The sequence below is a fragment of the Protobothrops mucrosquamatus genome, unplaced genomic scaffold (genome assembly GCF_001527695.2).
Source record: "Protobothrops mucrosquamatus isolate PMUCROS unplaced genomic scaffold, P.Mucros_1.0 scaffold624, whole genome shotgun sequence".
In the NCBI taxonomy this organism is placed as follows: Eukaryota; Metazoa; Chordata; class Lepidosauria; order Squamata; family Viperidae; genus Protobothrops; species Protobothrops mucrosquamatus.
In genome coordinates this window covers 364,926-426,019 of record NW_015386920.1, presented here as the reverse complement: position 1 = coordinate 426,019, position 61,094 = coordinate 364,926, and the positions used below count along the sequence as shown (strand labels likewise).

Genomic DNA, 61,094 nt, shown 5'->3' with positions numbered 1-61,094 from the left:
CCAAAATGTAGTTCGGTATTTCAAATGATCAGATAGTTTGATATTTTTCACTCCAAGCCGTAAAATTAATCAAATATAATAAAATACCAAGTATTACATGGTGGGGGAGAGAGAATGATATTGATATAAGATGCATGGAGGGGATTTCAAATAAATATTCTGTCTTCAGACTTTTAATGGCTCTTCAGATCCTTTAAAGGCTCTATCAACATCACTTCAAAGAAAGGTTAGAAGTAGACAACCAGAAGCAAAGAGAATGGAATGTTGCAGTGGTGCTGAATGTATCATTAGAAGATCAGAAAAAGCCTGCAAGAGACAGATCCCCATAGAAAAAAACCTATGTGGTTGCTAGGAGTTGAAAATGACTTGATACAAGGTTTCCTCTATATACTGAATTTGAAAGTTATTGGCCACCAGAAGTTTGAACAGAGTGTTCTCTTTCATACTCACTCAATCTCCATTAGCTACTAATCATCATTATTTTCCCAGGATCCTCATTTCCGTTGATTTACAAAACAAAATACTGAAACATAACAAAGTCCCAGTAACTAAAAATTTGGGTATACTGGCTTATCAGTTATGTCTGCTTCTTCTTTGATCCAAATTTTATGCAATTTATGTATTAAAATTCATACATGTATGTGCCACTTTTTCCTGCAAGCACAAATGGCAAATATCAGGATTTCCTCAAAATTTATTTCAGCACATTCGGCATGAAAGACTGAATTAAAAGAGAATGGCTCAATACTATCTCACAAGTTCAATGGCTGAACAAAGATTTAAACTTGGATTTCTCCATCCAAGTGCAATTCCTTAGCTGCTAAAAAGCAGGACCAACTAGCTCTTAATAAATGCTTATAAACGGAGATTCAAGATTAACACGTTAATTCTGTCATAGGTGTTGTGGCTTGAAGACCAAGCAAGATTTGTGGAACACAGTCATAAATATTAATGGGTATGTCAATTTCAAAGATACCACAAAACTTTTTGTTGTTTTTCTGGCAGCAGAATTATTATAACAAAGATCATTAGGTCTCTAGAAATTGTATATAGAACTGCAAAATCTCTGCAATTTATCTCTCTCTATCATCAGTTCTTGGAAGTGATCAGCTGAAACCTAGTAATCTTGTCGGGGAGCACAATTAACAATATTATTTGAGACAGAAATGGCCCATGAGGACCACAATCTGCTGTGGAGAGGGAAGGTAGGGGACGAAAGATACCTCGGTGTTTGTCAGCCTTGGCAACTTTAAGAGATGTGGACTTTGAGTGCCAGAATTGTCAGTGACTCACAACTCCCAGAAGTCCACATCTCTTAAAAGTTGCCAAGGTTAATAAACACTGCCCCAACTGATATCACTCTTTTTACTTTTGAGGTATTCTCTCATAACTTCTGAAAAATCTCTCCTCAAAGTGCCAAACTGGTAATAACCCATTGTTGGGAAAGCAATAAAAAAAATAAGATACCAAGTAGCTGTGAAGTATAGATACAGATATTTACAATGCTATGTGACGTACACCTGGCAGAAGAAACTTCCTAAAATTCAATGGAATTTACTCCCAAGGCAAATAACCCTCTCTATAGTCCTTTTAAAAATGGTACCTTGAAAAGCCTTGCTAATAAAATTTCCTCTCATTCATCCAAAGTTCTATCTTTATCTAATGGGTGCTAAACTTCAGCTGACATCATCTCTCCCAGTGTTCCTTAATTTGGGACTCCTGAAAGTTTTTTTTAACCTCACCCAATTTATTGACACAATTCCATCCCTAACACTCCCCCCCCCCCCAGGATTAGTATGTTTCTGAAAATAACATGCATGGAACAGCTGGGCAGACCAAGAATGTCTTGAATGCATGTAGCATGATTTCCAAGATCAGGCTAAACCTGCTCGCTCATCCCCACCACCCTTTTCTCTCCTGGATTCTCTTGCCATATCAGGCAGCTGTTTGGAAAAGAAATTAAAATATAAATCAATTAGAGTGGGAAAATCATAAAAAGGCAGGAGATTTTAAATAATAATTTCATATAAAATCAGTTTTAAAATAATACACCTGCTTAAGATTTGTCCTGAAGATAACTGAATGTTTTCAGGTCAGCAGCTTATTAAATAAGATTTGGGGATGTGATACAAATGTTGAAAATGCTTAGTACAACCATAATAAATTATTAGCTTGGCTTCTCAAAAATGCTAGCCATTAATCATGGTTTATTAAATTGAACTATGGTTTACTAAACTAATACCATTGGTTTATAAAACATATTCAATTGCATAAAATGTTTTTTTCCAAAAGTTTTGCTTCCTGCTGTTTTGGTGAGTAGGATAGACCTAACTAAACACAAACATGGTTTCAGAATGACTATACCACATAGAAATCTTAAGAAAGATGAAATTAGCTTTTAATGACTATAATGTATTTAATTGCATAATGTTTCCTGCATCCTGTACGAGTTCAAAAGGGCCAAAGTGTTTTGCGCGCTGATTTTCATTTACACTCGGTATTCAATGCTTCTTGCTGCAGTGTCCAACAATAATCAACCAGCATTGATAGATCCCAGTTGCTCTGAGACCGTTTTTCCGTTATAGCAATGTCCTGGAGAAACCTTTTACTATGTTCATCACTGACTGCACCTAGATTTTTTTGGGGGGGGGAGTCTAAGTGTGAATGCAGAAAATGAATCTTCAGTGAAATGTTGCACTTCATGGTCTTGTATGTTGAAAGAAGTTTGTCAATCAGCTGAATATAGTTTTGTCCTCTATAGCAGGGCTTTTCAACCAGTGGTACAGGTACCACCTGTGGTACATTGGCACCTGGCAGGTGGTACGTGACCATCCTAGAAAAGTGGTAGTGGAAGAGGGGAATGAGCTGAACCGGTGGCAGCACCACACAAATCTGAGCAAGAGATGGCTGGAGCTGCAGGGCTGTCAGGGCTCAGCGGAAGCGCCAGGATCAGTGCCGCTTTCCAGCTGATTGGTGCTTCTTCGGGACTGTCAGGGCTCAGTGGAAGCACCAGGATCAGCGCCAGGCTCCAGCTGGAGCTCGGCACTGATCCTGGCGCTTCTGCTGAGCCAGAAGAAGCGCCAATCAGCTGGAATGTTGCAGCATCTCCAGGGTCTTGTGATTTACATTCAGATGCTTGGCAATTGATTTATATTTATGACGGTCACAGTGTCCCAGGGTCATGTGAAGTGACCAAAACCTGCTGCAACTACCCAGCAGATGGGGGGGAATAAAAACCAAACACCCCCACCCCACCCCCACTGCCAATCCTCAACAGAAATGCTCACAACAATGGAAACCTTGGACAGGAGGAAGAGTGCTGCCAGGTGGGCAGGCAGGTGTCTTGCTTCGGCTGTGTCTTGGGGGGGGCACTTTTTTCAGTGCCATTGTAACTTCGGACAGTCACTAAGCAAACTGTTGTAAGTCAAGGACTACCTGTATTTTATCACTTTTTTCCTTTTGGGGGGGGTCATCAAGTTTTTGACCCCTTGCTAGGTGACTGATGGTACTCGGATGCTGCCATATCCTAAAAGTGGTACAATGGGTGAAAAGGTTGAAAAGCCCTGCTCTATAGTTGCTAAGAAAATTCTCAACAACATACTTGAATATGTTCCAGGAAATTTTCTCTGGACCTCTGGATCTCTAACAGATCTTCAAACTGCTTGTCATCGATTATATATCTGATCTATGGGACAATAAAAACATCATCCTTAATCTTGGCATTAGTTATTCTTGGAAACATCTGTCTCAAATACAGGTAGTCCTCAACTTATAACCTTTCAATTTAGTAACCCTTCAAAGTTACAACCACACTGAAAAAGTGACTTATGAGCATTTTTCACACTTATGATCTTATAGTCATGTGATCAAAATTTTGACACTTGGCAATTGGCTCATATTTTATGATTGTTGCAGTGTCCCAGGATTATGTGATCACCTTTTACAGCCTTCTGATAAGCAAAGTCAATGGGAAAGCCAGATTCACTTTACAATCATGTTATTAATTTAACAACTGCAGTGATTCACTTAACAACGGTGGCAAGAAAGGCTGTGAAATGGGGCAAACCTCACTTAACAACTGTCTCGCTTAGCAATGGAAATTTTGGACTCAATTGTTGTCTTAAGTTTGCCTTCCTTGATCATTGCTTTCACAAAATTTTTCATCAGTCTTGAGTTTTATGTGAAGTGGAGGCAAAAATATCTTTGCTAAGTGAACAGGTATTCATGTACTACCTGTGTCTGTCCTGGAAACAAATTCTTTCTGAGTGGCCATTTCTTTTTAATATAATGTGACTTTCTTGCACAGCTGTCCCATTTACATATGTAACAATACCTGGTATATCCGAGCTGCATTTCAAGCAGCAGAAACATTACATTTTGATCTCCACAGATATTCCAGCTATACTTGGTGTACTGGGTGTGCTTTAATAACAGTTCTATATTTCTGTATGCTTTTATGTGTGCAATGTGTGCAATGTAGCCGCCCTGAGTCCGCAAGGAGAAGGGCGGGATATAAATTTAATAAAATAAATAAATAATAAAATAAATGGTACTGAAGGATATATATTGCAAAAACAAATGATTTCAATAAAATGGTACATGATAGATTAAATTACAGACTATTTTTGTGTTTAGCAGCCAAAAAATTATAAGACACACCCCAAAATGTTCAAAATAAATTAATCATAATAGCTGGGTTCACACAACATTCTGAGACCTAAATAAGCCAAACAAATTTTACCCTAATGTGATGAGAAACCAGCCCTTGTTTTTATAGTAGTACAAGACTGTAAAATATTTTTGCTTCCATCTTAATTTCTTAAACGTTATAAAATTAAATATCCCTTCTAAAATGATAGAGTGCTCTCTCTCTCTCTCTCTCTCTCGCTCTCTCTCTTACACACACACATACACACACACACAGGCTTTTTTCATCTCATATGTACCTTTGACAGCTTAGCAATGAACAATTCTACATAAAATCTGTGACTTCCTGGACTCACAGATCCTGCTTGAAGAGCAAATAGAGATTGTGATAAATAAACCCTTAGTACAGTTTCATCTTGTATTTATCCAATCAAGGATGAAAACGATGAAGTCTTTTCTGCTCATTTTTTTCTCTCAGTTTGGTGACTGATAGTAAATGAAAGGGGGAAGGGTTGTTTTGTTTTGTTTTCCATTATTGCAACAGAGATTAGTGAAGAGGAATGCTTATGTGATTTTTGGATATCCATGAGGAAAAATTATCTTATTTCTAAAATTTTGAAAAGAACTTAGAAATACTGTAATTCTGTTTTGTATTACAAAAAGATAAATCTGTTTCTTGTTTGTTGACAGGGAGAAAAACTATATTCTGTAAGCAATTCTCCATCTTTACCTTATCCCTGGTTTTAGGGTGCTCAATGTAACCTTATGAGTTTCTTAAACTCATGGATATTGTTCATGAATATCTTAGCTTAGACATATACGAGATAGTACACTATATACTAGGGCCCTTTTTTCTTTTTTCAGCTGAAGGGAATTTTATCTGACTTTGTCAATCCTTCTATTGCCCTCTAGTGGTGTATGAAATTTAATGCAAACTTTTCATCAAAACTTACAATTTGAAATCATGTTAAATGTTAATGGTCAATCATAATCTGATAAATGGAATAAAACACAAAAGGGATCTCTCATCAATGTCCATGCCACTAATTTCTCTTAATTTTTGCTTAAGAAAAAGGAGACAACAGATACAGAAGTAGCATGTGTCCCTGGGTGATCTTTTCTACCAGGATGCAACTGTCTTATAAACATGACAGAAACATCCAGCTTGATAGGAGCTTCGTTCTTCAAAAAAAAATTCAGGACAGGATTTCCCCTTTTCACATTACTGCATAGTCCTTTTGGGAATGCTGTACCTAAAAAACCTCCAATAGCTTAACAATTTATTTCCCACAACACTACATCAGTAGTTGTATGAAACCTCTGTGTCCAATATATTAACTGACCCTCTCCTTCCCCAAGATGTATGGAAAAGCTTGGGTAGAGAATTAGGAAACGTGAGCCATAGCTAAATCCTCAGACCCTAATTTTACCTTCCAGATTATGTTTGCCCAACCATATCCACTGAAGCACTGTTACACATATAATTAATCCCATAGGCTAATTATCTGTATAAGAAATCCCATGCGAGAAGGCCATTTCTGTCATTTAGGACTTTTAAAAGGTTATCATTTACAAAATGAAAAGAATTAGTGATGGAGCATATTCCCATTATAGTACGCATTAATTTTCTCATTTCAGTACACTGTGCAGTAGGAGCCCTTTGCAGTTTATACATTGTTAAACTATATTTCTGGTCTGTATACTCATTTGCCTGCTGACTAGCAAAGTATAAGGGGGGGAGCAGTAGTCAACATATCTGGAAAGTGCTGAGAAAAGCTACAACATAGAATTAAAGGCTTGCTTCATCTTATTTGCCACATTTTCAACAGATGTAAATCATGGCTTCTTTTAACTTTAATTTAAAGCAGGGGTAGTCAACCTTGGCTCTTTTATGACTCGTGGACTTAGCTGGCTCAGGAATTCTGGGAGTTGAAGTCCACGAGTCATAAAAGAGCCAAGGTTGACTACCCCTGATTTAAAGGAATAGTGTTGACATCTTAAGATAAGGCAAGAGCAAACAAACTTTCATATACGCGTGATTTTTCCATATTACTCAGCAGAACCTCACAGGTTTATCAGTATTTACAGACTCTAAAAATGTTCTGGGATGCTCTCCCTCAGCTTGCCACCTTTCAGACAGGTTGGGATGCAAATCCCTGAATTCCTAGTGGCAGGTTCTATCCATGTCATCTTCTAGAAGACTCCTCTGGGTATTCCTGCCTGGAGAAAATAATATTTTAACAAAGCATCACCACTGCACCATTAGCCAAAAAGACTCTGAATTTTGATAGCTGAAACTAGATAGTTGGATAGTTTTTGTTGGAATTTTTTTTAAAAAAATTTAAAGTCTTTCAAGTCCACCTTAACTGTTATTGATGACATAAATATGTGGGGGGGGTTGCAACAAAATGCCACAAATATTACCTTTTTCTGGAATTTTGTGGTTACTTCCTAGTGTAGCCTACAGCCCCAATTTTTCCAAACGGTCTTCCATCCAAATATTAACCAAATTCAACCCTGTCTGGCTTTTTCAAAATCAGCCATGATCAGCTAGCAGCTGTTAACTATGGGGACAATTCACATGTATAAATTAATTGCTTGATATTTTCCTGTCTTAATTAGTGTGTGACTTAGCTGAATTGTGAACTAGGGCCTATTTAAAAATCCAAGGCTTCATGCCTATCTGAGCATCACTCCCTGCCGCCCCATTCTTTCATTGCAGTACCTCACATTAATGGACTTTTTGATAATTGATTTTTCTCCATTGGAAAGTCAGTAGTCTACTAACTGAAAGCATGAGGGAAATCTGAAAGGCTCATTAAGTTCCAGTATTATTTTTAACTGATTCAGTGACATGAAATAAGAATTACTTAGAAAATACTGATAACTAATAATATTTAGGCGATACCCACTCCAAGTGCTGAAGCAATTACCTAACTGCCATCATTTAATAAGTCCAGGTGTGAACAGATTCCATGGGGAATCATTGATTTTCTCACTGTTGGAGAATTATCGCAAGAGCATTAAGTTTGTGATTATCTTTCAGAAAGAAAGTAATTCCTGTGGACATGTTCTTGCACTCTATGCAGCAAGTATAAAGTAAGAATATTTTATTTTTGTATTCATTAAATAAAAATATGAAAATGAGAATACTGTACTAATCACAAATCACTTCCAGAATTTTAGCTTATTAGAATATTTTAAATTGGCACTTTTTGCATTATCACTGATTAATACCATTAAATTAATACACAACCGACTTGTGGTTTTTTTTTTACTATCCTGCAACATGCCATGCTATAACTAAGTTAAAATCAAAGTCAAACTCTTCCAGATCCCACCTCCACTCCCTTTCTCGACCCCGCACCAGCCACCATCGCCAAATAAAAAGGACCCGCAGCTCCCGCCCTGAGATTCAAGTGTCCTGATGTCCTCTGGGAGTCGTAGTTTTTTAGCCGCTGTTTGCAGAGGGAGGAAGGAATAGAAAGGAAAACCTCATTTCTTATGATCCGCCTCCATCTTTAATGAGTTGGGAATTTGTTTCAGGAAGTCCTAGCAGTTGCGTTATTTGTAAATCAGAGGAGAAAAGGGGGGGGGGGGCAAGTGTTTCTATTCGATGATTCGCGGTGCGTTCCCAGGCAAAGGCAGGGAAAGCCGCAGGCGGTTTCTCTTCAGTTGAGCTTCTACTTCCTCTGGATTTTTTAGACTTTATATTAGCATGGATCTGTGGGCTCGGGCAGGCATGGTTGGCGCTCTGTCTTGTTACGTGCACCGCAAGAAGAGCGTCCTGGCCGAGGCTGGAAAGAGCAACGGAGAGAACGGCAGCAACCGCGGCCGGCCAGAGCTGAAATTGGTGCAAGTTCTCTTTCGGCACGGGGCTCGTACGCCCCTCCGGCCAATCCCGGGCGTCGAGCAGGTGAGCAGGAGAGCGCCGCAGTCGGCGAAGTAAGCGCCGCCTTTCTTTCTCCCGCACCCAACTGGAATATCAGCGGCTGATACGGTCGGTAGAGAAAGCGCTGGTGGTATCGAAGGTGGGAGCGATTTAAAAAAAACAACAAACCTCCAGTACTTCCATGTATGCACCACATATCTAGCTAAACCGTGATTGACACCCAAACTTCTAAATTTATCTAAATTTAGTAACCATCCTGTAAAGGAGACTGGTAATTGTGTTTCCTAATGCACTTCTTCAGAACTTTGGGTGTCAATCGCGGTTTAGCTAGATATGTGGTGCACACGTAGCCTGGGTGTTGGTTAGAGATCAGTGTGTAGTTGTTGTTCAGTCACTAAGTCGTGTCTGACTCGTCATGATTCCATGGACCATAGCAGGCCAGGTCCCCCTGTCCTCCATTGTCCCCCTGACTTTGCCCAAATTCATGTTCATTGTGTTGATGACACTAGCCATTGGTTGTGAAAGAGGATTCCTGGCTTGGGTGATTTCCTCTTAGAAACAGTTGCCTTTTTTTCAGTTGAGCCACAGTAGAACTTGCCTTTTCTGGAAGCGGCCCAGCCATAATCTTGATTGCAGCACAATTAAGACAGAGGGCTGTTGTATTCAAGTGGCAACGTGCATTTTACATGTTTGCACAGCTCAAGTTATGATTAAGCATGCAGAATTTTTTACTGTACAAGATCAAATTTACAGTGTATTTCTGTTTCACAGATCAAGTTAGGAAAAGTAACACATCTTCCAAAGGAAGTCTAATAAAATATAAAGAGAATTCTATTTCCTATAGAATTGGAAACAATTTTTTTTCAAACTTCCTGATGTAATGATTTTTGCTCCTGAATCTGATAGAAAGAAAAAAAAATGGCATCCTAAGACCTGACTCACAATGACAGTTAAACATGTTACAGTATTCATAGGTTCAAAGACGAGCATTGTACAGTGCATCTGTTTCATGGGACATGAACCACTGATGGTGTGTGAGCAGAGGAAATTTCTTGGAAAAGCACCTGCTTACATTGAATGCTAATGACTGGTACATCTGTATTCTTAATTTTGGGTACAACATAACGGTCTGAAGGAACCCTTCCCACCAGCAACTTTTAATATGTTGAGGACAGCCAAGATTGGAAGTATCTGAAGGGTAATAGATAGACCTGATATTTAACATTCTTTACTGTATTATATATTCAGTGTTAAGGTCCATAAATACATTGTTTCCATTGATTGTTAAATTTTGCTTAGATGTAGAAATTTTTCCAATCTAGTTAGTTCTAATTCCTATTATCCCATCATTGATGATTGAGTTGAAGTATTATGTAAGTGGTTTAGAACTCATGATTTTTTAAATCAAACCTTTGTCATGTTTTTGAAACAGGTAGAGTGGAATCCTACTCTTCTGGAGATCCCTGCTCAAACAAAGTTTCCCTACATAGTAACTAATCTCACTGGTGGACCAAGACCATTTTCTCCTTATGAAGAAAATTACAAAAAAACAGTGCTGAAGGTATTTTGCTTCCAAAGCATTGTATTTTCCTGTCTGCTGGTGAGCAGCTTTAAATGTTTTTTTTCTTTCTTTCTAGGGAGGTGTAATTGTGGGACAGTTGACAAAAGTTGGCATGCAGCAAATGTTTGCCCTGGGGGAACGGCTAAGGAAATGTTACATTGAGGAGACTAATTTCCTGTCATCATCCTACAAACCTTCTGAGGTCTTGTAAGTTAGTATTCAGTGATATATTTTATGTAGTATGTACTAATATTGAAGAAAAATGCAAAACTTATTTTCCCCAAAAATATATCTGTGAGGTGGGCTAGTCTAAAGACAAATTGACTAGTTCAGCCACCCAATGAGTTTCTATGGTTGAGGATAGAATATAACTTGTATCTCTCTCCCTCACAATTCAGCATCTTAACCTTTATACCACATTTAATTTCACAAGTCTTGTAATACTCATCTACAATGTTTGTAGGAGTGTGTTGGAAGCAGTGGCCACCTTTGCTTAATTTCATTGGTTACTTTTTTTCAGAGTCCGCTCCACTAATATTGATCGGAATCTGGAGTCCGCACGATGTTTGTTAGCTGGGCTGTTCCAACAACAGAAAGGTTAGCAGTGAAAGCTTTTCACTACTATCGGGTTTCCCTGAAAATAAGACCGGGTCTTAATTTTTTTGCCTCCAAACGAGGCACCAGGTCTTATTTTCTGGGGGTGTTTTTTATATTCACCTCGGCACCGACAGCCGGCCTAGCCAGCCCACTTCTTCTGCAGCCGAAGGAGCAGCTTCATTCTGCAGCTGCATTCCGGCGTGCATTTCACAGTCAGGCCTTTTCAGAAGGCCACTGTAGCGGAGTACCTATGGATTGAATCCGTAGCTCAGTTCTTAGCTGCAGTGGCCTTCCGGAAAGGCCCGTGACTGAGAAATGCAGGCCTGGCTGCAGAAGATGCCGCAGAAGAAGTGGGCTGGCGAGGAGAGGCCAAGCTGCACAATAAGTGGGTGTGGGGCGCATGGGGCATCTCCATCCCCACCCCCACCCTAGCTTGATTTTTAAGTGTGTGCCTCGCCCCAAAACTAGGGCTTATTTTTGGGGCAGGGCTTATATTAGACCCAACGCCAAAAAACAAGCTAGGGCTTATTTTCAGGGTAGGCCTTACTTTCAGGGAAACATGGGAAGTTTTCTATCCTGCTTCATATCATGTCTGCCATCATGGATTCCCACCCATTTTGTCACTTCGTCTAGGTGGATAACCCCATCAATAGTTAAAATTCTGCCATAAAATGAGGTATAAAAATGCCAAAATCCATTATCCAAAACTTCACTAAAAAAAGGCAGCCCAATAAATTCCAGATTCTGGGTGGAATAGATGAAAGTTCTGGGATCCAAGATTTAGAGGAGTTATAGGTTACCCAGAATGATGTTATTTTGGCTTAAAGCTTGAAAGATGTTAGTCATGAAATTATAGGGAGAGATAGTATCCTCTGAGCTTAGATTTGATTTGGTATCCCCAGCATTTATAATTATTAAAGGTTTTGATTTAAGACATCAAAGCATATGTGATGTAAATTAATTTACAAAAATCTTACAGTATGAGCTGTTAAATGCAAGAGTTGAATATACTTCTGGCAAATATCTGATGACATATGTCAACAAGTACTGCATTTTACTTGTTTACTTTATCTTTTAGTCTGCAGCCATGATATATCATTAACTTGCAAAGTAATGTATTTAGGAATAGAGGCTTGTAGACTTTCAACAGTAGAAAAAGTTCTTTACTGATCAAATAGTAATAAAATGGAAAGGATACCACAAATACTTAAAATCCAAAATGTAGTTCAGATGGTTTTATATTATTTCAGAATGCAAGAAATCTTAGTATGAATCCTTTATATCTTTGATATTACAATTTGTGTAAGTGCAATTTTTCTTAATTACCCAGGAGCTGTTACCATTGTCACAGATGATGCAGAATCTGAAATCCTTTATCCCAATCCAGGGAATTGCCAACAACTTAAACGTATGTATAGGTGAGTTGCCAGTATATTTTTGATTGATGTTATTGAATATTTAATATGTACAGAATACCCTGTGATGGCCCAAAAAGCAGCTTAGCCTTGTCTAAAGCAGCCATGGGTGCTAGTTTGGATTTCTGAACAGAATAATTTTAATGTATGTAGAGGGCTCTAGGTTGATGACAACTGATGTAAGACAGCTTCATTATCAAAAGCAACATGCATTATCCTAAATTCATTGGTTATGCTTTTAGGAATGGGTAATTAAATTTGGCTTGTTGTGCACAGTTGATCTTCAAAGAGTGTGGCCATGTTCCAGGTTTATGCATGGAGCAAGTTCTACCTTGCCTCTTTCACTATCATTATAGGTAAGAGTAGATAACTACAAAAGCCTTCAGCAAATGGTTGTAATCATTATTGCCAGAGTCTCAGACTAATGTAGTAAGAACAACTGCAAAATACTAATGCAAAATAGAAAAAGGCTCATTAGCTGTTTAGATCGCAGCTGTATTACATGAATTACTAACTAGACCTCCCAGGAAACTCTTATAAATAACCTAACACACATTCCATTTGCAGTTTAGAAAATGAATAAAATTCTTTCAGAAGGTTTCCTGAAGTTGAAATGGAAAAAAAGTAACAATATGGTATCTAACAATGCCTACTCAATCATATGCTATCCTGATGTTCAAAGAAAGCCAATGGTATTTAGTTCCTAGGTCCTTCAATGGTAGCTACTAGGTTCCATGTGTCACGAGATCTATTTTTTCCATGTACATAGAATTCAAAACAAATGGGAACTAGCATACAACCCTAATTTCAGGAATGTCTCTGGCCTCTGTACTTACCCCAGGGAATTTCTTGGAAAGAAAAAAAATACAGAAGGCTGCTGCCCAGTGATAAATTTTAAAGTGTCCCTATATAAAAGCAAAAATGAAATAGGGTGGTGATGAGCATCTTGCATAGCTGTAAAAAGTCTCACCCATATATCTTCTAATAAAACAGTTGTATTCTTATCCCATGGCCATTTTCTTACGAGTGCCATAATCTACATTCAAAATCTATGCTTAAGAAAACTGATAATTACTGATCTGGTTGCACTAAAAAGGAAAGGAGTATAATGTAGGCTTCAGTTCTGCCATTCTTGATGAAGCCCATATAGTGATTGTAGCCGATATACAGGTAGCAGCTAATCTCAAGTCTCACTGACCACCTGCACACACACACACATTTCAACTGACAGCAGTCACCTGGGACTTGCCACTTCCCTATTGACTTTGGTTGTTGGAAACCAACATGAAATTGCAAAGAGGTGCTCAACAATCCTCAACTTAACAGTGGCAATGAAGACTGTAGGAATTGCCATCACTGATTGATGCTGTCATGTGGTATCACACTTTAGAATTACATCACTTTGCAACTGAAATTCCAGTCCCAATTGCCTTTGTAATTCAAGGGCTACCTGTAGTGGTATGGATAGATCTTGAAGATTCTGGTATTTTCTTAAAATATTGCAAGCATTTTTTTAAACTTTTTTTACTTCAATCTTCTAAATGAATGTAGGTAGAACTTTGAACATCTGCTTAAATGAGCCCTTGCTATTTGAAATTGATTTTGAATTTAGTATCTTCTATAACTGTATGTTTTGAAAATGATGCAGAAAGAGTGGTTCAGAACTTGTCTGATAAGCCTTAAAGCAGTTGCATCTTTTAAGGGCCACTGTAGAAAGCAAAACAAAAATAAAAAAAAAACCCCTCATTGAAGTATAAGCCTAAATACGTTTATACTTACACAGATTCTGAAACATGCAGAACTATACCTTCAGCCTGTGAATTTCACATTGCTATACCCTTCATTTTTGAGAGGGACAAGCCTAAAAACCCACTACATTACTATTGATTTTTCTGGCCTAAAAAGCAACATTTAAGAAGCAACTGAAGCACTTTGTTTTCCTTGACAGAGATGGATGGGCTAGTGTGAATTTGCACCAAGGCATCTTAGAAGATCTGGAAAACATTAAAGACAAGTTGGGCATTAGTAATGAGCAAAAAGTAGACTTCCTTCTCTTCCTTGACAACATTTTTGCAGAACAGGTAAACTTCCTGTTTTCTTCAACTGTTAAAGTGATGTATGCAATTCTGTGGGAAAAGCCACGCTCAAGAAATCGTAATCAGGCATGCAAGATTCCTCAATGCTGAAGTAGGAAGACGGGTAAGTATAGTGAGGCAATCGCACATCTTCCTTTAAACAACACAAAATGCATTCTTTTTCAAGTCTGAACCTTAATCTCCTTCTCTAAATAGCTGTACCTTGCCTAAATGGTTGCCAGTGGCCTTCCGGGTGCGCTTTAAGGTGTTAGTTACCACCTTTAAAGCGCTCCATGGCATAGGACCTGGCTACCTCCGAGACCGCCTTCTGCCACAGATTCCCTCCCATAGACCGGTACGCTCCCACAGAGTGGGTCTCCTCAGGGTGCTGTCGGCCAAGCAATGTCGGCTGGCGACCCCCAGGGGGAGGGCCTTCTCTGTGGGTGCCCCTGCCCTCTGGAATGATCTACCCCCCGAGATCCGGATCATTCCGGATCTCCTTACTTTCCGCCGCGCCCTCAAGACATGGCTTTTCCAACAAGCGGGCCTGGCCTAGGGAGGATTTTTAAATTGGGTTTTTTAGAAATTTNAATAATAATAATAATAATAATAATAATAATAATAATAATAATAATAATAATAATAATAATAATAAATGCTTGATCACATTTATTGCTCTTTATTCTCTCCCCACCTAATGTATTTCCATTATTCTTCATCAAACTTTATTATTATTAAATGTACCTGTTTGTAAATGCTGAATTTCTCCAGCTGATGTCATTCCTCTGCTTCAGTTCCCGTAATTCCTGGTCTGAATATTTATAGGAATTAAGCATAGAAGGCAAGACAGCAGCAAAGGGAACATTTGGACCAGCTTTTTACTAATATCATAAGATAGGAGCAAATAATATGTATGCAGTTCCCATTTGTGATGAACATGAATTAGATTTTTGTGTAATATTAAGGTAACCCTTTTAAAATTAGTTTTATTTCTCTATATTTGTTTAGTTTTTATGTTGATCTTACTTGACAAAATCTTTGAATGATAGACTTGGAAGTCAGTTGTTCTATATTATAGTCAGTTAATGTAGAAATGGCTCAGGCTTTGATAACATTTGCATAAACAGGAAATAATACCTGAACACATATTGCACATTTTGTTATGCAGTAAAGATAAGTTGTTTTTCAAGGAAACTTGGCATGGTGTGAATGGCATTTTATCATTGGAAACATATTGCAACATATTGTGTACTTGCTGTACACAAATTTCTAGATTTTTCAAATTTTGTTCCTGTCTACTATTTTTCTACTTTTGAATACTCTAGTCTTAATTTATATTTAGATATGTCACAGTATATCTGGATTCCTGACCATATAATTCTATTTTGGGCCAAGGAAATGTGCCATTTTGCTATCGCCTAAAAGTTATATCAAAATTACTATTAGTTAACTATCTCCAGACATCAAGTAGAAAATGCAGAGGTATGTCCATGCTAGTGATCTCAACTTAGATGTCATTCTTAGATCTGTATTTTACTTAATTTACACAATGTTATCTTTTCAGGCACATGACCTACCAAGTCTCCCTGTTTTGAAGAATTTTATGCAACTAATTGAGCAGAGAGCTGTTGACTCATTCTTTTATATTACAAAAAACAATTCAAGGTGAGCATGGGATGGCTGAGTGGCAGCGTCTGTTTGATACTAATAACTTTAAAGTCTACTTTAGGGTCTCTTACCTGTTAAACCAGTTATGTAGAACTGATAAAGAGGCTATGTATTCAAGACTTATTTTGAAAGTATCTAATATTTTTCTTTCCCATAGGCAGATTCTTCAGATGTCTGTTGGTCCTCTCCTGAATGCCATAGAGGACAATATTAAGAAGGCAATAGAGCCTCCCACTTCTGATATTAAGACCAGGTATGTAAATTGTAGAAATTAGTCTCCCTGTCTTCACTTGCAACAGAACACATAATTGAGAAGTATTCAAAGATTACTATTACTCTGAGCACATCTTGCTAATAAAAATCTGTGCACATGGACCTTACATTCAGTTGATAATTAGAGACCAGACCAGGCATAGTTTAAAGCAGGGGTGTCAAACTGCCGGCCCACAGGGCAGTTGCATCATGCACCCACCCCAGCTCCGGCAGTGTGAAAAAAGTCGTGATACGTCTTGACACATCATGTGATGCAGCAAGTTTGACACCCGTGGTTTAAAGCCATGGGTTTAAATGTCGTATGTGTTATCTGTGCACTGGGAAATTCTGCACTGGGAAATCTTAGACCACTGCACTGGGAAGTCTTAGACGAAAGTATCTGAATAGGCAATTCGTTTGTCTATTTTAATTTTATTGAGTAGTTCTGTAATCATACGTAGCCCCTTCCAGGAATCAGATCAGTAGAAAAAAGCTAAATAAAATGATGAGACTGTGATGGCTAATCACCAATAGTGAGTTATAGAAAAGTAAAAGAGAAAGTTGGGTAGCTTGGTAGGATGGAGAAGGGGCAATGATTAGGCAATTGCTATTAGGTTTAATATTTTAGGTCCTGCATCTTCAAGACTATTTTGCCTGCCTACACAGCTGTCCTCTTAAAAACGTATTTAGGGACACTTGACTGTAAGGCTCATTTAAGGGTAGACCCTTCACCCAGAGTGTATGTTTGGAAGAAGAAAAGTATCATAGGCTTCCTAACATAGCCACCTAATTCCGACGGGGTCGTTTCTGGTTTTGTTACTGTTCATGTGTAATGGAGCCTTCTGTATTACATAGATGTAAAGAAAATGGGTAAAAATTGAAAACACTGGCGATTCACTTTGGGTTAAAGGAAACTTTTGTTAGATGAGGAATGTAAGATTTGTGAGAACCATGACAATTTTAATATTTTGGGTTGGTCTTTACATGCTTTAAATTGGGATGATTTTTTTTAAATAGCCTGAATTATTTTTAATATAGATTACATGAGTGTCTTTCACAATAGCTACCATGAGACCCTTGAATAGTTCTACTAGGTGGAAGCATTCTTCATTTAATTCAGCTACTTCTGCTTGTGTGAAATCATGTTATTTATAGTTTCTATCCTCTTCAAATGGAACTATCTCACTGAATTATCTGAGAATGAAATTCTTGCAAAAGGATTGTGTATTTTGTTTTAAAGTATTAGTTCACTGTTCATGAAAACTAATCCTAAATGGAATGAAGATATGTAATAATAAAATAGTTCCTTATACATTGAATGTGTTAAGCGTACATTATACTTATTTTTTATTTAGGAAGCTCATCCTCTATGCTGTTCATGATGTTACACTCCTCCCATTGCTGATAGCAATGGGGGTCTTCAATTCAAAGTGGCCTCCATATGCAGCAGATGTGACTCTGGAACTCTATCAGTATTCCAAGGATTGGTTTATACGACTGATCTATAATGGAGAGGTACAAATTCTGGGCCACTTCTACTACTATTACTACGTGGCTATCCTTAGCAAATGTCAGTTTGCATGTTTCATACGAATATTTGAGCAATATAACAGATCATATCATTTTCTAAAAATGGCATATTGGATCTTTGCCATCATGGCTTGTTCTTATCTCTGCCTTGTTAAAAATTGAAGCAATCAGTACTATTCCTGTACTACAATGCTTTTGAAGAAATAACTAAGCATGATATGCCCTATAAATTACAGGCATCAATGTGTCAATCTCCCCTAGATGCCATTTGGGCTCTGTGCCTCATTAGATTATTGTTTTCATTGCTCAGGGAAATTGTTTTAAGAATGGGCAAGCTACTTTTTCTCCCATGGCAACTAACACATCCATGTAATGCATTCAAAATTTGAAATGAACCCATTTACCAAAAAGTTGGGAGTTGTCCTCAAAAATGTATCCAATGGCAATTCAAAGTACCGATTATCATCTTTATATGGCATGGGACCAGATCACCCATGGAACTGCTTTTCCCTATGCACATCTGTCTGTCCCACTAGTTTGGTAGATTCTTATTCCAGGTCCCCTCTTTTAAATGTTGCCATTTAGTGGGGTCTAGGAAGTAGGCCTCTTCCATAGCTTCTTCCACAGCCTTCCTCTTGAGTTGCAGAGTCTCTTTCCTCCTCACATTCTGGGTAGCTGTTAAGACTTGGATTTTACTTCAGGAGCTAGGTCAGGAGGGGATGAGAGCCCAATATTTGTGATTCTGCAATGAGATTATTATAGGGCTTGGTGGTTTGAGTTATTTTTAATTAGTCTTTTGTTATTTAATTGTTAGCCATCCAAGGTTATTTTATATAAAGATGGCCATTCAAATCTCTTTTTGAAAAATAACTTTTTTATTTTATAGGAGCTGATTCCAAGAGGATGTAAAGATGGCTTGTGTCCACTAGAAGACTTTTTAAATGCTCTTTCAGTATATAGCACAAAGCCACTGGTGTATAAAATGATTTGTTCCCAAACAGAAGAGGCAGTTTTGCAACACAATTGATCAGGAAAGCACATTACTTTTTCTATATATTGTAAAAGTAATGTATTAATCACTGTTATAATTTAGTTGCTGAAACAGCAAGAAAAGGCTTGTTATTTATAGAACTAGGAAAAAAAGAAATGAGAGTTTTTCTTCAAAGAAAACAAAAAAGATATAACATTATAAAATGTATTGGATACAGCCAAAGCATACTTTAGAGGTATAGCTATAACATACATGGCAAACAAAAAACCAGAAAAGACAGCAAAATGTACTATTAAAAGAAAAATTTGAAAAACTAGAATCAGAACTGCAAATGAATCCGCAAAAGAAGATTCTGAAAAGAGAAATGGAAACAATAAAACACAAACTAAATCTGTTGGATTCAGAAAAAATGGCACAGCAAATAAAAAGAGCAAAACATTTTTTTTTTGAAAATGCCAATAAACCAGGAAGATGGTTAGCTTATAAACTTAAAAAACAGAAAGAGAAGAAAATGATAAATAAGTTAGTAGATGAAAAGGTTGCCTACAATTTAAAAACAAAGAAATAAAAAAGATAATCAAAGAATATTACAGGAAACTGTATGACATAGAAGAAATTCCAAGAGAGAGAATGATCCAATATCTGGAAGAAAATAACCTTCCAAAAATTTCAGAAACCTGTAAGAGTATGTTAGAGGAAAAAATAACAATGATGGAAATAACACAGGCCATAAGAAGATAAAAAAAACGAGAAAACACAGGCCAGATGGACTACCAGCAGAGTTATATAAAGCTTTACAAGATATACAGTACTAAGTGAACCACTGAAAGACGTTTGCAATGGACTTTTGTTGGAGGCTAAACTCCCAAATACATGGATAGAAGCAAATATTACCTTAATACAAAAGAAGACTAGATTTGACACAGATAAAAAATTATAGATCGATATCGTTACTGAATGTGGATTATAAAATTTTTACTTCAATAATGGTAGAGAGACTGAAAAAATTCTTAACTGAATTTATACATTCAGACCAAAATGGTTTTTTGCCAAAGAGACAAATTAAAAATAATTTAAGAGTGATAATGGATGTATTGGAATATTATGAATTACATCCAGGGAAACAACTGGCACTAATATTTCTAGATGCCCAAAATAATGTTTTCTGGCAATTTATGATTCAGCAATTACAAATAATGGACTTTGGACAGAATTTTATTAACATGATAAAAACAATACACAATAAACAAACAGCAAAAGTGATTGTGAACGGAGACTATACTGAGAACTTTGAGATAAGGAAAGGCACAAGGCAAGGATGTCCATTATCTCCATTGTTATTATTTTCACTCTGGAAGTTTTAAATAGAAATATTAGACTAGAGGACTAAAGGACTAGAAATAAAAGGCGAAACATATAAATTACAAGCATTTGCTGATGATTTGGTATTTATTTTAAAAGAACCTTTGGAGATAATTCCTAAACTATTGGGAAAGATAGGACAATACGGAGAAATGGCAGGACTAAAAATAAACAGAGAAAAAACCAAAGTAATAGTTAAAAACCTTATAGATAAACAAAAAAAATGTCGGAAAAAACAGAATTGCAGATAGTTAAAAAGGTCAAATATCTGGGAATATAACAGCAAGATGTTCAACGATAAAAAGATAATTATACAAAATTATTGAATCAAATAAGACAATCTGGAAAAATGGAAAAACTTGCAATTGTCAATATTAGGAAGAATTGCTACAGTGAAAATGAACATACTACCGAAAATCTTATTCCAAATAATACCTATAAAACTTGAGAAAAAATTCTTTGAAGATTTAAATTTACTAATATTGAAATTTATTTGGCAAGGAAAGAAAGCTAGAATTAAGATGAAAATGTTACAAGATGCCAAGGAAAATGGAGGTCTTGGTCTACCGGAGTGGGTTTTATATTATCAAGCATCTGTATTAACATGGGCAAAAGAATGGATAACTCTTAGAAATAAACGGTTGTTATATCTGGAGGGGCATGATTTACAATTGGGATGGCACGGAAAAATAAAGTCCATAAATATTTTCAAAATCATTATAAGAGAAATGCATTATTTACAACATGGGAAAAAATAAAATGTAAAATATATTTGAAAATTTCAGGGTGGTTGTCAACAATGGAAGCATTTGTACACCCAAATTTAGTGAACTTTGAAAAAAATCTGGACATATAGAGATATTCTAAACTCTGAAGGGAATTTAAAATCTAAACAAGAAATGGAAAATCAGGGTATCAATCTATCATGGTAGGCACATTTACAAATGAAAACTAGATATGATAAAGATGTTAAACTGTATGGATTTTATAAGGAACAAACTGTTTGATAAGATTGTTAACTTCTGATGAAAAACTAATTAAGAAAATGTATAATTTTCTATTAACTTTGAAAATGGAAAGCAAACAAGTTAAAGAAACAATGATAAGATGGGCGAAAAAATTTGGATATAATATAGAATTAGAAAAATGGCAAAATCTATGGGAAAGAAATTACACACTGACAATGTCAACTTCCTACAAAGAAAATTTATATAAAATGTTTTATAGATGGCACTTGCCACCAGCAAGACTAGCAAAAATGTTTAAAAACATGTCAAATAGATGTTGGAAATGTAAACATAAGTCAGGCACTTATTACCATATTTGGAGGACATGTGACAAAGAGTTATTGGAAAAAGATACATACCTGGCTAGAAAAGATGTTGGGAGAACATTTAGATTTTAAACCTGAACTTTTTTTATTAGGTATAATGCCAAAAAAGACTAGCAAACAAAGCTTATATTTGATTTTGCATGTCACAACAGCGGCAAGAATTATATTTGCGCAATACTGGAAAAATGAAGGAATACCATCAGATGAAGAAATAATTAAAAAAATACTAGAATACGCAGAGATGGATAGACTTACTATAAGACTGAAAGAAAAAGAAATGGAATATTATCAAACTTGGAACTTATTTTATCGATGGCTAGAGGAAAGAATAAACGATTAGGAGTTAAATATGTATTAGCGAATGTAAACTCAGCACGTTTGTTGAAAAATTATTACTGAATGTATGGGGGAAATCAAAAACTTACAAAAAGCTTGTTATGGTGAAAATGGATCATGGTTTCACATTTTGGAAATGAGCATTAGTAGTAGAATGTAAATTATTTTAGACGGTATATACTACTTGCAGACAATATTAATGTCAAAGAGCAATTAGCTTATCATTCTTCATAATATATCCTTTTAGTAATATATTTAAATTCCCTTTTATACTTAAAGAATATGGTCTGCTTTTTAAAGTTTGAATCTCTTACCAAACGTTTTAACTTAGAGCTGAATATAATCTTTCTAGACAATTTTTAAAGTTAAGGTATAATCACAGGACTAATTTTTCCTACATTTTTAATTAATGTTAATTTAATGAAGAGCCTGCCTAAAAGTATAGGTTTTAGAAACTACTTGCATTATGGATAATAAAGTTTCCTTCTTTTAATAGACATGTTATCCTTATTACACCAGTCAATAATAAAGCAGTTAAGGCTGAAAAATAATTTCTCATTTGAAATGGGAAAGAGCTTATTAGGTACTGTACCCTAGGGGAAATGGTTAAAAAAATTAGCTATGCATATCATTGAGCCCGGAAACATGTTTGAGTATTTTTACTGTTATTAAGAATGCAGACAATGTTAATGTTGCTGAAGTAATGAATCAATGAATATTCCATGTGGCTCTTAACTGTATTAGTATTTGTGTATAGTATTTACTATAATAATAGCATTAGTACCTAATTGTGCAGTAGTATCTGATTGTGATTTGTGTTATGGGTTATAGCAAAACTAGGCTACCTAAATTCACTATCTATAGATATTCTTCAGCTATCATGGCTTTCTAGTTGGTAAAATTTTAATTCCAGGCCCGCTCCATTGCTGAGTAGGGAAAGAATTCACATCTGATCTACAGATCTGCATAGATCAGCTAAGATGATGGAATAGGGAACAATATTTTTGTGTTAAATTTAGGGGTGCAGATTAGTCATATCCACTACTCTCATGCAATTCATTATATTTTTAACTTCGATCAATTTAGCCCCTGGCTGAAAATATTGTTTAGTCCTGGTTAAATGTATCTTTCAAAGTGATGTCAGTTAGGCAAAAACACATGGCACAGGGTGACTTAATAAAAGATTCCTCTGCAAGGAAAATAATAATAATAATCACTGTGAACATTTAACCTGACATCTGTCAGTAAGACAGTAGTAATAAATCTAGGTGATTTATTAATAGTTACTCCAAGTGCATGAAATACATGTTTTTTGGAGAAAACAGATCATTTTTTATTAATATCCTGCCTTTACCATTTTTATAAATAGCTCAACGCAGCTATTTCTTCCTCTTCCTCTTCCTCCTTTCCCAACAGTAACCCTGTGAGGTGGGTTGGGCTGAGATGTTTCCCAGCCAGTTTTCAGACCTAAGACAGGACTAGAAGTCAGTCTCCTGCTTTCTAACTTCGTGTGTTAAACATTAGAGGGAACTCTCCCATCTCCATCCAAGGCCATCTCCAGACTCATAAGTTTCAGTTTCCAGAATACCTCAAGCCACATGGCAATTGGTGAGATTTCTTAAGAGAAGTCTGTATATCTGGAAGACCAAATATGTGGGAAGTTTGCTCATGTTTAGGAAGGTTACACTGTTAACAGTGATACGCACACATTCAAAATATAGTTGCCTGCAAATTTAAGTACCTCTAATCAATATTTCAGTGAGTGTTAAGTGAACAGCTGACACAATTTCTACACAATGCAAATTTGAACTTGAATCTTTCTGCAAACGTGAATGCGTTATGATTTATATTCACTTTTTATAGATTCAAAATAAAGTAACGCATACGGAAGACGTTTACATTTGGACATCTTCTCACTCAGGCTTTGTAACACCTCCTTTGACTTCAAATGTTAGCAGTAGTGATCTAGGAATCTCGCTATTGCTTTTCAGATTTTTCCGCACTCTTATCTTACCTAAGTCTTGTAGCTCAGAAATGCTCTTCCCAGAGAAATCCATTGAAAAACACTTAGTATATATTTCATTGTTAATTTTGAGGCATATTTTGGATCATTGTCTTTCTGAAATATCCAACCTCTCTTCAGTCTCATTTGTCCACTGACTATAGGACATTAGCTTCTGATAAGAGGAGAATGTTTGCAGCTCAGGGATGAAATGAGGGGTCCTTGAAGCTCTCTGGGCTTGATTGCTTTCTTAACTGATGTTTCATTTCCCAAACTAGATAACATCAGTGCTGGTAGCAAGTGGGGTTCGCTCTCAATTTATATTTTAGTGGCTTGCCCCTCACCAACACTGACAGGCAGTTATTTCAAATGGTTAGAGGAGCCCAAACTTCCTGAAAGAAGAACACAATCTGAGAGGTTTGCCAACTTAGGTGTTTGGCATGTCTTCTTATAATCATAGAATTGGAAGGGTCCTTCAAGGTCTTCTAATCCACCCTGCTGCCCCAGTGCAGGCATTATCAAGCCATCTCAGAAATAATTGCCCAATTTTTGCTTAAAAACCTTCCGCTCAAGGAGGCAGAGTAACTCTTATGTCAGAAAATTGTACCTTATTGTGAGTTTGGATTTCTGTAAGGATTCTTGTCCTATCCTTGGGCACTATGGTAAATAAATCCACACCTCTTCCCTATAACAGCCTTCCAAATACTGGAAGATTACTGCTGCTTCTTAGTTTTCTCTTCTCTAGGCTGAACATTCCCAGTTCCTTTAATACAGTGGTTCTCAACCTTTTTAATGCCGCGACCCCCAACCGGTCGTAAGTCGAGGACTAAAACGGTCGTAAGTCGAGGACTAAACTGGTTGTAAGTCGAGGACTACCCAACCGGTCGTAAGTCGAGGGCTTTCCCTGCCTGGGAGTGCCGCGCATGCGTGGTTCCGCCCCCTGCGCCGGCCGAGGCGTAGCTGGCAAGCGGCAGAGACGGAGCAGGCCGACCACCAGCTGGCCCAGCTCAAGGGAGGTAAGGCACCCGCCGGAAAAGGGGAAAAAATGGCGGACAGCCTTGCTTGGCGACCCCTGTGAAATGGTTGATCGACCCCAAATGGGGTCGCAACCCATAGGTTGAGAACCTAGGAAGTCAAATTTTACCAATGTTGCTGTGGTGATATGTTTGTTATTCAATTTTGTACCAGATATTTTAAGCTAACAACAAGCATTAGTCTGTCACTCTCACCATTAGCATTTCTGTTAATAGGTTGAGAACCGCTGCTTTAATAGATCTTTGTAGGATTTAGAGTTCAAGTCCCTCTTTGCTTTCAAACAATCTTTGTTTCTTTGCAGGGATTCCAATACATTTTTCCTTCCGTGTGGATGTATTAAAGACCATGCACTGTATTTAATTTGTACCCAGCAGAGGTTGCTTTGTCAGTTTGTTTGCTTAGGCAGGCTTAGAAATTGCTTCTGTTTGTTTAGGAATTCACTGGAAACTTCAATGAATTCCTAAGTTTTTGCATGCCATGGTAGCTCTTCAAGAACCTTTTGAGGCCACAATATTGTTTCTGTTACTTTGCATGGTAAACTGGTCTATAGTTTAAGATGAAATATGTATTTTAAATAAATCTTTACTCAAGTTAGTAACTATTCCAGAAGTACAAAAACTTTTACTATACAAAGCAAATTTGTAAATAAGTGAAAATACAAGGCAGCTATAGACCGTGGCGGAATATTATGAAACTGATTCATATATTTTTTTTTGTAAGAAACAATATATTTTATTTTTCTGACACCACAGCCCTGGCAAGTGGTTTTGTACCAAATTTAATGGAGGTTACACAGAACGTTTTACGCTGGGGACAAAAAAAAAAGCCACAAAAAAGTCAGGATAACTTTTAGTGTCTGTTCCACTCCCACATTAATGTCACGGGGGGGGGGGGGGGAGGCAGGGGTGCTGAGAAAATAAGAAACAGTAAGACTACTTTCAAGTGTAACAGTGTCCAAGTCCAGCCTCTTCCTGAAAGTGGTAACACTCTCAGCACAAGAAGGGGCTCTCCTAGATATGCTCCCCAAAATAATACAATGTATTGCAGCTGCCAGAGGAGGAGACAGTAAAGGGGTGGGAGGGAGAGACAAAGTGCTGGACAGCACTCATAATCTGAAAAATATGTCCTTAACTTATTTTTTTTTTTAAAGTTTACCCCCCTCACTGAACTTCAGTTCCTTTTGTGCTTTTCATTAATACTCTGCTCTGAGGTTGTAGTTTGGTTTTTCTATAGATTGAGTTGAAGGAAAATAGTCCAAAGTTCTGAAGATGGATTTTCCACCTAAAAGTAAACAGCCTTTCACCCCCAAGACTAAAGTCTCTGCTAAAATCCCTTTTACAATATAGTACAGTACACAAAAATAATCCCCAAAGATAAGTGAGTCCTGGGAGAAGCCAGTCCGAAGGACGTAAACATACAGAGAATGGTGCAACTCGTGACAAATGGCAATTCTCAAAATACAGCTACAGATTTTCAAAGCAGGTGCCATCACAGGATACCCAAGTACACAAAAATAATTTTTAAAAAATAAATTTTAAAAAAACAACCTGTTAAAATGAATTCATTTGTTTTCAGGAAATTCCATACATTCGAGATTTTCCAAAGCATCCTCTGGTCTGTTTTCACCTATTGCATGATCAAACTGTGCTCCTGGAATCTCATCTCAACAAGGATTGGAACCATCCAGTCTTTATGTAGCAGCTTAAAACATTAAATTCCCTGGATTTCCAGGGCCTTGGCTAAATCCTCCCATTCCTACATCAGCAGCCATGCCCCTTGGCCTCATCTGTGGAGGAATCATGATGTTCTGTTGAGGTGCTATCATGCCCTGCATTGACATCATCATACCAGGTGAACCTACAGGTCCTGGATGGCTGTATAGCCCAGCAGCCGCTCGATCCTTGCCTGGAATCATGCCTACTGGGTTGCTCATTAGAGTGGGTTGGCCAGGCATTGCCGTTTGTGCTGGTGACATCATCCGGTGGTGAGGTCCCATCATTCCTTGTTGAAGAAAGGCAGGGGGTCTCATAGGATTATGGCCTGGCATTGAGGATGCTGTGCCAAGAGGAATATCAGGTGTGCCACCAGGGCCTCCCATACCAGGTAATGCCAGCCCCATTCTTGGATTCTGTTCTCCCATCATTCCCTGCATATGAGAATAGCCAGGCCCAACATTCTGTGGCTGTTTGCGGCCTGGTACTTCTCCACGAGGGAAATACTGTAATGTCTGGCTTGGCTTCTCGGATGGAATTATCCTGGACAGGTCAAATTCTGGTATTCCAGTGGCTCCAGGGCGAATCACTTCTTGTAGCTCTGGATCAGAAAAAACTGAAGGCATACTGTTTCCTAGAACTGTGAAAGAGTCTGGTCCCCCTGGACCTCCAGACTTACAAAGTGCTGGATCGGTTGAACTTTGGGGCATGCTGGTGGGTCGCCCCAGAGGTCCTTCCCCATGGAAGCTCATTCCAGCTGGGAAGTTGCCTTGTCCTCCACCAGGACCATTATGAGGAAATGGCACCTGCTGGGGAGGAGATTGTACTGGAGGAAATCCCTGTGGGAAGCCCAGGCGTCCTTGAGGTACCATTGGTGGGTCTTGGGAACCGTGGCCCATCATTGGATTGTGTGACATCAAACCAGGTCCTACAGGAACCCCATGAGGAGGTATATTGGCTCCCATAGCATTCGGAGAGGGCAACTGATTACTATGAGTTAGTGGCTGTGTCATTCCCATTGGGCTAAGAGTTGCCATCGGGCCTGCTTGGTTGGGACCAGAAAGACGAGGATTCTGGGGATTAATGCCCATTCCTGGAGAAAACAAGGGAAAAGCACATTAGAACAAAATAAGTAAAAACATAAAATCATTTAATAGACACAAAACCACTTTTCTTCATTACTATACTATAGAGTTTCATGCAGGATATTTCTATATACCCAGTTTTTCAAATACTTGTTTCTTCTCTATTATTAGAGAAACATTTCTCTCCTAAGGTATACACAGATGTAGAAAACACAAATATAGAAAAACATAGATATAGATCCATATTGATCATGCTCACAACTGTCTAAATGATTGAATTTTTTTAAACTTTGGCTTCTCTGCCAAAGCAAGGATGTTACACTGTAAGGGATTCTAAGGCACAAAATCTAGGCCATATATCACTTACACAAAATCAGTATTTTCAGTACCACTTACAATCTCATCAGTATTTTCACAGGAGAAACCCAAACTCAATACATTTCAGAACATATCAATACAATAATTAAATCATGCTCTAGAAATAAATGTAATGTTTCTTATACTGTTTCAAGAAGCTATAACAATTACAAGCAAAATTTCCTAAAGTAATATAAATAAGAAATCCAGACAGTTACAGCCAACCTGCTGTTGTATTGTTTTTTTCTAAGCATTAATAACCATTGGAGGTTTCTGGATGAACCAAGCAAGATATAAGTAAAATTTAATGACTATAGGTTTTGAGCTGAAACTGTTATTCAAGATTTGAACCAATTTGATCTGATAAGCAAAATTCAACAATAAACTATAATGGGGAAATACAGAAACATCGGCTTTTGGGGGACAAAGCAGGATGAAAACAGGTATAGACCTCCAGAACAGTATTTCTTAAAAGTATGTTCCACAGAAAACCATTCTTCTGAAAACAACTTGCAGGTATGCTACATAAGCATGCTTGATCCTAAGCATACAGCCTGAAGTAGCATCCAACTTCTGCTTGTGCCTACAATGTTCTTACTCCCGAGATTTATCCTTTCCTGTTTTACAAATAATTATCTATCTCCATTATGCACCTCAGCTCAGACTTGAGCTGTATGCCTTGCTTTGCTATGGATAGTTTGGTTAGTGAGCCATGACTTTCCAGAGGATGTTCAATAAAAAAATATCCCGTGTATATAAAGGAAAGGTGGAGCTGCTAGCTATGGCTTAACTCACCTGCCAGGAACAAGATATAAACACTATACAATGAATAAGATGGGAAATCCAGCAAAACAACACATAAAAACCCATCCAACAAAGGGCTTTATCCAGCCTAGCCTGGAAACACAGGAGATGTAGATAGCACCTCATATACTGCTGATAAAATAGCTGGAAAGATTTCAAAAAGCCATGTTCTCTTGGTTTCGCTAATTTGCTCTTTCTAGTTCTACAGAATGCTGGACAGAGATTAGATAAAGGAGCTTGGAACTTTCTTCATCAGCAGAATAACTTTCTAAAAACCAAACAGAATTGGATCAAGTTTTTGTTTGGGAGAAGCCAACAACAACAAAATGTTCAAAATTGGGCCAGATCAGCTAGAAACTGTAGAGAGAGAAAATTCAGAAATTGGACAGCAATCAAGAGTGGAAAGAATTCTGGAAACAATACTCTATTCTTTCTCTATCTTGCCTAGTCTTTCCAACCCAGTATGATATAGGTAGTCCTTGGCTAATGATTTGACTCATTCAGCGACTGTTCAAAATGATGACACCGATTTATGACTGGTCCTTGACTTACGGTTCCTGCAGCATCCCTGCATCACATGATTGTGACTTGGGTACTTGTCAATTTGTACTAATTTAGGACAGTCACAGCTTCCCATGATCACCATGGTGACCTTCACAACTGCCTTCTGACAAAAATCAATGTCCATTATAACAGAGTTTGTAACTCTACCAGTATAGTAACTCTGAAAACTATATGGAATGGGACCCAGTTTGGCATGCCAGGCACAAGAAAGTATCTTAAGTACAAAAATAGACCAGATTTGTCTGGGGGCTATGGACAAAAAATATCCACCACTATCCCCCAAAACTCAGTACTATGGGCTAGTTAGCACCTTCAAATATTACTGACTCTTCCATTCTAAGCTTCTCTCTCTCCTTTCCTGTCATCAGAGTGGAGTGCATGCCAGTTTGGTCTAGTCGTTAAGGCACCAGGCTAGAAACCAGGAAACTCTGAGATCTAATCCCACTTTAGGCATGAAAGCCAGCTAAGTGACTTTGGGCTAGTCACTTTCTCTCAGCCCAATTCACCTCAGGGTTGTTGCTTTGAGGAAAATAGGACGAGGAAAATAGGAGGAGGAGGAGTACTAGGTACATTCAGTGCCTTGAGTTATTTATAAAAATAATAAAGTTGGGATAAAAACATCTTAAAAATGCTCTGTGTTTTCCAGTGTGATGTACTCATGCACACACGGCATGAGGGAAGAGAAGAAATATACACACAGAAATATACCATATTACTTTATTACTAGGAGAAAATACAGATGCCTCCTATAGCCACTGCCAGTAAAAGGGTTGGAAAAATTCCAGATGATGCTCTGCATGCTTTTCCTGCCTTATCTTTAAAAAAAAGAAGCATAGGATAAAAAATTAATCCTGCAGATTTTAATCAGACAAGTTTGTAATATGTTTTATAGCATAATTTTTAATAGTCACCAGCACCAGATTCCAAATTTCTCCAAAGAGCTTATAAAAACTACTGAAACAATGCTGAAAACTCTCAACTTATATATAAAATCTTACAACAGTTTAATAATCTCACTCTCAAGAATGCCTTGTTTTTCTAGATCAGACATGCCAAACACAAGGCCCGGGGGCCGGATGCGGCCCGCGGAGTGGTTTCATGTGGCCCGCGAAGCCATCCTGGAAACAGTGAGGGAACGGCCCCCGCTGCCTTGGCCCTGGCCCAGGCCGGCCAGGAGCTAATGTACAATTTTGTGGTGACCATCTATGCTGAAACGCATTCAATCTTAGCTCCACAAGGCCGTCTAGAAACACCGAGGAACCAGCCCCTGCTGTGTCGGCCCCGCCCCCTGGGTGCATGCTGGGGAGGAATGAAGAAATGGACTATGCCTTGGCGCTTGCCCCGGTTCCACCCCCTTCTGCCAGAGACCCTCAGATCTGTCCCACTCCTGCCCAGGCTCCCACAAGCACCCTTGACGCGAACGATGTAGAGCTGGCCATGCCCACTCAGTAGGCCACACCCACTCCATCCACGCCCACCCAGTAGGCCGCACCCACCCTTGCCACACCCACCCAGCCCCCCAAGGGGCTGAATTATATAGAAAATAGTCCAACAGCAAGGATGCCGTCTCAAACTCACCCAGGCAATGAAAAGAATTCATTCAGAACCAGATAAGACATACACATTACAAACAGAGAAAAAGAAAATTATTTTTTTAAAGAATAGGTATGATTGAAGGACACTAAAAGTGCTAATGAATGCCAGACAGGCAGTACAGAGACCAACAGGCACTACAATACATGTAGTGAGAAGCAAACTAGAGTAAGGATAAAAGATTCAAGCCTATAGAAGAAAATGCAAACTATATAAGGAAGACAAACAGAATAAATCTGAATTATTTTTCTTCTTCCAAGCAAATCTGCCTACACAAATTCTAGCTAAAAACTGACACACAAAAAGCAGGATGCACTTCAGTATTCCTATTTTCAGAAATAATATAACCTTTCTTATATATCAAAGAACCTTCACACTTTCAACTTTCATACCCTTACCTCAATCCCTTTTTACCTCAAGTCTGAGGAAATAGACAAAAATGAATGAAAATCTCTGAAGTCAGAAAATCCATTATTTGAATGCTCTCCAAAGTATTCTGAAACTTTCATGATACTTTTGATAAATTTGAACATTTGATTCAATGATTTAATTCAGTCTAATCTCCAAATCAAATTACTTATTTAAACTTCTACACAACCTTATTAGCCACACTAGTCTCTCTGAACCACCAGGCTTTAAATATTTTTAAAAAATGTTTGGACTCTACCATTGACACTCACCAGGCTGGACATTTAAAAAAAAAACATTTGGAGTCTACCAGTCCACTGTCAGCAGATCATATACAAATAGAAGCAATTCAATACCATTGTTACCCTAGCCAAGAGTAGCTCACCAACTAAGGACAAGGGGCCTAATACTCTGGTGGTCTCAGAGAAACCCAGGTTGTCTAAGAAAATAAAAGCCTCTCTTTCATTGGCAAATGTCAATGTTCATAAAATCTCCATCAATAGATTACTGAACAACCATGGTACACCTGTTAGGATTTCAAGGAAAAAGCCATTACCATCAAAAAAAGAACACTGATGCCCATCTACAGTTTGTAATGGGCAATGGCTGAATGGATAAGTAGAACAATGGTTCTCAACCTGTGATCCACAGACTTCTGGGGGGGCTGCAATGCCATCACAGGGTGTCCTCATAGGATTGAAGAAATGTTACGATTTGAATCTTGAGTTAAATCTTGGGGTCCGTGGTCATAAATGATATTTAAAGGGAGTTCATAGTGAAGAAAAGGTTGAGAACCACTAAGCTAAAAGGTTACAGAAGAGTATTCATGGATAGATGAAACCAAAATAGAAGCTTTGTCTTATGAAAAGCATTATGTTTGGAATTGTACCAGCAAATTCTACAGGAAAATGTCAGAGTAGCTGTCCATTAATAGAAGCTCAAGAAAAAGTTGGCTATGCAGCAAAACAACCCAAGCATACAAGTCATCCAAACAAATAGTGAATAAAGCAAAATAAAATTATTTGGGAATGGCCAAATCAAAGTCTGATTTTCATCCCATAGAAATACTGTGGAAGGTTTGTAAGTGGGCATTTCATGAAAGGAAGCCCACAAAAATCCCTGAGTTGTTTTGTAAGGAGGAATGATCTGAAATTCCTCCAAGTCAATACGCAAGACAGTTAATGGAAATGTTTAGATCCAACTATTGCTGCCCACGAGACACACCAGTTACAGCAAAGGCTCACATACTTTTGCTATACACAAATATATCACTTTTATTTTTCTCAATGAACAAATGAACAAGCAAAATGTTTTTGACCCATTTGTTTAACTGGATTTTCTTTATCTAGTTTGACGGCTTGTGTGGATCTATATATGTATGCAGAAATACTAAAAATTCCAAATGTTCATAAACCTTTAAACACCACTGTATAATTTAAAGAAACCTGGAAGTCACAGTGCTCCATTTTAAATATAAAGAAATATATTCAGAGAAGTACTGATGGTAGAAAGGTAAGACAGAAAAAGAAAGGGCCAGTAAGGGGAAAGCCCTTGCATAAATGCTTATAAGGAGTGTGTCCCACGAAACATATTACTATGCTCACTGTGAATTCATGTCTGGCTAATCATAGTCAATTCTTTGCCCTCAAACCACGCTTTTTATTGGTACAACCTTAGTGAGCAAAATCCACAAATTCGTCTGTTTCCCCACATCATAACTGTATTTTTATTTATATTATCTCGAGACAGATGGTAGAACTGTATGTGATCAGGATTCTTGCTATTTACCTGAAAGATTGTTAATTGATGGTAAATTTGGGGAACGTGCTGGAGGAGAGTCATCATCTGATGAGGCTACAGTCTTGATAGCATCATGATAGAGCGGTGTTGAACTGGGCATAGCAAACTTGGACATCCGGGACATCATAATAGAAAGAGGATTTTGAGACAGGGTAGGTTCTGGAGGAATTGTATAAGGACTGCTGGAAGGAAGATTTCCAGAAAGAGTCACAGGAACATTCTGACTAACTGTTGAAGGCGGTGCACCACCTGGAAACAAATACATGCAAGTTAATAATTTTTTTTTAAAAAAGGACATTGCTTAATAAATTTTATTAGAAATATATGCATTGCCAAAAGTTCCTGGGTTCTAACTTAGAAGCTCCTGCAGCCATTTGAAATTACTTAATAACATTTTGGTTTGTTCTAATCTTGCTTTATCGTATAGAATTTCTCCTCAGCAGGAAAAGGCATTCCTCATCACATCTATTGCTAGATCTTTTAAACTGAATATGCGAGGGATGAACTTAGAATCTGCTGTATGCAAGGCACACGATCTTCCACTGAGATCTTCCACTGAGATCTTCCACTGAGATCTTGCTGTATGCAAGGCACACGATCTTCCACTATTATCAGGAAAACTGTTCTACAATTTGTCTACCAAAAAACAACTGAACACAACAATCATTTTCTCCAAAGGCCATCCTTTGGCCACACTGTATTTCAGAATAAATGATTACAGGAGACCACAAGATCTAACTATTCAAGGCTAATTAAGATTTAAAGTGTTCTAGAATTTTTATGATGGATAGAGAAAGGTGCTGTAATTTAATTGACCTTTAGCTAATTTGTAAAAATAGGATCTTCCCAATATTAGCCCATCAATCTTCAAATAAAAAAAGGACATAACCCTGAAGAGACATATTCTGTCCTTGTTGCTCGTTTTGCTTTTTGTGATAGCTAGGTTTGTCTTCAACAGTCATACCGAGTTATATGAGTGCCTAAATGAAAGGAAGAAAGATGGGCTACATCTCAGCTTTTCATGATAATTTTGTTACAAGAAATGCACCACAAGAGTCAAGAATTATATTATATACAATATATGTACTACATAGGATTATGCAGCAGTTTGAAAACAAGCATTTATTTATTAAATTTGTTTGCTGCCCATCTCACAACAAGGTGGCATTAATGAATATGGTGGTGGTAGTAGTCACCATCTGTTTTGGTAAGCCAGGGCAAGAGGTATTGTATTTGTAGGTGGCTTTGGAAGAAAATGAATGCTTACAAAATACCACTTTCACAATCTTCCCTATTTTAATTAAACATTTATTTTGAATATTAGTTACCTTACCAGCGGAAATCCCAATGCAAGCATTACAGCTCCTTTTCGGAGGACATGGGAAGTAAAGCCAAACAAGCAGGAAGCACTTCAAAGTTCACACACTGTTACAAACTATTTTTAATGCAAAAGGCTAACTAGCTTGTAATTTTTCTCTAATATTCTAATATGATAGTAATTAGTGACCATAGCAAAAATTCTAGGCAAAATTGTTTTAGAACGGTGGTTCTCAACCTTTTTAATGCCGCGACCCCCAACCGGTCGTAAGTCGAGGACTAAACCGGTCGTAAGTCGAGGACTAAACCGGTCGTAAGTCGAGGACTACCCAACCGGTCGTTAAGTCGAGGACTTTCCCTGCCCGGGAGCGCCGCGCATGCGTGGTTCCGCCCCCTGCTCCGGCCGAGGCGTAGCTGGCAAGCGGCAGAGACGGAGCAGGCCGACCACCAGCTGGCCCAGCCCAAGGGAGGTAAGGCACCCGCCGGAAAAGGGGAAAAAAATGGCGGACAGCCTTGCTTGGCGACCCCCGTGAAATGGTCGATCGACCCCAAATGGGGTCGCGACCCATAAGTTGAGAACCGCTGTTTTAGAATTTAAACCACATCCTGTATATAGTAAAGCACTATATTTTAATAACTCTATAATTAAATCTGGTTAGTACTCAGATAGGACAAATAAAAGGATAAGGACTATGTGTTGGTTGGAAACATTACTACCGTCAGATTAATAATTCGAAAGTGAAGAAGAGAACCTTATTTCAGAGAGTGACTTTTGAATTTCTAAAAATAATTTCTAATTCACATTCAAATGAAATCTGAGCATTTTGCTTCATCAAAGAGGTATACCATCAAATAGCTATTTGCAGAAAGTTATAAAAGCTTAAGCATAAAGGGAAAATAGGCAAGCTAAAGACATTAATGCAGCTTTTTTGCCATGTCAGTAGTAAAAGAAAGAAAGAAAAACTGCTTGTATAATGTCAGATAGTAACAGGTGATAAGAAAAGGCATGACTCCTGATTTCCTTTGAGTCTTCTCCCCAAAGGGAACTGTGTTTAAATGGAATGAAACAGAAAAAACAATGTGACACTCAAGATATATGAGTAGAGAACCCCTGATTACTATAAATTAGTTAAATCTGTAGAACCAGTTCAATCACATCTATGAATCCTGAAAAAGTTTGCTGATATCATTCCAAAGTCCCCCTGCCTGAAACTTATAGTCCCAGATGACTAGAAAAGGACAAATCTTCAAAAGAGAAAAACAGAAGTACATCCCTGATAACTACAGATGAGCTAGCTTAATATTAGACAAAACTCTTAAGTTATTAATTTCACTTTGGGAGCATTGGGAATACAATGGCTGCTTAACAGAAGCCAACATGGGTTTATCATGAACAAACCATGCTAAATCAACATGATCTCCTTTTTGTTAGGGTGACCAGCTTAAGTGATTATGGTAGTGCAGTGGGCGTAGTACCTTGACTTAAACATTTGACACGATCTCCCAGGAAATTCTAGCAGAGAAGATGCAAAAATGCAGGCTGTGCCATACTACACTAGCCAGATATACATCTAAATGAACAATATTTCCCAGTAAGTATACATCAGTGATACAATTGTTTAGATGAGAAGCTAGAAGGTCACCAAATTTGCAGGTTACAAAAGATAAGAGAGACTTCTTAAAGAATACCTAAATTCAGTTTTTAACAAACTGAAAAAATGGGCAGAAATAAAGAATATAGCAACATCAACTTCAAAAGGGGCAAATGCAATGTAACATATTTGGATAAGAAAAAACAGAAGTATGAATATAAGATTGGATAACCATACTGGGCCTCAATACATATGAAAAGGATCTGGATGGAGCATGATCACATACTGGAGCTAACACCGTGTTGCTGCTACGAACAACCACCACCATCAAATGCAATCAGACTACAATAACAAAAATGTAATTTCAGGATCAATTTCTGTAATTTTATCTTCATCCTACTACACCTAGTATATAGCATCCAATTCTGGGCTCTGAACTTTTGTAAGAACATTGACAAACTTAAGGATGTCAAGAGGAGACCAATCAAGATTAGAAGAATCCCAGAAAAAGGAACAGTTGGAAAAATATACTACTATTTACTGCTGTTTATTAGTGGAGAAGATTGTCATTCGGAAATGGTGGCTTCTCCTTCACCAGCAATATCTGAACAGAGCAGAAACATAGAAAACTAACAGCAGAAAAAGATCTAGTGGTCCATCAAGTTTGCCCTTTTGAGATTTTATTTTTTAATTTTTTTGTCAGATGACGAACATATATTTATCCCAAGAATGTTTAAACTCAGTTACTGATGATTGACCCATCACCTCCACTGGAAGTTGGTTCTAAGTTTCCACTCCTCTTTCTGTGAAGTAATACTTTCTAAGGTTACTTTTGAACTTCATTTCTGTTGGTTTAAGGTTATGCCCCCGGGTTCTTGATTTTTGCTTAACATTGAAAATACTGCCTTCTACAATCTTATTAACATTGTTGATATATTTAAAGGTCCCCTATTTCCCTTCTGTCCTCCAGGCTGTACATATTCAGTTCCTCCAATCTCTCCTGATATGTGTTTGTCTCTGGATTAGTTCAATCTTGTCAATATTTTAAATATCAGGAGGTCACCAGAACTGAACATAGTATTCCAAATGGGGCGTGACTAAAGCCCTATATAGAGGGATTAGGACAGTGGTGGCAAACCTATGGCACGCGTGTCAGAGGCGGCACTCAGAGCCCTCTCTGTGGGCACGCGCACTATGCCCTGGAGATGGCAACCATCCCTCTTCAACCAGCCGCCTGCTAACTCACCAAGGTCCTATGTGGCCGGATGCATCCCAGCATGGCTGGTTTCCCTCCCCCCCATCCCATCCCTCTTGGCCTCGCATGCTCTCCTTTTCCCGGGTATGACCCACTGCATCACCTCCTCAGCTGTCGGCCATCCGTCCAGCTCAGAGGCGGCTTCTCTGAACTGCTGGCGGCGGGCTGCGGAGCCCCAGAGTGCGCCAGTCGAGGGGCCGGCAGGCTGTGGCTGCTGACGGACAATGTCGGCCCCCATGCACTCGCTGGCCTCTGTGTGCGGGGGCCAATGGTGTCAGGCAGCAGCCACCCTGGCCCCTGGCCCCTGGCCCCTGCCTCTCCTCACCTCACCCCACAGGACGAGCCTCCTGCCCACTGCCCCACCTGCCAGAGACCCCCTGGATCTCCCCCAACCCTGCCTGGCCCCCACAGGCGTCCCCACCTTGGCCACACCCACCCAGTCTGCCACGATCACAGCCACGCCCACCCAATGGGCCACACCCACCTGGCACCCGGCGATAAATAAGTGGGTTTTGGGTTGCAGTTTGGGCACTCGGTCTCTAAAAGGTTCACCATCACTGGATTAGGACTTCCTTTTCCCCGCTAGTGATGCATTCCAGAATTCTGTTTGCTTTCATAGCTGCCTGCCCACAATGCTTATTTGTTATACAGTCATCTGCTATGGGTGTATCTAAATCCTTTTCTTCTATTGTTCTGTTTAATACCATACTCTGCAAAGTATTCTTTTTCACTAAGTGCATGATCTTACATTTAGAAACATTGAACTGCAGTTTTCACATTTTTTGATCAATTTTTCAGCAATGCCAAATCATTTGCCTTGTTACAAATATTCCTAGGAACGTCAACTCTATTATACACCTTTGTGTGTCATACACAGTGCTTTTTTTCTTAAAAAAAAAAAAAAANTTTGACCACTACTCAAGTAAAAATTCTGCTGGCTTCGGAAGTACAAGAGATCCCTACTATTAACAAAATCAGATCACTGCTCCATTGCAATGATTTCTCTGAAACACTAGAGGACAGTGTACCCAAATAGTTGACTTGGTTGCCTTCCTAATTCCTGGAATAACATGATTTCATAGACTGAATTGCTCCCAAGGCTGGATCTATCAAACAACTGCATGCAAACATTGCACATTTGAGACTTGTTTTATTACAACCTTACAGGGTGAGAATAGTCTGTTGCCTTTAAACCAGGGGTACCCAACCCCTGATCCACGGACCAGTACCGGGCTGTGGCATGCCAGCAAATGGTCCGCACAAAACAAGGAAAGCCCCATCCGCGAGATGCAGGCAGCACACAAAAGCACGCACCCTCCGGTCCGCAGAAAAATCTCTCTCCACAAAACCAGTCCCTGGTGCCCAAAAGGTTGGGACCTCTGCTTTAATCTGGAAGATTAAATGGCACTTGCAATTCTTCAGGGAAAACAAAGCCATGTGACTCAAGACCAAGGAATTCCATTTTGTGGAATGGTAAAATCCATGAAAATTTCAACTGCCATTTCTCTGACAATTCACAATAGCCAAATCTAAACTAAGTTCTATGTGAATGTATAGTGAGAGCGAGCATTTGTGTCAAATCTCTAACATCCACTAAAATACAGAGAGTTTACCAAATGGTGGTTACTATCCAAACACCCACACCTGAAGCCCTTATAAACTGAAGCGCACTGAAACAGACATCCCCTGAACGCCACTGAAGATGTTACCTAGCCTGGTAACGAAACGTTTGGAAACCAACCCACAAGTTCGGAGAACGAACCTTCACCCTCATATTACACCATGTCATCATTTATTTCGCAAAAAGAAAGCCAAAATGGAGAAGCCATGTGTGGAAAAATTAAGTTATATCCTTACTGATTCCACACGTATGCAGGGGCTAAATAGCAGCCAGGTGCTGCTAATCAAGTGCTCTTGATCAATGGATCATCAGCAAGTGTGACTACCTCTATAAAAGCTGACGTTTTAGGAGTTTGCTAGTCTCTAGCATTGAAGTGTGTGTTAACACATCGATAAAGAGGAAAGACCTTAGCAATGATCTTGTTGCTGCTCATAAATCTGGGAAGGCTGTTAAGGCCATTTCTGAACAATTTAAAGTCCATCATTCTACAGTGAGGAAGATCATTCACAAGTGGAAAACATTCAAGACAGTTGCCAATCTTCCCAGCAAATTCACCCCAAGATCGGATCGTGCAATACTCAGAAAAATTGCAAAAAAAACAAAACAAAAACCAAGAGTTACATCTCAGACTTACAAGAATCAGTTAGCATGTTAAATGGTGAAGTTCATGACAGTATAATTAGAAAAAGACTGAACAAGTATGGTTTGTTTGGAAAGGTTGTCAGGAGAAAGCCTTCTCTCTAAAAAGATGGCAGCACAGCTTTGATTTGCAAAGTTGCATCTGAACAAATCACAACACTGTTCTTTGGATAGACGATACCAAAGTGAAGATGTTTGGCCATAATGCACAGTGCCATGTTTGGTAAAAACCAAACACAGCATATCAGCACAAACATCTCATATCAAGCATCAAGCACAGTGGTGGAGAGGTAATGATTTGGGCTTGTTTTGCAGCCTCAGGACCTGGGCACTTTTCAGTCATTGAGACGAACATGAACTCCACTGTATCCGAAGTATTCTAGAGGCAAACGCGAGGACATCTGTCTAACAGTTAAAGACTGGCTGACACAGGGTCATGCAACAGGACAATGACCCAAAGCACACCAGCCAATCTACAATAGAATGGCTGAAAAAGAAAAGAATCAAGGTGTTGCATGGCCCAGTCAAAGTCCAGACCTCAACCCAATTGGCGGGATCTTAAGAGAGCTGTTCATAAATAAATGCCCACAAACCTCAATGAACTGAAAAGAAACTGTGAAGAAGAGTGGGCCAAAATTCCTCCACAAGGATGTGAGAGACTAATAAAGTCATACAGAAAATGATTACTTCAAGTTATTGCTGCTAATGGTGGTTCCTCAAGCTATCTCAAGGCATATTTAGTGTTTCACACATGGCTTCTCCATTTTGGATTTCTTTTTGTAAAATAAATGATGACATGGTGTAATATATCATGTGTTGTTCATCTGAGATTGTATTTACCTACTTTTAAGAACTGTTAAAGACCAGATGATTTTTACTATGTTCTGATACATAAAACCATAGAACTTCAAGAGAAACAAATTGACCTGCTCAAATGCTGAGCAATTGTTACTAGTATGAGAGCAAAACAATCTAGAAACAAGCAAGGGACACTACTGATCAAAAAGACGTAAGAAAAAAAAAATAAGCCTGACCTGATTCAACATTTCCCATCATGGCTGGTGAAGACATAGCAAGAGATGCTTTGTGGTTTGGTGGGATTCCAGGGCTCTGCAATGGGGGCTTTGGAGATGAAGTCCATCCAGGAGAAGGTGCAGGGAGGGATGGAGACTTGAGGTGGACCGGTGAAGCAGCAGCAGAACCCATAACTGGGGGAGATTTGATTGAAGCAGCTGCGGCTACCGTAGTTGGACCTGCAAGGATCCCTGCCAGCTGTGATGGAGTCTGGGGAGACTTGAGGTTTCCAGAAGGAGAACCCAGCATGGGAGACTGAACCTGGCGCATTGTGGGAGATTTAAGTGGATTTATGCCTGGAGAATGAACTTGGCTGGCACCGACAGAGACATCCAAGGGCTTGCGTCCAAGATTGCGTTGAACTGGAGGAGTTGTGTTGAGGCTGTTTGGGTTACTGGAGGTGTTCAGAGGTAGAGGTGGCATGTGGCTAAGACGATTGTTAGTCCTTTGGTCAGGCCCTATTTGCTCTCTATGATTCCGGAGACCAACAACTGGGCCCTGAGACATAGGATGAAAAGGTCTTGGGCCAATCCCATAGTCCTGTTGAGGATGCTCACCAAATGGCAAGGAAACCATTTTTTGCTGAGAGGAGAGCATTTCTGAGACACCTGTGCGCATCTTCATAATTTCTTCTGGACCCACTCCAGCTTCCCTCATTTTCTGAGGTAACATTGGTGGATTGGAAGTCATGTTGACGTTCAGATTCACATCCCCTTTCATGCTGCTGGGGCCTATCCCAAATTCCAACTCTCTGCTAGTTGCCATCTGAGGTGGTATTCCTTTCGGAAATTCCCCCCGAGAAGGGCTCATGGGTCCCTCAACTGGCATACGTGGAAAGATGGGGTTATTGCCAGGCTCCATGTGTCTTTGAGGGGGAATCATCCGGTTCAACTCCATGCCAGGCCTAATTCCTTCTATGCTCATGCCAGAAGGAAGTCCTAGTTGTTTTTCTGCTAACTGCTGCTGGAATAAATCTTCAGGTAAACCTTGAGGATTTGGAAACCTCTCCCCTCGTCCAGGACCACTGAACACACCTGGCCCAGGAGGAAAATTGCGGCCATCTGAAATTTTTGGCACTTCATCTGGCCAAGGAACACCTGAAAGCCCAGGTCTACCTGTGGTGTTTGGGACATTGGGACCTTCTATGTCAGGGTTTATCATTCCAGAAAATCCAGGCAGTCGCATCTGACTGCTAGGTACATTGGGATGGGGGGCCATGCCTCTTGGAGGTAGTGAGTGAGGCATTGCTATGCTTTCAGGAAAGGGTTCAGGGCCTCCAGGCCCCCAGCCATCACCTGGGGTCATCTGATATGGAGGTGGGGGGCCTCTAACTAATCCTCGTGGCCCATGCTGGTGAACTAACATGTCCTGTAAGGAACACTGCTGTACAACTTGCTCTTGCTTTCTCCTTTTCTCTTCATAGAACTCCTGCTGCAATTTCAGCCAGGCTACTTGTTCAGGGGTCATGTGTTCCAGATGGTCTGGTCCTATAGGACCAGATTGTGAATTAATGGATGGTGGTCCAACTTCATCCGGTGAAAATGGCATGTCTCTGTGCCCTTGGGAACCAAATGCAGCCCCTCCTTCTGTCCGGGGTCCTGGCCCTTTACCTAAACTTTGAGATTGGGCCATCATTGCCTGTATTGGCCCTTCAGATTTCTTTTGGGAACCATCCAGAACTGCAGAATTTGGCTGGGGCCCCCCAGTTTGGCCTCCAGCAAATTCTTTTTCATCTGGGAAAAGCATTCGCTGAATATCACGCAAAGTTTGTAAAGAACGTTCTCTATGCTCCAGTTGTTCCTGGGATAGCCCATCTGGATTTTCACCCATGTTTGGTGGATCTCCTCCAGATACTTGCTGGTTGGGACCTTTAGGATCTGCAGTGGAACTATTGCTCCCTTGGGAAACTGGACTAACTGCTCGATTATTGGGAGTTGAAGTTTGCCCAAATCCTTCAGCTTGTAGAGGAGTGGAGTTAGCAGGACTTCCTGCAGGCATCACATTACTTTCTAGGCTAGGATTGTCTTGGTCAATAGGGCAAGAAGAGCTAGTAGATTTAGGTGCTGGTGCTGGAACTGGAATGGGAGGAGTCTGCTGCATTTTTGCATTCTGGGGAGGAGTTTGTTCTTGAGATGTAGGGAGCTGTGATGGAACTTGAGGCTTTGAATCATTTCGGAGAGGCGGAAGCTGAGTGTTCTGAAGAAAACAGAGAATTTTATATGGCTCTTGTTAAGAAGAAATTGATCAAAGATGGCTTTCACAAACATAAGATTTTATCATCTGATCTTGTTCAAGTTCTGAAGGTGAAGAATTTATTTTGGGCTACAACATTTTTATGCAAGCCAGAACCTTCTGTCTATGTGAACCAAAACCAAAAGTCACCCACCCAAGTCAAGCTACAGAAAGCAAGCCTGACTCTTTTGGCAAATGAGGACAAAACTGCACAGCACTTCTCGTAGCAGGAAAAAATGCATGGTAATACAAATAATATAACAAATTTCTGCCCAGCTTTCTGTCTTCCATTCTCTTCTCCATTTATCAAGCTACTTACCAAGGATACACTGTTTCGTTCTGCCTTGTTAGAGATGTTCTGAATGTGAAAAGAGACAATGGTTTCTACTTGTCCCTTCAATACAGCTTCTGCAGCCCTGAGGAAAACAAAACAGATGCATCTAAGACATCATTTAGCATATTCTTCTCTGCCATAAAAAATCAAGTTCCCTTCTGTAACTGAATTCTCATTGCCCAAAAGAACAGTTGATAAATATATATAAAAAAAACATGTTTTGCTTTATTTACAACTACTGTTTCAATTGAATAGATTCTAGCGGCTAATGTCAGACAAAGCGATATATACTTATAATCAAATCATTCTACAAATCCAGTGCCGTAACTTGTGTTTTTCCTCATACAGACTCTTGGCAGTTTCCCAGTCAGGTCAAGACTTCTATCACATCTTTTACTGGGCAATTCAGAACAATACTATAGTCCAGTGGTGGCGAACCTATGGCACGGGTGCCAGAGGCGGCACTCAGAGCCCTCTCTATGGGCACGTGCGCCGTTGCCCCAGTCCTAGGCCTTCAGCTGGGTTTTATAAAACCTTTTCGCTTTAGGCCTCCGCTGCCATGTGCAAAAAAAAAAAAAAGGTTCAATCAGATCAATTTCAACTTCTCACAGGGAAAAAAAAGGTCTTGCAAAGTTGGAATTGATTGACTGAACTTTTTAGTCCCACCCAGTCTGCCGTTATCGCAGCCACGCCCACCCAATGGGCCACACCCACCCGGCATTCGACGATCCATAAGTGGGTTTTGGGTTGCAGTTTGGGCACTCAGTCTCTAAAAGGTTCGACATCACTGCTATAGTCAATGGTACTGAAGGATGATGAAAGAAGCATCAGGACAAGAGACATGTTCCCTGCATCTAATCCTGCCATAGAGAGCAGCCACTATCCATGACTAGAACAACAGGTATAGATCAGGGATCCCCAACCTTGACCACTTTATGACTTGTGGACTGCTGGCTGAGGAATTCTGGGAGTTGAAGTCCACAAGTCATAAAGTGACCAAGATTGGGGACCCCTGGTGTAGATAATCTGCTTACTCCAGAATCCTTTCTCACAAACTTCTCTAAAAGGGAAAGGATGATGACTAGGCAATAGTCATTTAACATGGGTGAGTTCAGGAAAGTCCTCTTAAGCAGGAGTCATACCAGCACATCTTTCAAGAAATTTCTTAAAAAGACATTTGCTGACATTCAGACTTTCATACTAGCCACACAGACCTAGAAGGGATCAAGTTCACAAGTGACCTTACCAAGGATTCTAATCAATTGGAGATTCACAATTTCAAGGACATCACCTTGGTCAGACTGGTTCCCAACTGAACTCTGTGCAAAAATGAGCAACTCTATCCACAAATTCCTTCACAGTAGCTCATTCCTGGTTCTGACCCAGCCTTACTCAACAAGATTCAGGTCATTTTAAAAATACAGAATGGTAGAAGTAACAACACTTAATCTCTCTAGTCCTGTAATGATGGCTCAGAGCTAAGTTTGTATCCACATTCAATTATATTCACTTTCCCCCCCTATATTATCATTCTAGGTATCTTTTCTGCCATTTCATCTCACGGGAACTCCTTAAAGTACAAAGCAGAAGAAGTCATTCAGGAGCAATCCTATCAAGCATTTTTATTGTTTCGGTATTCCAAAGCTTAACTATATGCCCAACAGAACTTCCCATTCATAAATTTTCATATGCTCTTTATAAGCCTGTGAAGTCCATTAGGAATTTGGAGAAACCATCTTAATTGGTCCATTCTCTCTGCAGGAAATGTTGGGCCTCATTAACCCCAGAGTTATTGGAGTTGACAAACTGTTAAAGGAAATGCTTTCCACCAACACGTCATCTGTTCTGAGTTGAAGACCAAATCTAACATATCTCTTTGATTAGACCCATGATAACCTCAGACCAGTCTATGGCCATGAATTTCAGAGTCTAGCTTCATTGACAGTAGAATGGAACTCAATCAGAATCAGGAGGACAAGGGAATCAACAATCAACTTACTGTTAAATGCTAGCAACTTGAACTGGAATTCAACAATACAACAGTAGCATTCCTAGCTTCTCCTACAAGTCTTACCATACAAACAAGGCCTTACCTCCAGTCACATACAAAATAGCGCTTCTCACAAGGACTCACAGAAAATGACTGTCACTCCTCCTTCCTTGCCTAAGTATGAAGGCTAATGTAGCACCAGAAACTCAAGTGAATACATCTCAGATACAGAACACACTCATCCTTACCAATCAGTTATCAGTAATATATACCAATATCTGTCCTCTTGTTCACAATGAGATCATGGATAGTGGTAGATTTATGGCAAGTGGACCTGGCATTTGGCTTGATCCCAAGTTCTAACCATCTTGACTTAAGATTTGGGGAAGAAATCACAGAAGTAGAAAGTGGACCATAATTTTCCAATGCTGTGTAAAACTCATGTTGCCCATATCCTGCCAAACTTGTCTCTTTGCTATAATTTCCCCTGACCAATCTCTTCCATCCAGTTCTCATGTAGGTTGAGGTTAACCTCCATATTATCTCAATCCAATGGGAAAATCTTTGTTTTCTACTTCCACTCAGGGAGTTACCATTCTTCCTCTCCTTTCCACCAAACTTTCTCTCAGCAGTTCAAGCTGCAGTACTTGAACAAAACCAGGCTGAACCAGTCCTTGCCTGGTAACTCCCATTATTTCCCTGTGTGTCTGGTACAACCGTGGCCATACTCCTCCACTTCCTGATCCTTCCATGCTGCTTTGCCTTTGCAGTTGTTCGTGTAGTTCCTTTTGCTACATCCTGTAGCCTTCCTGCTAAATAGTGGTAAGAGTAACTCTTTATTCCTGCCACTGTATCTGCTGCTTCTCATGCTGACTGCTAATCAACCTCTGAATGCTGGCATCTGCAGATGCAAAGATTGACTGCTTCACCTTGAAGACAACAATCATAATAACTGAAACCTTAACTCTTGATTTTTCAATCCATGATGGTAGGACATTCAACTGACACAACACAATTTTGGATGTGCTGGCCTTCCTCCCATTGTCTTGAATCATTTAGAGTACAGGTCTTAAGTCTTCTTTTCACTAATTCCATTTTCTTCAGAAGTCTCCATTCTTTAGGCCTTCTTCCCTTTTCCATTTGTGCCTCCATCCTCTACCAGTTCTCTTCCTCATCCACCCACACATTCCTCAGTCACTCAAGTTCTACAATAAATGATAATCTAAACTGATACTGTCCTTCCCTGGTAGATTATCATTTTAAATTCTGCACTGAAATATAGAGGGAGATAATCAAATATTGCACTATCATATAGGGACAGTATTTTTAGCTTTCTTACATTAAACCTATTTCAACACAGACAAAAACATGTATCACACATATGATGTGATAGATTTATAGATAATAATTACATCAGATGTATTTATAATAGGAAGATATGACTGGCTGTCACTTCTCATTAAGAACAACATTCAAAAAGATAAATCTGGCATTATTCTACAGGATGGCAATAATAAAATATGAAGATAATCCTATGTAAAGAAACCTGTGATGGAATGTGTACTGGGGGGGGGTGAGAGAGATCTCAATAGCACCACGGTTTCCCAGAGAGGAGGCAGCACATTCCAGAGAGAAGCCCAAATTAAGAGACTGTGCAGTCCTGAGCTGAATGGAGAGAGGAAGAAGTTTAGGGTATTCACAATCGAGAATCCCTCAGGATATAGCTATAAGTTTAGAAGGTTATAGCAATTTCCTGTCCAAAAAGTATAAGCAAATAAAGAATAGAATTCAACTGGATTTCACTGCCATATTCGGCATTGGGCATGACAAAGACCTTGATCATTTTCCTGTACTGAATTTACAAAGGAGGGTTGTCAAAGCTGTGAAAAAGGACAAAAAAATGAAAAGAAATCCAGATTGCTGAAAGTAAAAGGAAGGAATATAAAATCGATTTACTTGATCAAGGTTAAAATAGATATGTTATCTCTAGTAACATTTAATGTTTTGCTGATCAGGTTTTGATGATGATATTAAAGATTTGTTCATAGATAAGAGATGGGATATGGGAAACAGAGATCATTTGTTGTATTTTAAGATAAGCCACTAAAATTGATTATATTTGTTGGGACGAAGGGGGAAATAATTTATTTATATTTTTTTCTTTGTCTTTACCATATTATTTTTTCTTCCTTTTCCATTATCTTTTCTTTTCCTTTTCTGCAGCTTCTATTTTTTTCTTTTTGTACTATTTTTTAGTTTAATTTTTTACCATTATAATTTTAATTTTTAATAAAATTATTTAAAAATGGATCCACTTACTTGTTAGCCATGTCTGTTGAAAAAACATAGACCACTTTGGATGGAGTCTTCTGTATGCTTCCTGGTTCTGAAGTTGTAGTCTGACCATGGGAAGGTGTGGAAGACCGCGGAACTGAACTATTTGAAGGAACCATGGAGTGTGTTGTATGCGACGCATCTTGTGATTTTGTATGTTCAGCAGAACCAAGTTCTAGAGAGAAACAAGTGAAGAAAGTTCTATTTTGAAGAGTAGAATGTAGGTTTTAATTTTTTCAACAATCCACTTTTTAATTTAAGTGAAACAGAATTTTTTTGGGGGGGAACTGTTCTCCATCTACAAAATAATTTATTCATGTTACTTATTAGAAGCCTTGAAGCAAGGGAACATCCTAAGCAATAGGGCATCTAGCTGAAAGCTTTGGAAGAAATAACTATTTCATAAAACATTTGAGATAGGTAACACACAAAACAAGTTTCATGGTTCAGCAAACATACCAGCTGCTTCAGCTCCTTGTACTCTGCACATATATAACAAATATCACTTATAATCAACATGATTTTTTTTTAAAAAAAGTTTAAGTACAAAAGAGATTCCTGGCTCACTTAAAAACTGAATACTGATATTGTGTAGGAATCAAAACTGTCCCAATATTCAGCTATTATTAAAGCAAGGGGGGTATAAAATACTGCAAAAAATTAAGTATACAACATGGTTCTTGTCTCAGGCTTACAAAGTGGCAAAATAAAGAGAATAAAGCAATCAGGTCAATGGAGAAAATGCAGCCTCAAAATATAAAGTTCTGGTTTCCTTTACTGGTTCCTAAAGCTGTGGGGCATTTGTGTCAAAGCTTGTTTGTGTTTGTTTATTTTTATCAAATTTATTTGCCGCCCATCTCACAATTCAGGCAACTCTGAGCTGCTTACATCAGGATAAAACAACATATAATAACAATTATAAATAAATTTATAAATTATAAAAAAAATTACAAAAACTATAAAAAAAATAAAACAAACTAAAAACAAAGGTTTGGAGGAGAGGGTTCTCTGTTAGTATACCAACCCCCTCCAGCCAGTAGTTTTTCCTTCAGGATCCCATGTCAGCCGGCATAGCCAGGTTTTATGGGCTTTCCTGAAGGCTAAAAGAGGAGGCGGACCTTACCTCCTGTAGCAAGATGTTCCAAAGGGCAGGAGCTGTGGTAGAGAAGGCTATTCTCCTGAATCCCACAGCTGACATTCCTTGGCTAATGGGATCCACAGTAGGCCCCTCTGCCAGCACAAGTGAGATGGGCCAATCCCATTGGGCAAAGATGATTCCATAGTCTTAAGATGCTTGTGACTAGCTGGCACTTAAGCAAATTACAGGCAGTCATTGACTTACAACCATTAGTTTAGTGACCATTACAACGGCACTGAAAAAAGTGACTTATGACCGGTTTTCACACTTAATGACCATTGCAGCAGTCCATTGTCACATGATTAAAATTTAGGAGATTGGCAACTGGCATGTATATATATGACAGTTGCACTATCCCAGGATCTTATGATTACCATTTGCAACATTCCAGGCTGGCTTCCGACAAGCAAAATCAATGGGGGAAGCCAGATTCACTGAACAACCACATGATTCACTTAACAACTGCAGTTATTTATTTAACAACTGTGGCAAAAAAGGGCACAAAATGGGACAAAACTCACTTAACAACTGCCTTGATTAGCAATGGAAACTTTGAGCTCAATTGGGGTTGTAAGTTGAAGACTACCTGTAATTAATTAATATTAAAAATTCAACTCATTCTAATGCATACATTATTAAAAACAGCTTTCAATATTTAAAATGGATACAAAATTTAAAATGTTCAAATAAATCAAAAATAAGATTTATAAACAACATGTCAGCCCTTCCAGGTAAGCCAGACAAGAAACATAACCAGATGAGATAATTCAATTTTATTCTAAGGCTATACTAGCAGAATCCTACAAGCCTGAAATTAGAAATCTCCTCTGCTCGCTTTTAACCACCTGATCCATTAAGGTGGGTCTTTCCCAAGATACTTTCTGTGTATTAAGCAACTCCGGGGTCTCCCCTATCTTTTTTGATCAATTCCTAGGCAGCATCTCTTTCCCCTGTCCCTCAAGATCATTCTCACATCCATTACACAATAAGAAAAAATTAATTAGAAACCTAATAGAAGGTAAAATCTTCTAAAATATTAATTTAAAGTGAAATTACAAGTGTTCCAAGAACTTAGAAATTTACCATATATTCATAAAAATAATTCAACCTTGTCCATTTACTCTGTACATAGTTAAAAACATATCTTGTCTCGGTGATTCAATATACACTATAGTTAGTACCAAGCCTCAAACAGGCAAAGTGGTTCAAAGCAATGCAATCTGGAGGCATCAAAATAGAAACAACTTCCCAATGTGCAGGACTTGAGGATGTCCTGTGTAGGATGTCCTGTGTAGGACTTGAGAGAACCAGATTCAAGTCTACTATAGTAGCTTGTTGACTTTGGGCTATTTGTTTATATTTATTTATTTATTTATTTATTTAGTATGACGCCCATCTCAGCAAATAATTCTGGGTGCAGAACAATCTTCTCATCAGAGATACAAAAATTAAACTAGACAGCACCCAAGGAAAATATCACTATTAATGGTTGTTACATTATCAATTATCCCAACCTATTCTAACAGAAGGAAAAACTGGAAAAGAAAATGAGTATATGACTTCCAGGATTTAAATCTAACAAATATATATGTATGATATCATTAAAGGAATACCCCTACACACATGAATACATATTATAAAGAGTTGGACACTGGCCAAGCCTATTTGTACTGCAATTATAGAATTTATACTGGTTTTATGCTGCTATTGTAGAAATTTCCCTAGCTCACACAGTTCTACAGAGGAACTGGAAGCCACCAAATAGCAATGAAAGAGCCAACAGAAAAAGCATTGTTAATGGGCAGTATAATTAGTCCCATCAACCAAACTTGTATTGTTTAAGTTACTAGGCATGCCTATCCCAAGCAGACAAATAGCATGTGAAGTCACTCAACGTACGTTGTGCAGTCATTTCCTAAAGAACAATCCTTCATTTAAAAAAACTCTAGCAGTTAAGTTTTCTGGAGCTGGGAATTCTGAGAATATAATTTACCCTATCATAATAAAACATGTGGAAAGATATCTCCATTAGAACTTAAGGAAACAGTATTCTAGAATGAAAGGGGACAAACCTTTAAGTATTCTGGCCCTATGCCCTTTAGGATTTTAAAGATCAGCACCAACACTCTTAATTGGGCTAATTGTGTGATTGCAGGCTGTTATTTGTGGAGAGCACTAACAAACAGGTTATACTGGGTTAAAAATAATTCCACATAAAAAGCTATGGGATTCGCAGCATCGAACTACTACAAATTCAGCAGCGTCATTCCAGAGATAAATATAAATTCCTATAAAATGAATTTCTTACATCTGTAAAATATATTAGTTCTGAATTCTGCTCCTTATGAAATGCTTGTAAAATGAAGATTTTCTCTTTAAACCTATGGAAGAAACATTCCTCCCTCACATATGCAGAAAGATAGTCCTTTTCTTTTGTGAGACAAAAGAGTCCTCTGGTAGGAAGCCACTGAGACTCTCTGTATCATGTTACTGGCCAAGAGAATCTGCCTTCCAATCAAGTATATCGAAAAAGAAAAAGACTATTAAGAAATTTAAACATTTGTCTTGTCAAATGTGTGTGTGTGTGTGTACACTTTTAGGATCCTATCTATGAAACAATCCACCTTCTAACTAATACATATTCTTATTAATTTGCTCTGCTTTTACAGCTCATGGCTAGTACATTGTTAAAGCAAAGGAAGAGAATCAATTATAGAAGCTCTCAATCAAAATCAAAAGTCATCCATATTTCTGCACTTTTGCATATTAACATACCTTTCATTTCTGATTCATCACTGGGAGTTCCAGCATCTCTCTGTTCAAACGAGTCGGCTGAAATGCTCCTTTCTCTCTTTCCTTTCCCTTTTGACCCATTGCCAGCCCCATTCTTCAACCCCATGCTTCCTCCTTGTCCTGGAAGCACTTTTGGTGTATGGGCCCCACTCTTGGGATCGCATGGAGAAGGCTGGGATTGGCCTGTTGAACCCCCCTGTTTACCCTGATTGGAGAATTTAGAGTCCAGTTGCGGGTTGCCGGATGGGGACATCACTGTAGGGGGGCGGACCATCACCTCCTGTTTTGACTTAGGACTACTGGCAAGGAAAGATGAAGAGAATAATATACAACACAATACAACACAATGCATAATAATACACAACCCGATTTACTCAGCAGTTGCTTCTAACTCAGTCTTATTATATAGTGTGGGAACTCCAAGAAATTAATTCATTATATGCTTATTGTTCAGCTCCTATTTTAAAAAGTGCTTTGAAAGAGTTACTAAGTTGTTTGAGGCATTATTACTTTAGTGAAGAGAGCAAGATAGCAACCTCCCAGATCCTAGGAACCAGTCAGTCACATGAGGATGTACCTCTTTGACCTCAGTCAATAAAGACAATGGTTTCTATGTACAAAGACATGCCTCACGTTAAGATCAGCACAAAGTAAATAACAAGACACCATAAAGTTCACAAAACCACCCCTCTGGATTCAAACAGCTCAACTGTCAGAAAGTAGAAATGATTGTTCTAGTTAGAAAATTACATTAATTATAAAATTTTGTCTTAAATTACTTTTTAACTGATAGATGCAAATATATCACACAATAATAATTACTTTATGTACTCTGCATGGAACCAGTGTATAAATTGTTTCAAAACTACACCCAATAGCCACTATATTTAATAATTTTTGCAGATATATATTCCAGGTTGGGGAAAACTTCCCTGATAATGGAAATTAATCTGGAACATCATTTTAAGTTCTCTTAAAATTTTAGTTTTCATAGGAGTACAATACTTTTGGAGTTATAAAATGCAGTCTGCCACTGAATACAACATATCAACTAATTCTCAGATATGATGAAATTAGAATCAGCAATAAGACAGAGAAGATTCTCTGCACTCACATCTACATGGCTTTTCATTAAAAAAATTGTTACTTCAGCTGAATAGGCCTCATCTAACCAAATTACTTGTGGTTTACTATTCTATTAATAAATTTAGAATAAAGTTCAGTCATGAACAGACTGTGCTTTTACAAATATCTATGCATATAAATATAAATGCTTCCTTGGAATTTATTCTGTCCTTCCACTCTCCCCAAAATAAAGAATAGAATGGCATGATGTCCAGCAGAGTGATTAGATCTACCATTTATCCTAAAATGTACCTAGCAAAAATTATGCTAAGATTCTCAATGAAGACTAAAAGAAAAATCAAGTATTAGGCCTGAATAACTTTCTCCAAGTGAAATTCAAAACAAAAGTAGAAAGCCCTGGAGAAGAAACGAACACAAATCTCAGTAAAATTTAAGAGCACTCAGTAGATAAAACATATATAGAAATATTCAAGAATTCATATTTATTTAGCAGTTATATAGCATAACCACGTCCTATCTAAAAGTCAATGAACATTTCTTACCTCTGGGCATTTCCTGATGGGGAATTTCTCACTTTGGGGTTACTGGAATGCATTGACAGAAATCCTAAGCACACAATTACACACACTGACAGGCTCTTGTCAAGTCCTTCTGTTGCTTCTGGCTGTTGTGAAACACTTTCTGCCACGTGCTTTCCTCAGTGCCACTGGCCTACTTGTCTTTCTCCTCCGTGCTTCTCTTTTCTGCTGCACTGGACCTGTTCCTCTTGCAAATCCAACATTCTCCAAATGAGTGACTCCTGCTTTTGTAAGGAAGTCTCTCATCTCCAGGGCAAACTACGCAAACCAGTCAAAAGCAAACAGTTAAAAAATAGTCTAGAACTATTTGAGATCAATACATGGCCATTTCTCTTATCTTTCAAATGAAAGGGAGAAATGAAAGATTTTAATCAGATCAAACGTGATCACATATTCCACCATTAAGTGACATGCTCATATATTTAAAAGCAACAAACAGGTGTGCCCTATCTAACAAAGAAGGAAGAGTTTCTCTGCAATCAAAGGTAAGTTTTTGGAAAAAATACATCATCTATACCTTGTTTCGAATCAACTTGAGCCTTCAAAAAATTCTGTGTACCCTACAATACTAATATAACTATAGATTTTCAAATGCCTTCCTGAATCAGACACCCTTCTCAGTGCACTGGAACTACAATTTATCAAAATCCAAAGAAGCACATTCAGATGACCTGGTGTCATGGCCAGTTCAGACTCAGTACTAACTGTGAGAAGCCAGTCCCAGCATTGCCAGATAATCTGCTGCCTCAGCGGCTGCAGGCAAAAGAGGCTGCACCACTCACTAACCAGCTCCATTAGTCTCAGAAGGTGAGGCGTCTGAGCAGCCAGCCTCTCTAAATATAAGCGTTGCTGTGCAGAGAGGACAACAAAGAGGATGGGCCAGTTTCTTCTCAAGAAAGGAACTTTGCCTTTCCAAATAAGCAACACCGGCTTTGTAAGAACAGCAGTGAGCTCACACCTCTCCACTGGCAATATTAACTTAGGCTCTGTTGCCTCTCAACTTGAAATTCTGTGATCGTGATTCTGGATCTGGACTGGCTGATGACTCTGCTACAACATTAGGACTCTTGGACTTTGCCCAATTACTTTGTGCCTGCTGTTTTGGATTTGGACTCTCTCTCAAGGCGAGCTTGTTGGACTTCAGGGGACCTGATTTTTCCTGTGTGTGTGTGCGCGCGCATGCACATTTCCACACACATTTCCTTTGTCACTTTATTTACTTGAAAACCTCCTAGCAAAGTTTGCAATTCTCTGCATGTTTGCGAGCGTGTGTTCTGAGACAGGACACTGGAGTTCCAACACATCTGGAAGATTGATTTACAAGATTTAAAATTGGACCATATTACCTCAAAAGACGTACTCGTTACTTTAGAAAAACTTACTTGGCTAAAGAGGAAGAGAAAGGGAGAACCTGTGTAGGGACACTTCCTAATTGCTTCTTAATAATCAAAACCAGCCTTAACCATAGTACTAATCTCTCTGATATCGTTCAAATGTGTACAATTTTGACTGAAATTGCCAAGTTTAGAGTTGCAGCACCAAATTTTGTAAGCTAGTACAGAAATTTAGACACACTATGCATGATAATATTTGAGCAGATTTTGAAACAAAGATATTGCTACTGCATTATTGTCATTATAATTACTAAATAAATATTAGTGTTTGTCCCTTCAGGCTGCATATGTGTGTGTGTACATACATACACACACACACATCTACACATCTCACATCTACACACACAATGATGATTTTGTGCCATCAAGTCACTTTCGACTTCATACAGATTTTCTACAAAATGATTGCCCCTAACTTGTTCTTTCAGGTCTCCCAACAGTGCATATTTGTACCCAGTATAACATTAATTAAATATATGATTTAAGGAAAAAAATGTTCATTCCAATGCCAATTTGGCATGTTTGTACATGCAATCAAGAATCATATATCTTAAATAATATTTAGGGAGGCATGATTCATTCTTATCAAAGTACCAACTTAAAACATCTCTGTGAGAGCATACTATAGATATAAATATTTGTTTGATGACCGTTAATCATTAATACTGAATTTTGTTATACTTTATAACACTGTATCAATATATTATTACAAGGCAGCATAGAAACTTCATATCATGATTGTAGTAGTTTTCAGCACATTTTTCTTCCTTCTAATGCTTCCAAGTGTCTTTCTTCATAAACCTATCCCTTATCCCCTCCATATTTGACAAAGAATCATCATATGGAATGTAGGTAAAGCATTAGGATTCAGCTGTTGATTACAGTATGAGAAAAGAAATGTAAGTTAGGGCCATTTGTTTCTATTGTTTAAGACAGTACAAGATATGCAATCTCATTTTCGGTGTATAGAAATGCTTTAAATTAAATGGCATACAGACAGTTAATCCTTGCTTAACTACGGTCAGTGGGATCAGCAGCTACTTCCCTAAGCAATGTGGTTGTAAAGCAGAAGTCACATGACCACATCAAGTTACAATGACAGTTGTGGCAATCCTACAGGTTTGCGATGGTCACTTGCGATCCCCTACAGCTTTTCATTTGACTTTGCTTGTTGAAAGCCAACAGTGAAGATCACAAATGACAATCAGAAGACCACAGGAATACTGCAAAGGCTACAAGTGCAAGGACCTATTGTAAAACTCCTTGTTTGCCACTATTGTAACCTCAAACAGTCACTGAACAAGTGGTTGTTCAATGAGGACTATTTGTACTGGAATTGTGTTCTCTTTCTTTTTCCAAGGCCAGATATGTTCTCACATCTCTTTCACTCAATATATTTGGCAAAATATATTAATATCCACCAATGTAAAGCATGAAAAGCCAGGTCCACCTATGAAGGTTATTAACTGATTTGATTCTAAAAGCCTATGCCCAGGAATCTTCCCAACTAATGATCAGCACCTGGTTAGAGTTAGATAAGGATCAATGGCATTCAAGGTTCTTAACTTGCTTGTGGCTAGGTAACAAATCTAAACTGAGCCCTCTTTTAACTCCTCTCTCTGGCTTTGCCAGTCCTCCTCCTATAACTAATTAGACTAGTAAAGATTATTTAGAACACAAAGTATCAAGATTATCAAGTCAAAATGGGCATATTCAGTTTTTTCCCCTGGATATGCTCTGCCTACATTTATTATATGCTTTGTTACATTGCCACTGAAATGTGTTATCATTCAGGACAAGACAATCAAAAACCAAAGCAGGTTATAAAGATTATGACGCAGACAACTGTGACAATTATTAGAAATGCTAACCAAAGCATAATATAGAGCACCACTTCCCATTTCACCAGTTATTTGATGAAATATACAGCTTTCCTACCTATGAAACTAGGTCCCTCTAATGTAATTGTTGTATTCTGCCTGACTCCTAGAGACACTGGGCTGAAGTGACAATAAAAGTAAGAATTATATTCTTGTTCAATATTCTTCTACTTTGACACGATATTTAAGAATACTAGTTGGACGGTGTTTCTGCCATTCTTTCAATCACTTCCCTTAGTTCTAGGAAGCTCACCAAAACTCCAGTGTCACGACATTGTGCTGATCAACCAGGAGAAGGGTTCAGAATCCCTCTGCATATATATAAAGATTCTCTGAAATGAGACAAAAAGAATACACAGTAAAAAAAAAATATTTTAATATAACCTTGGAAACAACGTAACAGCAGGATGCATTACTTGACAAATTATCCACCCTGCAATTAAAAAACCCAAACAAACTTGTAGGCATGTTAAGAAAGAACAAAGAATACAGTTATCTTGTGTTCTAAAAACAAAACATCTCACTCAATTAAAAAAGGCAGGAATAAAAGAAAAAAAGCAATATAAAGGATCTTTTTGACACGCATACTGATTGGATTGAGAAACTTAACAAAATTAAATTAAAACTCAAAATATTAAATAGGGATGAACTCCAAATACGGTAATACACATTTGAAGACAAAACATTCACACTCCAAAAAGATAATTTGCGATAGCCAAACGCACAAACCATCTTTATTTCAGCAACAAATACATACAGCACAATGCTAGACAGTCCTGATTCAAACAAGCAGAAATACAGAATGTGATTGAGATTTAGAAAACCAAAGTTTGGGACATATAAAATGTGAAAAGGGGGGTGGTGAATAGACAAATTGGTGAGACCAGTCTGTCCCATTATCTTTATTATCTATGATGTCTTTATCATCTCAGCTTGTTCTGAGTTTTTCCCCCAAAGCACTGAATTACCAATACCCACTAATTTTACTTTCTTAAAATGCCTGTGGACCTGGATAAGGAATCTTCCTGTATTGGCCTTCAAGGAAAACTGAGAAGAAGGCATGACACTGCATCAGAATTAAGTATGTAAAGATTGGGATCTTGACTAGATCCACTTGGTGCTTTGTGTCTGCTACATTCCATTTAATGAGTGCTTTGGCATGATTATACCTATCCGGAGTAGAAGACTTGGAAAGAAGCTCAAGGATGGCCTCTTAGATGCCACTGCCTGTTTCCATGTAAATTAAAAATCATCTCTCCTATTCAACGCAGCAAAGCCAAGTGGAGGAAAAAATAACCTGAGCAAATAGTTAAGTATGACCATCCACAGTCTTGCCTCCATTTTCATCAGTCCTGTCTCTAGTTGCAAGACAGCGCTAGAGACACACTTTGGGACTTGTCAGGTTGATCTTACAGAAATTTGGATTGTACAAGTTCTAATGGTAAAAAATTGAAAAGGCGCCCACCTGGACACCATAAAAAAACCTGTGCTATTGATTTGGTTTTGAATAATTTGAGTGTAATACATCTCTTGTATTAAAGAACTTAAGGATGGTAGAAGAGTTCCTCTGGGCATTCTCATTACTTTATCAGAGTACAGTATTGAATGGAAATTTTGGATCAGGGCAAATGTCTGAATGTAACCTGTAAGAGGTGTTATAGAATTCTTTTCAGATCTTCATATGGAAAGTATATCAGGTATTGCCACAAAACTGAGGGATGGAGGTTATGTGATAAAAGTTAGCCTCCATCCCTTAGTGTTGTGGCAAATACCCATATGAAGATCTGAAAAGAGTTCTATAAGATCATTCAGCTAAACGCATTTGCTGGATTTGTGCAATCACAAATTTATATAAGGTGGAACTCCTAACTATGGTTCTGTCGAAGCTATACAAGTTGAACATGTTTAAATAACCTTTTCAATGTTTACAATAAATGTATAAAAAGCTGACAGTTGGCCACACAAAGAAGGGACACTGGGAATGTCAGGGCTTACAGGCTCACTAATATATCCCAAAATACTTTCTATATTTGCATCCACATGAATGCTTACTTACAAAATGGGATCATGTCTTATCCATAGAAATCCCAAAGGATCATCAATTCTGGATTTAAGCTGATTACATAATAGACATTGAGATTTGTAAGATACTGTCTTGGTGGCTTTTCACAATCACAAATTACAGAGTGTATCTGCCCATGAAAGCCATTCCATTAATGAAGCATATTAATATTGCTAGCAAGGAGAAAATGGCTACATTCTTATTTAAAGCACACTGCAGTTATTTTCTACTCTGTTGGTATGGTAAACACAAAAAAGCAAGCTAGACTGCAGTAGTATATTTTAGCTGATCATCAGCACAGACCACAGTTCAAAGAAACTAAAACAACTAAGTATGAATAATAATTTTTTTGCACTCGTGTATTCCAAACTTGACAGTTATTTATTTTAAAATAACTTTTTTTTAAAGATACAGACTTAACAGTCCCAGTTTCCCATGTGACCCCTTGGGAAAATAAATTGCCCATCCCTGTTCTAAGGTAAGGTTCTGCCTCCCCTTTCAACTCCTCCCAAATGCCTATTACACACACACACACACACACACACACACACACACAGACCTCTGCTCTTTTGGCTGCTTTGCACTGCCTTGAGAGATAGCAAGCAACCCCAGAACTGTGCAGCTCTGAGGCTGCTTGCCACATTGTGCCTTAGGACAGGGGTCCAAAAGCCCTGGTCCGTGAACCGGTACCGGGCCACAGCATGCCAGCAAATTTTGATCACGTTACCACTAAGCCACAATGGTTTTATTTTTTTTTTCTGTGAAGACAAGTAGAGTGGTTTATAAACCACAGTTTGTTGCTTAGTAACTGTCTTATTAAAATAACAATGTGAGAACCTACTCAAATTATATCAAAATGAGAGATTCTACAGAATAAAAAAGCGCCATTTTGAAACTGCAGAGTTTCCAAAGAGCTATGAAATAGAGATAACCGGGGATTTTAATTACCTAAACATTGTTGGGAGATTATCCCTATCAAACAAACATGAGTCTTCCCAAAAGTGAAACTGCCAGCAACTTTTGTAAAAAAAATAACTATATAATTCTGGAATTCTTGATGTTAAGAAAGTATAGTCGAATGTGCATCTTGGATTTCAATAATGTAAATAATTTTCCATGATGGAGAAGATAATGGAAAATGGAATTGAAGATGGGCAAGAGATTTTAGAAAGACAGATACTAAAAGCACAACTACAAGCAATTCGATGAAGTAAAAATATAAAATACACGAAAAATACAATGAAGCTGCACAAAATGCTTAATGAAAATCTGAAAAATGAAAGGCACATAAGAAGTGGAAACGGAGACAAGTAGGGTTATGAAGAGTTTCATAGTCAAAAATACTTCAATGTGTATGCAGATATACATATAGCAGAAAGTTCTTATATCTGTGATTGGATCTTGGGAAAATACGGAACTGCATTAAGGACTTGCCAGTACAGTAAGTGCTATTTGAAAGTTGTCATACATTTTGAAGCAACATTCTCCCTTTAAATCTGAAGTTACCAAAGTCAGAATATTTATTTGAGTGACCTTTGGCACCATTTGCCTCCAAACAAACTCCATACTAAGATCAATACAAAGATTAACCTAAAATTATAGCAATAATACTAGAAAGACCAAAGACTATTTTTATGAGTCAAAATATTTACAAAATATTTATTTTGTTCAAAATAAAAAGAAAAGTATCATAACATCAGCTTCCTGAGTGAAATAAAGAATACCTGAGGATAATAAATGCTGTTCCGATCATTAAAAAGGGGGAGACAAGGAACTAGAAAGATAAATTTAAACCAATAACTGGAAGAATTCTAAAGATCAGAGTAAGTCACCTTCAGGAAAAAAAACCTTAGATTCATTTATTATACTTGGACTCTAGTAAAACTACCAATAGCATAAAATGTTAAATAAATTAAATGATTTGGATTATAAGATACTGCAGCAAATGCTAAAGGTACAATAAAAAGGTCAGAAACAAAAAATAATAATTAATCAGTCATTAAAGATGACTTGCTGACCATTCAAGATCTCTTTGAAGATAAAAAATTGAAATTAAAATAATTAAAATTTGAAAAGATATAAATGGTGGATAAGAAATGTACTATTATTCCAAATACTGGCTTATTGCAAAGTTTGCAAATGTACATGAAAAGTTTTTTATTGTAATTTCAGTTATTCCCACTAGTCTCACCACAACATGATAATGCTGGAGATGCATTCAAGAGCTTCCTACACCAAACTAAGTTAGTATCAAAGATGAAGGAATTCACATTAGGGAACTGGTTTATGCAACAATTATTTGGGAAGTATAGATGAAACCCTACCGATATACCAATATAACCAATTTCCAGCTTACTAATTTACTAACTTATTTGTTGTTGTTGTTGTTGTTTGGATTGTTAGGAATTGTATACACTTAATCAGCATGGCTGACAACAAAAAATAAGACATTAGAACTGGAAGGGAACCAATATTCAGCCAAAAACATGTGTAGATGCCACATATGCATCAGTTTTATTTTGTATGTCATTTATACAATTTACAGAAATTGGAAAACGAAAAGGGGCGTTGGTCTTACCTGAACGCCATTTCTCAGCATGATGATGGATAATCCACTTGATTGGGTTTCCTGAAGTCCCTTGTACCCAATAAGACTAAGTCTGAGATAGCCACGCCTCCTGCCTGGCCGCACATGCCCAGTTCAGACGGAGGCGAAAGCAACAGACAAAGTCAGGCGTGTTGTTCTCCAGACCCCT

General features: G+C 38.3%; 2 protein-coding genes across 3 annotated transcripts; one reads left to right on the top strand and one right to left on the bottom strand.

The window, feature by feature from the left end:
- Window positions 1-8,245: 8,245 nt before the first annotated feature.
- On the top strand, window positions 8,246-18,860 carry ACP6 (acid phosphatase 6, lysophosphatidic). 2 transcript variants are annotated; one of them, XM_015817715.1, is made up of 10 exons: window positions 8,246-8,563; window positions 9,972-10,100; window positions 10,177-10,307; window positions 10,621-10,697; window positions 12,028-12,115; window positions 14,061-14,193; window positions 15,752-15,852; window positions 16,013-16,108; window positions 17,463-17,622; window positions 18,524-18,860. In XM_015817715.1, the coding sequence occupies exons 1-10, from the start codon at window positions 8,366-8,368 to the stop codon at window positions 18,662-18,664; spliced, it is 1,254 nt and encodes a 417-aa protein (XP_015673201.1). In that variant the 5' UTR covers window positions 8,246-8,365; the 3' UTR covers window positions 18,665-18,860. The 2 variants fall into 2 exon arrangements, with proteins under 2 accessions (XP_015673201.1, XP_015673200.1); XM_015817714.1 differs by having other exon boundaries at window positions 12,025-12,115.
- Window positions 18,861-26,251: 7,391 nt separating this feature from the next.
- On the bottom strand, window positions 26,252-53,251 carry BCL9 (BCL9 transcription coactivator). The gene is made up of 7 exons (XM_015817713.2): window positions 52,967-53,251; window positions 51,321-51,637; window positions 47,393-47,582; window positions 43,069-43,165; window positions 40,478-42,713; window positions 33,008-33,268; window positions 26,252-27,501 (listed from the first exon to the last, which is right to left on the bottom strand). Exons 1-7 carry the CDS (start codon window positions 53,017-53,019, stop codon window positions 26,399-26,401), a joined length of 4,257 nt encoding a protein of 1,418 aa, XP_015673199.1. The 5' UTR covers window positions 53,020-53,251; the 3' UTR covers window positions 26,252-26,398.
- Window positions 53,252-61,094: the final 7,843 nt, after the last annotated feature.

Coding starts and splice junctions, on each gene's coding strand:
- ACP6 (XM_015817714.1), top strand. CDS start 8,366: ATGGATCTGTGGGCTCGGGCAGGCATGGTTGGCGCTCTGTCTTGTTAC. Junction 14,194..15,751: donor ACAACATTTTTGCAGAACAG/GTAAACTTCCTG, acceptor TTATCTTTTCAG/GCACATGACCTACCAAGTCT. Junction 17,623..18,523: donor GACTGATCTATAATGGAGAG/GTACAAATTCTG, acceptor TTTATTTTATAG/GAGCTGATTCCAAGAGGATG.
- BCL9 (XM_015817713.2), bottom strand. CDS start 53,019: ATGCATTCCAGTAACCCCAAAGTGAGAAATTCCCCATCAGGAAATGCC. Junction 47,583..51,320: donor TGATGAATCAGAAATGAAAG/GTATGTTAATAT, acceptor GTTTCTCTCTAG/AACTTGGTTCTGCTGAACAT. Junction 33,269..40,477: donor GATGGGAAATGTTGAATCAG/GTCAGGCTTATT, acceptor ATTTGTTTCCAG/GTGGTGCACCGCCTTCAACA.